A 71,383-nucleotide genomic window follows, 5' to 3' on the forward strand; every position below is an offset into this window, starting at 1 on the left:
TGGGGAATGAAAGAAATTTAAAAATAATAAAACCTCTGAACAGGGTGGACAGAAAAGGGATTTCTGTATATAGTTTGGGTGACAGTGACTGAATGGGACCAGATGTTCTGGAAAGGAAGTCAAATTCCCAGTCAGACATTTTTTACTCTAGTTTTTCACTTGATGAGTGTAAAAGCCCAGAGTCTCCAGGCTGGCCGCTGATTGGTCCATGCTCAGCTCTGCTCTGAGGCAGCTGTCGTCATCCCATCAGACTGGTTTAATACTGGCCTGATCTCTCTGTTGATGGTCTGTGGACACATTAGATCAGACTGCATGTCTAATCTTCCAGTAAGAGGACATTGCAGCAAATTATATTTAGATTGCTTCTGATTTTTTTTCTTTTTACATTTTTAGATCAGTTTTTGGGCGAAATTGAGAGAAATTGCGCCTGATCTTGTTGGTTTATCTCATTGATCCATCGGGGGGTAAGTGGATCTTCTCCTCTGTGTTGTTAATGTGCAGAAGTTCAGCTCTGACTGCTGTCCTGATGGGCTGCGCGCTTCTGAAACAGATGATGCTGCGGATCGAGCCTGGGATGATTTAGCGTCGAGCTGCTGCAGAAATAGACGCAGGCAGGAAAAGACGTGGGCTCCTGGAAACCCAGCGCCTATTGTTTCCTCCATCTGCGCCTCTTCGGGTCGCTGCTCCGCGGAGATGATGTGAGCTGCAGCCGCAGAGGAGCTGTCCGTCTCTCCTGGTGCTGATGCGGCTTTGACAGCAGCGAGCATGGCCGCCGGGAAGTTACTGCTCTACGCCGGGCTCTCCTTGTCTCTTTGTGCCCTGGGCATGCTGGCTGTGGCGATGTGCTCCGATCACTGGTACGAGACCGACGCCAGGAGGTACAAGGAGCGATGCCGAAGCTTTTCCAGCCGCCGGAGGGACCCGGGTTTTATCTACATCCCGAACAACAGCCTGCCGCTGCGGGCCAGCCGCAGCAGCCTGCAGGACAGGGAGCTTCTGGCCCGGAACCGGAGGCAGCTGTTCGCCATGAGCGCCGCAGACGAATGCAGCAGGCACTATAACTCCACCAACATGGGTCTCTGGAGGAAATGTCACCGGCTGGACTTCGACCAGGTCATCGAAGATCTCATCCGAAAAGGTGGGTGCTAAAACCAAACTAAACATCGGATGGTTCTAGTTATTTCCGGTCCCTGCGCAGGAGACGGCTGCTGCGACATTTAGCATGTTAAAGCAATAAGGCCATGGTGGTGACAGGGGCGGACAGCCTGGGGGGTTTGAGGAACTGTCCACTTCAGGACCAACATCACTCACATAACCACCGGATTAATCAGGATAGAGCAGTTAATCAGACAGAAGAGAGAACAAGGTGGCTATTGCCTTAAAGGAATAGTACACCCAAAACATGATTAGCCTTCATTTTCTACTCACCCCCATGCTGAACAACACTCTGGAGTACTTTTTTGATATCTCAAATGCATCTGGAGATCTGGGAGGCTTCTTGCTGTCTGCTGACATTCAAATAATGGAGGTCTATGGTGCCCGAGACAGAAAGGTCCATAAAAGTCCACAAAAAACGTGTCAATATTCCTCCATACTGCTCGTCCAATGTATTCCAAGTGTCCTGAGTGGGTAGCATCCAGAATTTACTCGAAACGAAGTCATTTAGAATGTTTTTAGAGCATAAACAGTAGTGTACAGGATTTCCTGAAAGCGCGTTCACGAGTCTACGGAAACCGGCAGACCAAACCAGATGAAAGTGCGCATTCAGCTCGGCAAAGAACTCATGCTCTTGCTCAACACTGAAGTCCTCAGACATTTTTTTTTCGTTGTTTCTTTCTTTGCACAGGTAAACAGCACATTTCTTCTTCTACGCTTGCATTATCGGCAGAGCAGACGCTGAATGCGCACTTTCATCTGGTTTGGTCTGCCGGCTTCCGTAGCGTCGTGAACGTGCGGGTGCGCGCTTTCAGGAAATCCTATACACTACTGTTTATGCTCTAAAAACATTCTAAATGACTTTGTTTCGAGTAAATTCTGGACGCTACCCACTCAGGACACTTGGAATACATTGGACGAGCAGTATGGAGGAATATTGACACGTTTTTTGTGGACTTTTATGGACCTTTCTGCCTCGGGCGCCATAGACCTCCATTATTTGAATGTCAGCAGACAGCAAGAAGCCTCCCAGATCTCCAGATGCATTTGAGATATCAAAAAAGTACTCCAGAGTGTTGTTCAGCATGGGGGTGAGTAGAAAATGAAGGCTAATCATGTTTTGGGTGTACTATTCCTTTAAAAACCTCTCAGAAACAGTCTGCTTCATCTTGTCCAATCAGTGCTAATTGATAACTCATCATCTCCAAATATTTAAAAGGCAATTTAATCAGATCATTCAGACAGATTGGCTTCAACATTTTCTATTTTAGGAAGCTTCAGAGCCTCAGCTTACTAGGGATGTCCCAAACTTTTTCCATTTCTGCTACAATATCCATATTATAGCTTTGAGAATCAGCCAATATTTATATTATAGTTTTGATAATTAGCCAATTCTGATATTATAGCTTTGAGAACAAGCCGATAGCGATACTATGGCTTGGAGAGTTAGCAGATACCAATATTATAGTTTTGATCATTAGCCGATACCGATATTATAGCTTTGACTATTAGGGAGTACTGATATTATAACCTTGAGAACTAGCCGATACGATATTGACCTGATAATGTATTAGCAAAAATCCTAGCAGTTTTTATTACTTACTTTATACAGTAGGATGTTACAAATATCACAAGGGAACAAAAGTCAACAACAAAAGGTATAAAAATAGCAGACAGATGGAAAATTAAGCAATGAGTTAAAGCAACCTTTAACAGACGCAGAGAGTTTCTATCAGCATGATTTTATATGCCAACCAATATAATCCAATATTAGTTTTTAGTGTAATATTGGATATTAAGATCAGATCGGGACATCCCCAGTATGACAGCTGGCATTTTGTTGCTCTGTATCATTAACTTTGCAGCATTGTACAGCATCTACTTAACAATAACCATGCGGCAGCAGAAACAGGGTAAGTGTGAACTGCCCTCGGCCATAATGGACTAAAGCTTTGAGCAGGAGGAGCATATATACATACACACACACACACACACACACACACACACACACACACACACACACACACACACACACACACACACACACACACACATATATATATATATATATATATATATATATTTATATATTAAGAACAGCAATGCAATGATCCAGGAATAATTTCTATGTTATTTCAAAAAAGTTTAAAAAGTTAAAAACAATCTGCTGGACTTTGTTTCCAAGTTTGAAGACGTTTCTCTTCCATCCAGGAAGATTTTTCAATTGAAAATGTCAGAAATAGCGTTGAGTTGCAGATTTTATCCAGTAGCCCAACAAAGCCTGGTTTCTGTTTAGAAAACATGCAAATAGAACTGGAACATAAGGTCCACCCCTTAGGACTGGGGGTGCATTCTATGTTATTAAATCTCTAATAGCTCTGTGTGAAGTTGATGCAGTTTATTACGCTTTTTGCTTTGGTTAGGTATATCATCAGCAGTAGAAAGGATGTTTTGTTTTAATTTAAAAACCTTTTGTCATTTTTACATTTATAAAAACTGTAGAACTGTCAGATTATGTTAGATGCAGCATGTAAGAAAAATATTACACCATCCATGTTTTCTTCTTTTGCTCACTGTTTTCCTATCAGGATTTTAGTCAGCAATGTGTGCGACCTTTACTAAAAAAAGGACAAATTGCGCGCCCTGTTTTTGTCCTGCAAACTTTGTCCATATGTTTAGATTTCACAAGCATCAGATACTGGAGTTGTAAAAATTGAACTTTATCCGCTGGATGCGCCACATCAACCAATCAGAGAAGCTGATCTGGGAGCTGGCAGGGAGTCAGACACAGCACTGCTGATGCAGAGCGCTATGATCACTCCTCTAAAACTGTTTAACGCCTAAATTAACTGAAAATGTAGAAACCTGCCGGCAGAATATGTTCGCTTTTATTATCCTGCTGCCTACAGTTTTAGCACAGACCTGAAAAACGCTAACATCTACTTCCAGCCGCCACCAACAGGAGGGGAAAATCCCCAAGAGGCTCCCGGGCCTGAGGCAGCTGCTGCTGGGGATTCCCAGTGACAGCGCAGCGCCGCTATGTGGGGGTCTGAGCGGCTCCCACAGAGAAATAATCTTTGAAGGCATGATGGTAATCTGGATGAACTGACTGCACAGACCATGTTTTCAGGAGGACTTTCTCACTTCAACATAGATTCTAACTACTTTTTACCCGCTGATCACAGCTAATATAGCAAAGCTGCTCTCTGGCATTGAACACAGGAGCAGCAGAAGCATCAGACGCATCTGGACAGACTTTACTGGACGTCTGACCTTAATGTGGACACGCATCAGAAAAGAAGCAGCAGGAGCCTCTTTGATGTTATTAGGTGGGAACGTAACATTAGACTTTCTAGTGAAGCTCACATACTTCTAATAAGCAGGACTGAAATAGTGTTGGAACAAAGACACAAGTCAGCTGCATTCCACCCCAAAATGCAGAAAAATAGCTTTTCAGAGTCTAAATTTCAAAATTATCCAGAGGAGGATCCCCCCGGACCCCTCTGCGCTGCACAAAGCCTAAAGATGTGATATATGTGAAATATTCCTAGATAAAAGCCTCCTTCTTATCTTCAGAACAAGATACTGAAGTAAACAAGGTTTCAATCTTTTCTTCCACATCATGAAATGTGTTGTAGGAGAAACATTCTTTAAGTGCTGAAACAATCAGATTGATTGATTAAAAAAAAATAATCATCAACTAATTTATTAATCGATTGATCGTTAACTGGAGTATAAAGACTAAAACATGCCTTTAGCTGACAGAGCGACCCACTTACAGCAGGAATTATATCAAAATAAAAAACAATAATAATAATTTTGCATTTAAGATAAAAAAAACAATGTTTTCGTCTGTCAATCAGCTCTATCCAGAAATCCTCAAGTGGAAAAGTTTTAGTTTCAGTTTAATTTCATAAAAAATCTTCATTAAGGAACCTTTGGCTGATTAATAATTGATTTATCAAAATAAATATTCAACAGATTCATTGATTTGCAAAATAATCGTTAGGTGCAGCCCTCCATTCTTTCAGTGTGTGTCTTATAATGGTTTATAAAACCTTTTTTTTATATAAAATTCTATATATCTGTCTCACTAATCAAAAAAAAAAAAGAAGAAAAAACTCGGAGACAATATAGCAAAACCCTGAATCCTGTTTTGTGTTATACCACAATTTCTAACTGGCTCTTTTCTTTGATAGTCATTCAAACGCTGTGATTTCTTTCTTCGTTCTTTAGCAAAACATCTGTTTCAACGGAGGAACTAATTGATCTAATTACTTGAGATAAAAGTGAAAACATGAACCTTATGGAGTTGATCCATCCGTCAATAATACTCCCTGCTCCTAACAATTTAGAGTTTTAGGGGTTTGATCTAAAATCTGAAAGTTTCTTAGAGTCATGCAGCTTCTTTTCATTCAACACTTCATTTAACTGAGGTTTATTTTTGAATTAGAGTCATGATTAAAATAGTGAAAAAGCTATAGATTATATATTGTTTACTCTAAAACATAAACCAGTTTCATTTTAAATGTCTTCCTTTTTAATTGAAGAGGCAGGTCAGGTGCTGGTATTTAGTTTGTGTTGATGCTTAAATCCCTTTTCTGCCATCCTCACTAAAAATGTCCACAGCTGGATATTGGTTATTTATTCTCCAGGTGAACAGTTTTATATTGTTAAAAACACTTTACAGTATTTCATTTTTTTTATTTTTTACTCTTTACTATTATGTTATTCTTATACATTCTTATACATTTATACATCTATAATCTTTTTGCTGCTGAAAACACAAGAATTTCGCCATTGTAGGTCTATAAAGGGGTTTTCTATTCTTTTCTATTATATTCTAATCTAATGAAAAAACACCACAGATTCATAAGTGAAGGAAAAGTAAATGGACACATTGTATCTGCAGCTGAAATGTTGTGTCTTTTTTAGCACCTGTGGCAGTCTGGTTCATGCTGACATGCAGACACTTCTGCAGGTATCTTGGCCACAGAGAAGGCGATTGGTAGAACACCAGAGGATGGAAGGAAATTCTGGCTTCATGTAAACGTATGACTGTCAGAAACAATGATAATGTTTATAGAGAAAATATATCTGTGCATTGAACAGACCAATGATAGACCATCTTTATACATTAATCACAAAGAACAAATAAACCGATTTTAGATATTGTAGCATGTTTATATGAAAAGAGGCGGAAGGAAGTGATTGGTGGAAGGTTACATCTTTAAAAGTTTTTACTCACTGGATTCAACAAGGAGGAATGTTTTAGACGTTGGCATCTGTTTTAAAATATGCCATCTCTGGGGTTGGGGAGCAGGGTAATCGACAGGGGAGCGGTGGCCTAGTGGTTAGGGCATAGAGCTTGGAATTCAGAGGTTTTGAGTTCAAGCCCCCCTCCCACAGCCTGCCACTCTGCGCCCCTGAGCAAGACCCTTAACCCCACACTGCTCCCCAAGGGGATGGGTTAAATGCAGAGAGGAAATTTCGTCTGTACTTGTTATAGTGTAATGACAATAAAAAAGCAGCAAAAAAAATAACTTCTTATATTTAATAGTTTCATTATTTTATCTTTACTTAGATTTATTCCACTTAGAGATATGCTGCCTATATTCTTTATGAATACTTTTTGCTGGTATTATTATTTCTTTTTGTTTTAAATTGTAGAATATCTGCACTTTTTAATGGGCGGAGCCAAACCTGTATTCAACTCTTAATGTTTAAACTAAGGCTGTGCAATTAATCGAAATTTGATCTCGATCTTGTTTCTTAACGATTCTAAAATTAGCTCCAGTGATCCAGATAGCCATTACTGCTAGTCCAGGCCAGCCATAGCCCCTCCACGCTCTGGCTCCTCCTCCCGCCTCCCGCCGTGGTTCCTGAGCTCCAGAGGAGAGCAGGGCTGGCCGCCTCGTCTCTGTTTCGGAGGCCGTTTCTGACGCTGCTCCTGTCTGAGCTCCAGAACGCTGTGTCCCCTTACCTCACCTGTACAGGAGGAGCTGGTGAACTGAGGTTAGCCAACAGCTTTCTTTGACTTTCACAAGTGAAGTAAGAACCACGAGTCACTCAGTGGAATCCAGTGGAGTCCAACCAAGTCTCAAGACTTGAGTGAACTCTGCAGTCAAAATGCAAATCCCTTTATGGATCAAATGATCTGTGATAACTGCTAAATGCTTTCTATAGAAAGCTGCACTGCTGTATCCATTGGGTTTTATCACAAACCATCCATCCATTTTCTGTCACGCTTTATCCCAGCTGGGGTGGTGAGGGGAGCTGGTGCCTATCTCCAGCTGTCTATGGATAACCTAAGAGTCATGTATTTGGACTGTGGGAGGAAGCAGGAGTACCCGGAGAGAACCCACACATGCTCACGGAGAACATGCAAACTCCATGCAAAAAGACCCCAGGCTGGGAATCAATCCCGAAACCTTCTTGCTGCAAGGCACCAGTAACACCCACTGTGTGCAGCCCTATCTTAATCTAGTAAATGAAAAGTACACAATTTTTTTCCAATAAATACCAAATCTGTATTATTTGTTTCTTCAAAAAACAAAATTTTTCTCTCAGAATTTAACATTTAATTTTATCTTGTTTTAGCAGCTAACATCTGCTCTTCCATTTTAAGTACAATTAAAGGCTGTGAAATAAAAAAAAACAATCAGCATCATGCCCTTGTAAAAAATATAGAAAAGCTTAGCAACTAAAATAAAACATGGGTTAGTAAAAGGTTCCTCTGATAGAAAAAACAAACATCCTGCAATAGAGGTTTGTAAATGGATCCACTGGATCATCAACCTACTGACTGACGGGGCTGTGGCCCTTAGTCTGGCCCTTAGTCTGGCCCCTAGTCTGGCCCTTAGTCTGGCACTTAGTCTGGCCCTTAGTCTGGCCCCTTAGTCTGGCCCTTAGTCTGGCCCTTAGTCTGGCCCTTAGTCTGGCACTTAGTCTGGCCCTTAGTCTGGCACTTAGTCTGGCCCTTAGTCTGGCCCTTAGTCTGGCCCTTAGTCTGGCCCTTAGTCTGGCCCTTAGTCTGGCCCCTTAGTCTGGCCCTTAGTCTGGCCCTTAGTCTGGCACTTAGTCTGGCCCTTAGTCTGGCCCTTAGTCTGGCCCTTAGTCTGGCCCTTAGTCTGGCCCTTAGTCTGGCCCTTAGTCTGGCCCCTTAGTCTGGCCCTTAGTCTGGCCCTTAGTCTGGCCCTTAGTCTGGCCCTTAGTCTGGCCCCTTAGTCTGGCACTTAGTCTGGCCCTTAGTCTGGCCCTTAGTCTGGCCCCTTAGTCTGGCCCTTAGTCTGGCCCTTAGTCTGGCCCTTAGTCTGGCACTTAGTCTGGCCCTTAGTCTGGCACTTAGTCTGGCACTTAGTCTGGCCCTTAGTCTGGCCCTTAGTCTGGCCCTTAGTCTGGCACTTAGTCTGGCACTTAGTCTGGCCCTTAGTCTGGCCCTTAGTCTGGCACTTAGTCTGGCACTTAGTCTGGCCCTTAGTCTGGCCCTTAGTCTGGCCCTTAGTCTGGCCCTTAGTCTGGCACTTAGTCTGGCCCTTAGTCTGGCCCTTAGTCTGGCACTTAGTCTGGCCCTTAGTCTGGCCCTTAGTCTGGCACTTAGTCTGGCACTTAGTCTGGCCCCTTAGTCTGGCCCTTAGTCTGGCCTTTAGTCTGGCCCTTAGTCTGGCCCTTAGTCTGGCACTTAGTCTGGCACTTAGTCTGGCCCTTAGTCTGGCCCTTAGTCTGGCCCTCAGTCTGGCCTTTAGTCTGGCCTTTAGTCTGGCCCTTAGTCTGGCACTTAGTCTGGCCCTTAGTCTGGCCCTTAGTCTGGCCCCTTAGTCTGGCCCTTAGTCTGGCCTTTAGTCTGGCCTTTAGTCTGGCCCTTAGTCTGGCCCTTAGTCTGGCCCTCAGTCTGGCCTTTAGTCTGGCCCTTAGTCTGGCACTTAGTCTGGCCCTTAGTCTGGCCCTTAGTCTGGCCCTTAGTCTGGCCCCTTAGTCTGGCCCTTAGTCTGGCCCTTAGTCTGGCCCTTAGTCTGGCACTTAGTCTGGCCCTTAGTCTGGCCCTTAGTCTGGCCCCTTAGTCTGGCCCTTAGTCTGGCCCTTAGTCTGGCCCTTAGTCTGGCACTTAGTCTGGCCCTTAGTCTGGCACTTAGTCTGGCACTTAGTCTGGCCCTTAGTCTGGCCCTTAGTCTGGCCCTTAGTCTGGCACTTAGTCTGGCACTTAGTCTGGCCCTTAGTCTGGCCCTTAGTCTGGCACTTAGTCTGGCACTTAGTCTGGCCCTTAGTCTGGCCCTTAGTCTGGCCCTTAGTCTGGCACTTAGTCTGGCCCTTAGTCTGGCCCTTAGTCTGGCACTTAGTCTGGCACTTAGTCTGGCCCTTAGTCTGGCACTTAGTCTGGCACTTAGTCTGGCCCTTAGTCTGGCCCTTAGTCTGGCACTTAGTCTGGCACTTAGTCTGGCACTTAGTCTGGCACTTAGTCTGGCCCTTAGTCTGGCCCTTAGTCTGGCACTTAGTCTGGCCCTTAGTCTGGCCCTTAGTCTGGCACTTAGTCTGGCCCTTAGTCTGGCCCCTTAGTCTGGCACTTAGTCTGGCCCTTAGTCTGGCCCTTAGTCTGGCCCTTAGTCTGGCCCTTAGTCTGGCCCTTAGTCTGGCCCTTAGTCTGGCCCTTAGTCTGGCCCTTAGTCTGGCACTTAGTCTGGCACTTAGTCTGGCACTTAGTCTGGCACTTAGTCTGGCCCTTAGTCTGGCCCTTAGTCTGGCACTTAGTCTGGCACTTAGTCTGGCCCTTAGTCTGGCCCTTAGTCTGGCACTTAGTCTGGCCCTTAGTCTGGCACTTAGTCTGGCACTTAGTCTGGCCCTTAGTCTGGCCCCTTAGTCTGGCCCTTAGTCTGGCCCTTAGTCTGGCCCTTAGTCTGGCCCTTAGTCTGGCACTTAGTCTGGCCCTTAGTCTGGCCCTTAGTCTGGCACTTAGTCTGGCCCTTAGTCTGGCCCTTAGTCTGGCACTTAGTCTGGCCCTTAGTCTGGCCCCTTAGTCTGGCCCTTAGTCTGGCCCTTAGTCTGGCCCTTAGTCTGGCACTTAGTCTGGCACTTAGTCTGGCCCTTAGTCTGGCCCTTAGTCTGGCACTTAGTCTGGCACTTAGTCTGGCACTTAGTCTGGCCCTTAGTCTGGCACTTAGTCTGGCACTTAGTCTGGCCCTTAGTCTGGCCCCTTAGTCTGGCCCTTAGTCTGGCCTTTAGTCTGGCCCTTAGTCTGGCCCTTAGTCTGGCACTTAGTCTGGCACTTAGTCTGGCCCTTAGTCTGGCCCTTAGTCTGGCCCTCAGTCTGGCCTTTAGTCTGGCCTTTAGTCTGGCCCTTAGTCTGGCACTTAGTCTGGCCCTTAGTCTGGCCCTTAGTCTGGCACTTAGTCTGGCACTTAGTCTGGCCCCTTAGTCTGGCCCTTAGTCTGGCCCTTAGTCTGGCCCTTAGTCTGGCACTTAGTCTGGCCCTTAGTCTGGCCCTTAGTCTGGCCCTTAGTCTGGCCCAGGATTGGCAGATACTGCTCTAGTCGGAGGCTATTGTAACTGAAACTGCATTTTATAACCTTTGCTCATTGGGCATTTTTACCTTCCAGAATTTTCTCTCAGTCTGTCTCCAGACTAATCTCTCTCTGGTTCATTTATTCACTTAAAGGCAGCGCTGTGGGACTGTTGCACGAGGCTAAATCAATCAGGCCCTTATTCTGTCTGCCCAGAGACTCGTTTTCTGTGAGGATGGAGCTCAGATGAAGGGAGCTTTGTGGTTGCAGCTGCCTCCCTCACAAGCAGAGTCTTTTACTGCTTAAGATTGACGTTTTTTTTTTAGAGAACTATGTTGAATAAAAGGAGCATTATTGGTGGAAGAGCAGCATCCAGGTTCAGGATGCATTCAAATAAAGATGTTAGTTATTTTATTTCTGATATCAGCACCTCCCTAAGGAGCTATGATTGGTTGTTAAATCTAGCAGTACAGTGAGAAGGCTGAATGGCAGCAGAGGGATTTTAATCTTCCTTTTTGTTACTCATAACCAGGAGCTGCTCCATCAGTCTTTTTGATAATCCTCAGTCTTCCCACTTTGTCCAAGTCTTTTTCAAAAACAAAAATCAGAAAACTTCACAGCTACCTTGTAGTTACTGGGACACTGGACCTCCCACTGCTCCTCGGTCCAGGTTCCCGGTAAACCCATGATGATGCTGACATGTTTATGGCTGCTGGCCATAATCTCTAGTCTGTACATGGCGTCCTGTTTGGGATCAAATCCATCCTTTAGTGTGACGCTGAGCACCAGGATGGCTTCGGCTGGCTCCCAAACAGACACAGGCTCAGTGAGATGAGGAGGAATATAAAATACTTCATCACTTTTACCCTGCAGCTATTTGCTTTACTCATGATACAATACTAACCAAGCAGCATTTCTCTGTAGATTGTTATCACTATATGGACCAACTGTTTGTTCATGTTTCTGTGTCGTCTCTGCATAGTAATGCTTGAGTTAGTTATCAAACATATTAAAGGAAACTGTGAGTTTCCACTAATCTTCCCTCTGCTGGAATCATATTTCATTGCAAAGTCTCTTTTACCCAATGACATGTTCAGGTTTGAAGGAATTGGTAAAAATATACTGTCTGTCTGTCTGTCTGTCTGTCTTGCATCAACTCATTGATTCAAAGGCAATCCCTTACACTAAAAATGCTTGTGACGACAGTGGAGAGGAAAAACTCCCTTTTAACAGGAAGAACCCTCCAGCAGAACCAGGCTCAGTGTGAGCGGCCATCTGCTGAGGCCCACTGGGGTAATCAGAGTCAAAGCAGATGAGGGAAACTAAAGGTTAGATGTTCAAAAGAGTTTTAATTATTTACTGCCTTTACAGTAATCAGTAAGTCAGACTGAAACATTGTTTGTGGTCCAACTCGCCGCCCAAAATTTCTGGGTATGTGAAAAATAAATAGCTTGAAGGAGTTGCCTCATTTATGCTCGCATAATCCTCTTGCTGCAGCCAGGTTTCTGTAAGGCAACACAAGTCAATGTGATTATCACAAATCAAGTCATTAACTAGCAGACTTTTAGAGGAAACAGATCTTATGTTAAACAGACCACATTTAATTGTTTTAACTTTTTCCCCAATTGGAGTTATTTTGATTTTATTAGGTTATCATGATTTACTCCTTTGGGAATCTTTTATAATGAACTTGATTTTGGTTGTGGGCAAGACACTGTCTGGATGGAGTAAAGAGTGGGTAACAGTAGAGAAGCTGCAGAGAGGTCTGTTAAACTATGACTCTGCTTCCTGGTCTGCACCCCGTCTCATAAATTCACACTAATCAAAATAATAGCTCTGACTGTTAGCATTTATCAGAAGAAGCTACTCCTACATTTGATGGGCACATGCTAAGAATACAGCAGTTATAGTAATGGGCATGTTACTTACATTACAACAGTGAGAGGCACGTTTGATGGGGAATAGAGTTCGAGAACCCAGACAGACGGAGAGAGATGCACACAGGAGTCCTGCATAAGGCAATATGTGGGGAAAGATGTCATGATTATTTAAATGCAATGCAAATTTCTTCTATCCAACTGAGTCCCTACTTTGCTGGAAATAAGCCTCTGAATTGACTCAGGAACAGGATGAGTAAGAATGAACCAGAAGGAGAAATGCAGTGAAACTGAGACACAGACATGATTCAGTTATTTAGTAGTGTTAATCACATTTTAGGATAGTATTTTATAAAGAAAAGCCTAATCCTGTATAAAAATGAAATATAGTACCTTGGTTATAATTTTCCCTCAGTACTTTGTTGTGGGAAAAAAAGTATTAACCTATTTACTCCAGTTAAATAAACGGAGATCGATTGATTCCACTAAGTTAGCATTATATTGTAGCAAAGAGAGAACAGTCCATCATACGGCCGTTATTACATGGTAATCATCCCTGTTCCCATCTGGCCAGCATTTGCCTCACTTACCTTTAATAATAGAAATAGAAATAGAAATAGAAATATTCAGAGTCAAACCAAATTACAGACAGTTTGGTTAAACAGTAGCACGTCATGAATAAACATTGAGAAAGAGTCAGGCTTGTTATGGGAAGTAATATGACTTGTCTACAAACACCATCACTCAGGCATTTTGTGGCAAAGACGAGGAACCAGCACTGAGGAGCTGCATTGGGAGAGTTTATATTGGAGACCAGTGGCGGATCTAGGGGGCGGCTAATTGGGCTACAGCCCCGGATGTTTCCCCAAGAACCCCGGATCTGATTTCTGGGCTGATCTGAGTAATTTATTCAGTACTGGAATTCACCAGACAGTGGCGGCATGTGCGGAAAGTAGCCTTTAGCATTCCCTTGTAGAAGAAGTTTTCACCACTAGCTGTTGCTAAACAGAGGTTGTTCTCAATTCACTAGAACGCGAGTACGGACTTGTTTCCTTGCCAAGCAGGTTCTTAAGAAGAACCCAGGAAAGTCTGGACTTGGTGAGAACGGGGAGCACGCAGCATAAATATGGGTCAGTTGGAACAGAAGCGTCCAGATGACATCACCACCTGCCCGGCTCGTCTGGAGCTGCATTTCACCTCCTGTTATTAATAGTCTCTAGATAATAATAAATTGTGACTTTTTTTATTTAGTGGGGGAATAATAATGAACACAGTCAGATAAACACAAATCAAATGAACATTTTGCCAAATAAAACAAAAAAATCGCCATCAGGGCCAGAGGTACTTCACACCCGGCGATGCAGATAGAGGCCTACTATAGACGGGCTGCGGTAAGACCTGGCTGCCGTTAGCCTCGGAGCTCCGCTGGTTGCGGCGCTTTAAAGTATAATATTCTTGCCTCATTTGATCTTAAAACATACTTTTATTGAACAACAGCAACAGAAAAGAGAACTTTTAACTTTCAGTGGAGCGCTCCATTGAAAGCTGCTGCTGCAGTGCATGCTGGGACAGCTGTCAATCTCAAGAACAGACAAGTCTGCTCTGATGCATGCTGGGTAAAGAGGGCAGGACAAGAACAACATCCAGTGACTTTGTCCGTTCTTGGTCTGCTGTTCTTGTGAATTGGAACAGTACTGGTGCTGAGGCTGATGACGTTTCACGAGGACACGAGCACCTGAGGACGCACAAGTACACATATTGAGAAACGGCTAAAATATATGATTCCCCTCTCATAACTCTGGCAAATAATGATCAAATGTCACCATATCCACTGGGTTTGTTGTTGATGAAGTTAAAGTCTGGCAGGTAAATACATTTCTTCCCATGTTATGAGGGGGAATTGTTATAAGTGATAGCATGTACTAGGAATGTCTTTAATCCAGTAATTTGTTTCCTGTTGGAGACTAAACAAAGCCAGGACTAATGAGCTGATTCTGAGCAGGTGTGAAGAGAGGATCCTAGAAGGAGCAAGGGAAAAGGAGACCAACACATGAGGGCAACAAACAAAAACATAAGAACTCAAATACATCCAGAAAAGACAACAAAATAGTAATTAAACCAATAAAATTAGAAAACATGGATAAAAGTAAAACTGAACAATCAAAATGAAACTTAACAGAAACAAGACAGTGACACCTTCACCTTCCTGTAGTTCCTCCCAGAGGCTTTGGTATTCCTCCTGATGTTTTTATTATCTGAGTGGCTACATTGATCGGAACAGCCCCCCTCTGCTGCCCACAATGATCTCAATGTCCGGTTGGTGGGAGGCTACAACCATTTAATCTGTTTGTATGTGGAAGCCCCTCAGGATCTTAGCTCCGTCATTCTCCATTACCTCAGGAGGGGGCTCCCATTCTGACCATAGGGTCTCTGTTCACTATAACAGCCACTTGGTTATAACGTTCCATGTATTCCTTCCCTACCCGTTCTGGCTGCTGGAAGGTTATTTTTAATTTTCCTCACTTTTTATTCACTGCTGCCTTTAAGTTCTCTAGTTAATATGTACCATATGTTGCTATAGGTTTATTATTATTTCCTATATTTATTGCAAAGCTTTGGACATTTTATTTACCTCTTCATTTGGTTTTTAAAATTCTACATCCGTTTGATTGTTCATGCTAAAAATAATTTTTTTTAGCGCGGGCAAACCTGAAATGAGCCAGTTAGCAATTAAAATGGGAAAAACTCAGCATAGAGGATATATTTAGGAGAGTCAGGACGGACATGAGGGCCAATTGGATGGTGGCTCTGGCAGTGATGAGGAAACTGTAAGCAGGTGAGCTTCAGTCTGACATTTTTCAAACTTTATTTTGTTGGCTAAGGAGAAACTAGATCTGCCTTATGTCGGATATAAAAGAGCAACATAGCCGCCCTGACAGATTTTTGGGGGGTCTGAACCTGTATTTGTTACCTGAGTCAGGTACGTATGGAGTTTGATAGACGACCCAAATGCAGAGCTGAAGAGGTGGAGATGATTTCTTGCAGTTGAATGAGGTACAGAAACAATAATCCAGAAATGACCAGCGAGGAACTCAGGAACCTGAAAACTAGGAGACGGATGGAAACAAACACAAGGAATGAATCCAGCAAACAGTAACTGCAGTGGAGTAGCAGAAGTCTAAACATACCTTAGATGACATTGAATGAAAATGAAAGTATAATAAAAAATGAAAAAAGCTTTGAAGATTCAGGATGTTTTGTTTGGCCAGTTTTTAAATTGCAGCAGCTTTTACTGGCACATTTTGTTACATTTTAATTTTGGATGAAAATTAATTCGATTTATATACAAAAATGTTTTCATTTGATGCAAACATTACTATAGTGAACAGTCAACCTCCAAATATGGAAGTAGAACCACCGTAGGACTACAGCTGGAAGTTCTTTAAGCCGATAAAACAAAGCAAGGCGTCAATGGGAAAACAGCGCCGCCAAGCAGCTGTTAGCTTCTATTTCTAGTTTGACAGCTGCAGAGTTTCTGTGAGGTGACTTCAAAGCGTCCAGTGATCGGACTGTAAAGGAAACTGCAGGCAGTTAGTATGTGGGTCAGATTTATGATAAAGGCTTGGGTTAGTGTTTGGCTCAGGGCGGTCGCCGGGCTGGCTGCAGCTGTCTCCCTCTGTGCAGATAATGAAATATGGTGGAAGGTTTTCTAAAACAACAATTATTTAATATCTGCCACTACCATAAATAGATCCAATTAATTTCATGTTTAAGTTATTTAAAAGGATGCAGTGGAAGAAGTCTGTGGCATAAAATTATGGAGAGGAAAAAGACTGCATATACACATGTGCATTTAATACCTAATGTTTAGACGGTAAAACTCTTAGGGTACTAAGAGGGAAGGGAAGGGTAGGAAATCACAAATACAAAATGTTACTCAAGCAAAATAAATCCTGTGTATACAAACGGCTAAATACTCGCTTGCAAATCACATAATGTACAAAAAAAAATATCTATGAGCAAAAAAAATGTGCAAAAGGGTTTTGAGACGTTTGGCAACCGGTTGCTCTTTATAGGACAAAACACACAGAATCTGATTTTATGTCTAATTCGACAGAATATCAGGCCTTAGAGGTCGTGTAGTTTAGCGCTGAAAGTCAAGGGGATGATCACACCCGACACAATTTCCTGCAGGGGGCAGCGTAGCTCTGATTGAGATACAGCGCAGGTCTATATTTTTTTCCAACAATATTGTTATTGTATTATTTATTTATTTATTTTTTTTTACAGATGTATCTTCCATATAACCATGCACTTAACAGACATTTCCTCTAGGGAGCATATACGGGGTTTTGCATGTGAAGAGTAGAGGGTGGGTCTTTGCAAAAATTTGCAAAAAAACTTCCATTATACCTTTAACTAACAGTAAAAGGTCAAATGTTGTAAGACATTTCCAAAATGAGCACACGGCCTTGGCTGAACAACACCTAAAGGGAAGAGACAAAAAAAAGCTGTTTCAGACTGATTAGAGGAAAATCAGTTCAAGAAGTGCGTGAAGACTGCAAATTTCTCTACATATGCAGGTTGTGTGGCTGCTAATGAGGTAATCAGGCACTGGAAGCTGTACACAGACAGATAACATAGAAAAGAATTATTGAACAGAAAACAGACAAACAGGACTATAAAAATGAAAGAAAATGACACAAAACAGCAAATGAAAGGCATCCAGTCTGCTCTGTTGCCTGTGAAGAGTCCAACGACAAAACTGACCTAGAGAGAATAGTGCTTTCTGTGGACCTAGCAGGAACACAGAAACAGCTGAGCTGATGCCACTAAACTGAAGGTTGGTGGATATTGGTTGTGGAACCGAATGCAGAGCTAAAGACTCAGGGATGATTTCTTGCTAAATTTAATGAAAAAAGTAAAAATATTGAATCCAAAGTTAAGAACCAATCGACAAGAAACCCAGGAACCAAAAACAAGGAGACACCAGGGAGGAATACACGTAAAGATTGACAATGATCCAGCAATGAGTAACTCAACAGGAGGTGTAACTATGGGGAACAGAGCAATAGGAGGACTAAGTAGCTGATAGGGAGCAGCTGGAGAAAAAAATAGCTAGAAGGAGCTAAGGGGAAAGCTAAGGACAGTAGGGGGCAGAAAAGAATTACGAGGGGAAACAATGGGATCTAAATCTATCTAGAAATAACTTAACCTCTTAACATCCACCTCATTTTGGGTAATCCTCACCTAATTTCCAAACCCAAATGGAAAAGCAAATAACTTAGGAACTGACAGCCCAGATTACATACATTATCTGAAAGCTAACACCCTCTAGTTTCCTAATATATGAATTTAAATTGGGTGACTAGAACACAGACCAACCTGCATCAGTTCAAACATGACTCAAAGTTGTTTTTTGTTTTTATTCTCGGAAATGATAGGTCTTTTTTAAACAGCAGTAATAAAGACATTCTTGAGAAAAAGCAGGTTTTATTGTATTATATTTGTTCTTCGTTATGTCAAACACAAGTGCAGAAAATTTCAGACCTCTAGCCAGGCGCGCTGGAAGCTGTTTCAAGCGAGGGGGGCTGATGGCTGGGTTGGAGAACACATGGCGTCATTACGTTGAGGGCTGTGGCTGACGTTTTTAACATAATATTGTAGCCCTACATTTGTCGCAAAAAACTGCCATTTAAAATGCATCGGAACAAAGCATGAACATTTTAAACTTTATTTCTTCTCTTTTAATCATTCAAAACAAACAACAGCTCCCAATCAACAGGATCAGGAACACTTGAATAAAACATGGCCTAAATATAGCCTAAACTGAGCATTGAACTTCTTGAAAGTCCATTCGACTATGGATACGGGGGAATGATTTCATATCTGAAACAAAAAACACACACACAAAAAAAAAAAAAATTAACTAATTTCATATTTTATCACTAAATAGCTTAATACAGACATAAAATTTAGTGATATGCAGCCTTATTCTAGCGTAGACTTCTTCAGCCACAGGACTAAGATGAATAGGCACATAAATAACGCTAAATGCGGCAGTATAGGGGAATTAAAACCATTTCTTACCTCGAAATAGTCAGAAATATGTTTCTGCTGCCTATTACTTGCCATGCCTAAATGAATGTGAGGTGGCGGAAGCTTCCGGGGGAGTAGCCTAGTTTTTTATGAAATATTATAATAATGTATCATTAGTTTATATCTTATACACAGCCCATCATTTTAATCCCATATCAAACAGTCTTTTAAAAAATAAATACATAAATAATTTCATGTTTTTAAGTAGGCTACAATATTATGTTACTCCACAGCCCCCCACCATGGGGGGCTGATGCTATGACGAGGGAGGCTGCAGCCCCCGCAGCATCCCCCTTCCCGTGCCACTGCCTCTAGCCCAAACAGTTCCAGAGCTGTGGGGTTTGGAACTTTTGGTGTCAGCTTGGAGCTGCTCGTAATGGCTCCACCTGCTGGTAAAACTTTACTGGTGGAATTTTATGCATTCTGAGTTATTACCCCCCACTTAAGGTCTTAAAGGAATAGTACACCCAAAACATGATTAGCCTTCCTTTTCTACTCACCCCCATGCTGAACAACACTCTGGAGTACTTTTTTGATATCTCAAATGCATCTGGAGATCTGGGAGGCTTCTTGCTGTCTGCTGACATTCAAATAATGGAGGTCTATGGCGCCCGAGACAGAAAGGTCCACAAAAGTCCACAAAAACGTGTCAATATTCCTCCATACTGCTCGTCCAATGTAATCCAAGTGTCCTGAGTGGGTAGCATCCAGAATTTACTCGAAACGAAGTCATTTAGAATGTTTTTAGAGCATAAACAGTAGTGTATAGGATTTCCTGAAAGCGCGTTCACGAGTCTACGGAAACCGCGGCAGACCAAACCAGACGAAAGTGCGCATTCAGCGTCTGCTCTGCCGATAATGCAAGAAGAAATGTGCTGTTTACCTGTGCAAAGAAAGAAACAACGAAAGAAAAATGTCTGAGGACTTCAGTGTTGAGGAAGAGCATGAGTTCTTTGCCGCACTTTCGTCTGGTTTGGTCTGCCGCCGTTTCCGTAGCGTCGTGAACGCGCTTTTAGGAAATCCTATACACTACTGTTTAGGCTCTAAAAACATTCTAAATGACTTCGTTTCGAGTAAATTCTGGATGCTACCCACTCAGGACACTTGGAATACATTGGACGAGCAGTATGGAGGAATATTGACACGTTTTTTGTGGACTTTTATGGACCTTTCTGCCTCGGGCGCCATAGACCTCCATTATTTGAATGTCAGCAGACAGCAAGAAGCCTCCCAGATCTCCAGATGCATTTGAGATATCAAAAAAGTACTCCAGAGTTTTGTTCAGCATGGGGGTGAGTAGAAAATGAAGGCTAATCATGTTTTGGGTGTACTATTCCTTTAAGACGTTAAATTAAACTAATGGGGAATAAAATTAATGACTAAAATACTGTCTAAGATCCAAAAAAAAAAAAAGGTTAAATCACTGACAATTGCTGACAGCTCTTTAGCGCATACTCTGATCTTTAGCTGCATAACCCGGGCTGCTGGCTGTCCAGAGGAGAGGTGCTGAAACTTTAATGAGCAGGGATCTATTTCAAAAGGTTTATTTAAAAAACTCAGATTCAAATCCTCAACTCTAAATTGATCTAGCCTAAAGTCGAGAACTCTCAGTTTTCGGTTTCACAACGGCTGCTATGAATCAGTTCAATCTACTCTAAGTAGAACCACTCAGAGTTGAACACATGTGTAACAAATATGAAAAACCAGGGCAACTAGAAGGGCTTATTTCACCCCGCTGGAACTGGATTTTAATGCCGAAAGAAAAATAAAATGTAGAATGTTTTTAAAGGAGAGAGAAACAGCGCTTCAGCTGCAAAGAAGACGAAGGTGGAGAAGAAGATTGTTGCTTGAGTTAATGCTCAAATTTATATGATGCGGACATTTATTTGTTTAGCATTTATTAAACACTCTCTCCTCTGTGTTGTTCCATTTTTAGATCACTAAAATAAGATTCTTCCTGATTAAAATCACATTCCTAGACTGAACTATAGAAAAATATTTTCTAAAATACCTTTTTGCTGCAGAAACTGAATTTCAGGAAATTAAAAACAAAATTATATTAGAAAGAATTGAGTTTTGTATACCTAGAAATATACACCCCCCGCATATGTACTGTAAAAATAAATTCATTAAAATGATTCTTATGTCGTTCATATTAAACCAACCAAAGACACGTAAATCTCATATCCTGTCACTGAGTTGTAGAATCCTCTCCCTATAAATACTTCATTCTCTGTGAATTAATTCCCATCATTCTTTAATAAGATCCTCATCAGATGGATAGGCAATGTTTGTTTTTAAAACCTAATGTGTCAAACAAACCTAGTTAATAATTAATTTTTTTATGCACAAAACTACAACAAAAATCATACTAAATCAGAAAATAAAACAGCATGATTGGCTGAGAGCAGAGACAGAGGACACTGAGTTTACTGAAGAAAACCTGCTGCTGACCAGGTTAGCTTTAATGGTTTCAAGTTGAGGAAACAGAGTTTTCAGTGAACCTGCTTTGTGAAATGGACCGATGGTCTGACAGAATAACAAAGGGTGTGTTTGTTGTTGTGAGGCACTGAAGTGATGGTTCCAGATTGGCTGACTTTAATGGTTTAATGGTTTTCCCGTGGTGGTTGGGGGATGTGGGGTGATCTCCTGGGTTGTTCTGGGAGGATGACTGGTTGCAGATGAATCAGAAACTTGAATGGAAAGATGAGTAGCTGGCAAAGTGGAGGCTGGAAAGTGTTTGATCACGTGGGTCCATCCAGGAAGGCACAAGGAGGAGTGAAGCAGCCAACCCAAGTCTCTGCATCACAGCAACATAGCACTGACACAGCAGCAATGCAGCTTTATGAAATGCTTCATAAAGCCGCTGTCACACCTTGCTGATTTATCCAGCATCTGCCTGACATCCCAGAATCTCCTAAAACGCTGCCATACGCTGAACTTTCTATGGAATGTTTCTATTCTGGGTGTAAACATAGAGTATTGATAATGAGTCCAGAACTTCTGTCCAACCACAGCCTAACTTCTGCATAACACACGGCAGCTTAATGCCCATGAAATGATGCACCAGCCAGTGTCCTGAGAGGGGCAGCGATGCACCTGGCTGCTGTTTATCACCCACCCAAAAGAAAAGAATAAATAATTAAAAAGAAAAAGAAAGAAAGAAAGAAAGAAAGAAAGGAGGTTTTCGGTGTCAGCAGATTGAGCGTCATGTCTGCTAGGAAGTGTGTTGGTGGTGGGCGTGAACGCAGGGAGGATCCATCACCCTCACCTTCTGGCTCACCCTATGATGAGGATGAAGTCTGGAGGAGAACTGATGGTTTCCTCCTGTGAACCCCCTTTATACCAAAACGCTGCCAATACGCCATTATACAGTAGCTGGAAGTTAGAAACACGTTCAGCGCTCGTCTGGAACACGTCAGATACCTTGATATGCTTGGAGAGAAGTTCTGGATAAGTTATGCAGAATTAATGCACAAGTTACTCAGAGGTTTAGGATAAGCTAGACGCCACGACTGATGAGGAACTTAAAATTATTGCGTGTCACAATAATGCGATGTACCTGTAAATTCTAGCCCATGTAAGAGCATTCGCTGGCATACCTAAAATCTATTGAAGTACTTACCATCTGTCGCGTGCCAGCCTGCTTCAGTTTGCTAATAACTTGTAAATTATTCAACGTACGCTAGCGTTTTTGCCAAGTTTCTGGTACGTTGCCATATGGTGGCTAAATCGTCAAGGCGTGACAGCGCAGTAAACATTATCGTAACAAAACATCTGCAAGAACATCAATAGCGACTGAAGAAGCTTTGAGTGAAATTAATTTTTTCTACAATAAGAAAAACATGAAAATAATGTTGGCTGAATGGTGTCATGGTGTCTGAAATCTCAAAGAGGATAACACAGATCACATAATTACATCCAACCTTGACGTAGCCAGTCACATCGGAGGGCTGGATGATGTTGCTAATGGGGATATTAAAAAGAGTCCCGTTAGAGTCACCTATGTGAAACTAACAACATTTTAAAGTGTTTTTTAGTGAACCTGTGGGATCTTCTTAAGCAGGAGACACTGATAACACCAAATACTGCATATTTGCACCATAGATATTAATGCTGTGAACTGCCATATCAACGTTTTTTTTTTTTTTTTGCACAATGTTTTTTTGTTTCTCCCACACTTTAGATTTGATCACTGCTGTATTTTAGGAATGGAAATATCATGAAAAGCTGTACAAAATGAATATCTGTATATACAAAACAACAATAAAAGATGCTCAGTCTGGTGTTAGCAATTAGAATTACTTTTCTTTAATCTTTAAAAACTCAGAACTGAGGAAGTCTCTTTGTTGAAAGTCTTCTACAAATTTCAAGTCAAATTGCCTAAACTATATTTTTCAAGCTTGACCGTGACCTGGATGTCTGAGAATCCTCACAGATACTTTTCTTCATTATACTTTGGGTCCAATTTTCAGTCATTTTCTGTTAGTTTGTTTTTTTGTGTGTTTTTTCTATCGCTTTTATGTACTGTGACGGACAAACTAACTAATGTTAAATCATTATACTAGACTGGATAATTGATGCAGACTTCTTTAAAAGTTTTTTAAAAACACCCAAGGTAATTGTACAAAAAGCATAATCAATAGTAGACATCACATAATGTCCTCGGCAGAACTAATATAAAAAGAAGCCAAAACCCTGTTTTAAGGAAAAATGACCTTTTCTTTCTCCCAGGCTACTTCTAAGCATCTTTATTCAGGGTCTGGTCTCATATGACTTGGTGGTTTTCTTGTGTTTTGTCTCTGATTAATTTGAAGTTTCAATTAAAAATGAACATTTCTTATGGATTTTAATGTTTTTAGTCATTTGGAACAGAAACACCTGTTTTATGTGAATGTCTCTGTGGTCTGGGTTTTAGTATTTAAGAGTAGTAAAGTAAAAGTGAGTTGTATTTGTTTGATTATCTGCAGGCTCATTTGAAAGATGCGTCTACATCAAGTACCACTACTCATCTGCTGCCATACCCAAAAATCTGTCCTACAACATCACCAAGACAATACGACAGGATGAATGGCACTCCCTACGTAAGTCTGATACGTCCCGTATTATTCTTTCAACTTATTTAGCTTAATTATATACCTTTTTACTATCCGTCTTATCTACCGTAATGAGCCATACTTTAGGAGCTATTTCCTTCATTTTGGATGTTTCATATTATAGTCATAACTATAATATAAAGAATTTTCTTTACTCTATTAGGAAAACTCCTTGTCCGTGATAAACATATAAAAGGTAAAGCACAAAAAGTTGCATCTAGGTTTCACCTTCCTTTGACCCAAAGCCAGAGAGATGTTTTCTTCTAATCTTATTTTTTTATTATTTACACCTCAAATGTTTAGTCTTCCACCTCCATGGAGCCTCCTTCTTTAATGCATTTGTCCTCAATCAAATCAGAAGGTGGTGTTGCTCCCTAATCATTTCCACCTGTCTAGAGGTCAAGTGAAGAGGAGACTAGAGAGACTGAATCACAATAAGTCACCAGGACTAGACGACTAGATGGTGTCAGCCTTCAACCAGCCATCAGGTCCACAGTATTCTAGCCCTTGGTGTGAGTTCTCTAGTGTACCTGAATGTTTCTGATTGCCTGATCTTGACCCATTCTGCCTTTGGACCTCTGAGCCTGCCTGTTCCCATTCTGATCTGTTTGCCTGACCTTTCTCCGGACTCCTGCTGGATTCTGCCTGTTTACTGAACCTGGACCTGCTTCCCGGTTTGTCCTTCGGTACCTCTTTGGATCTCTGATCTTCTGGCCCGGACTCCTGTGCACCTCCTCAAAACTGGCTTTGGCTTCGCCCTCTGGATTATCCTGTCTTTCATTGTCTGCTCGGATCTGATATCTTGCCTGTTCTTCATTCCGCACCAGCAGGGGAGATAGAAGGACGAATAATGCCGGCTGTCAACGAACCAGAGATATATTTTTCAGTGGCTTGTGATTCTGGAGCTGACAGAGAATATAACCTTCCTCTCGGGGGCCTGTGCCATTCGAGGAGGCAAAGATCCTCTAGATGCTTTAGAGACTGAGGGTAGTCACGGGGTGGAGAGTTCTTCCTTTATCCTTTCGTTCACTCCAGTGATAAACGCATCCATGAGAGATCCTTGTTCCAGGCACTCTCTGACACTAGCAGATGGATTTCGATAATATACTCCAGCACAGTCCGATTTCTTTGTCTTAAAGAAAGGAGTCCTCTTGACGCCTCCTTACTGGGAAAAACTGGACAGAAAACTCTTGAAAAGTCATTGTATAAGTTACACAGGCTAGGATTGTTTTGCCATTCAGATGTTCCCCACAGCTTCACCTTTCCAGCAAATAGTGATATTGAATAAGCCATCTTAGTCCTATCAGAGGGAAATGCGGAGGGCTGAAGGAATCAAAGGGAAATCTCACACTGAGAAAGCTAGACAATGTTCTGAGTCACCCCTAGAATACTCGGGACAAATTGACCTAGCAACAGGTGACGTAGACATAGGAGCTAAAGAGGGCGGTAGCGAGGGAGCAGGAGTAGCCTGATTGCGCAAATGGATTTGGATTTCATACCTGATTCACATCGAGAAATGCTTTTTTCAATGCCCTAGCCCCACTGTCTGTCTGCCGATTGTTTTTTGGCCAGATTGTTCTGTCAGGACTCAGAACTTTGGACCCAGAATTTCAGGCAGACAGACTGACGTGATTTACAATAGCATTCATTGACAACAAGCCAAATCTGTGACTCAGCAGCTAGCAGGCTGAAATCTCTGTAGGGGGAAAACTCAGGTTAGTGACCAGGTAAATCTGACAGTGGATGTTTACGAGCGTGTCAGTTACTAACCTGGTTTTAAGTTCAGTCAGAGCCCAGAGAAAGGAGTGGAGCCGAACCAAATGATTTTCCACAGCACTCAGCGGATGCCGGCCAGAGTCTCAGGAGCCAAAGGCAAGAAGGCTGCTGAACTGGCAGAAGCAAGCAGACGAGGGACAGCAGGACTTTCCAGAAGGCAAAGCCAAAGCCAATGTTGATGAGGTAAACAAGAGTCCAGGCCAGAAGCTCAGAGATCCGAAGAGGTACTGAAGGGAAATCCAATTCAAAGTCAGGAGACAGATCCAGGTCAGGACAGCTCAGGCAAACAGATCAGAACAGGGACAGGCAGCCTCGGAGGTCCAAAGGTAGAAACTAGTTAGGATCAGGCAATCAGAAGAACACACATGGTACGCTAGGGAACTCTCACCAAAGACTCAAATATTCTGGCACTGATGACTGGGGACAAAAAAACGTAAAGAGAGGCAGGAACAGGTGGATGAGATAAACGATAATGAGAAACTGGGTGGAGCTAGGCAGGTGAATAGAACGAACCATTAAGCCAGTCATCAGTGCCAAGATCATGACACAGTGGATGAACATTTCTGAATCTTTAATCAGCCTTGTTCCATCAATACAATCAAGCTTGGTCATGTTGTCTCAGTGAAGATGGTCAAAGGAGGCTGAAGAAGCCCTACAAGCCCTACAGACTGGGATGCTCTGTGTCAGCCACATGGATCTGACATTAGTGCAATGACTGAGTGTTTGACTGACTACATAAACTTTTGTGTAGATAACACCATCCCTACCAGAACAGTGAAATACTTCCCAAATAATAAACCAAGGATCACAAGGGATAAAGTCTGGACAGAGCCAATGAATTGAAGACATTGTTCAACATGATCAGTTCAGGAACAAGCTCAGCATCTTTCTCTCCTGCTCACAGTCACAAAGACATCCTGCCCTGCTTTGCCATTTACTCTCCTGCTTCTAGACTTAGACTTATACAGATTTATTTTGTCATTTTGAAAACACAAGTGTAAACAAAAAGAAATTAGAACAGCTCTCTAGACAATTTCAATTGCAGACTTAAAAACAGTAAAAAAAATACATAAAAGCTAATAGCGCATATATTCACCTGAGAACTGATGATGTCTGTGTGTTACAGACACTGGTTGCAGGCGCTGAAGTGTATATGACAGTAAAGTAGTGAATCTCAATCTATTCATTTATTTTATTTTGAATAGGCCTATAGGCTCATAGGACTTTTTCCCAGAAACAAATTTCACAGCATCCTCTGTTCCAAATTACTTCCAGCGGCCCAGAACATAGGTATAATATTAAATATCACTTTGAAATAATGGGGAATTCTCTAAACACTATAGCACTAAAACCGTCCATTTTATAAAACATTGAAGAAGATTGAGAAGTGTATCCTGGTGCAGATTCCCTCTAGCCTGGGTGCCAGTCCGAACTTAGTCCCGCCCACAAGGTTTGAGTTCGGGGAAGTTCGGTCTGGCTCTGCTCCATAGTAGCGCGAGTATTATCGCCCACTGTCAGGCGATCCAATCAAATTGTCAGGGCGGGCTTTATACGATGATGGACAGATGATCAAGAGTAAGTAATCAACCACGTGACCAAAGCGCGCTTGGGTGACGACAATAATGGCTGCCGCTGGAGAGTTTGGGTGAGTAGATTCTGCTATTAGGTCTGTTCTAGAAGATATCGACAGCAAATTAATTTTAAAAGAGGAACAGAGAAACGCCATCAAGGCTCATCTTCTTATTCTAGGCGTGCAACTGCACGCTTTGATTTTTGTGGACAACAACTATGCGTCGCTTAACATACGTCACGCACTCCGTTGCTCTTATTGGTTGTAGGTCTATCCAATTGAGTGCAGAGGCATTTTTTTTCCTGGTTCGTTCGAAACACGCCCCATAATCACAGCTCTATGGAGCAGCATCCGACTCATTCTGACTAGAATTGAGTAGGACTACGTCAGGCTAGATTCCCTCTGTACAGTAGCCTAAATCAGACGGCTGTTTTATGTCAGGTGTATTACCAATTCCACGCTCAGAAACATTCAGCAACATATGTGTAGTTAAATTGAATGCTGTCATAAATGTTCAGTTCATAAGGACTCCAATGAACTCAGCTCTGACTGGTCATCCTCTGCATGTGTGTCCGACTGTCTCTGTGCTGCAGCACTTTTTGCAAATCTCTGTTAAACCAAAAAGGTACTTTTCCCCTCTGTTCCTCTGCAGACCTGAGGCGGATGACTGCTGGTTTTATGGGCATGGCCGTGGCTATCATTTTGTTTGGCTGGATTATTGGATTGCTCGGCTGTTGCTGGGAAAGAGGTCTCATGCAGTATGTGGCTGGCCTCCTTTTCCTCATGGGAGGTGAGTGGAAAACAAACACACAACGCTATCACAATCATCTAACCAGCTCCAAGCCTCTCTGTCCTTTTAAGTTTTTTGTTTACAACTATTTTTAGCTGTAGATAATTCAGATAATACTTGGTTAAAATACGATTTAGAAATAGGCTTAGAAATAGGACGTCATTTTTAGATATATTGAATATATTGAATTAGGTTTAGGCAAGAAGTCAACTGACTTTACGGTTATGATTAGACTATCATGGTAAGTCAATAAATATGAGATTATGGTTGGAGTATTAAATTAGGGTAAGGTATTTGGAAAGGAATTAGGGTTAGGGTCAGAAATAAACTATGAAGTGTGAAAAGTGAGGTCAGCTTTACAGCTTTATTTAATTTGATATAAAATAAAATTAGGAAAGGTATAAAGTCTATAGAGTTTGTATAGGCTATCCTGTTACAGCATTAGATCCATTGATCCAAGTTTAGGAAAAGTAAAGGAGCCGGTTAATTTTGCACCCCACACTTTTCAGTTTTTCATTTTAAAAAAGGGTAGAATATCACATACATTTTACTCCACTTCTTGATTGTGTCCCACTTGTTTATTCTAAAAATGACACTTTTATATCTTTATATTTGAAACCTGAAATGTGACAAAAAGGTGGAAAAGTTCAAGTGGGGCTAATATTTTCACACCTTACTCTCTGTCATAGAGTATACTATACCAGGGTCCGGATCTAGACCCACCTGCTGGCTGATCAGGACCCAACCTGATTTAAAACATTTACAAATTAATTACCGCATGTTGTCCGACGACAGTGTCTAACTTCACTTGCTCTTCTTCTCCTGGTAAAACGGTAAAGCAGAGAAAGTGTGGACTGCTGGAAGAACTGCGGTGAACTGGTGAAAGAAAAGGTGCTCAAAGATTACCCTGAACATTTAGAGGATGTTTGGCTCAACCAGCTGCTGTGAAGCAGGATTCTCCCCCATGAACAGAATCAGAAATAAATCTGGATCCAGGCTCAAAATGAGCTCCTTGATATGTGCTTGAGAATGGCTTAGTCTCCATTTAAACCCAGGTTTAAAGCCTTGCAGGGCAGCCTAAAGCCCACTGCCGACATTAAGACAGAAAACAAGGAAGAAAGATAAAGGATTAAAAGTCAGGAAATTGTCTACTTACCGAACTGTAAAAGATATTTGTTCTCTATGTCAAAACACACTTATTTTTATAACTTAAAAAGTCAGTGTTTCACATGGATGCAAAAAAAAAACGCCTGCATTTTATTTCAGTGTTAAATGCTTTTTAAAGTAATGGATTATAATATCTCGGCCCTTTAGTGGTTGTTAATTTTATTTTTCCGGCCCACACTGATTTTTAATTAGTGACCCCTGCTCTTTGTAATGTGTTAGTTTCATCAGGATTCATAGACAGCTATAGCTAGCTGAGTATCATCAGCCTAGGGCTGGGCAATATGGCTAAAAAATAACATCTCAATTTTTTTAGCCATCTTGGACGATTACTATTTTAATTGATTTAATTTGAAGTATTTAAAAGCTACATGCTTGTGTTTTAAAATAGGTTTACTCTATTCAGTTGCAAAGTAACAAATGTTCAGCCAACAATAAACGTATTGTAAAAATAAATTAAACTTAAATATGCATATCATAAATCTTGTGCAAGTAACACAGATGTTCACCCAACAATAATTGTACTGATTTTTTATAGGTAAAAAATATACACCTATATATTCAGTACAAGTGCAAGAAAAACAGCTTGATTTGCTGAAATATGTAATCTATGGAACAGCTAATAACTTATTGATCTTCTGGGAAGTAGCTGGTTTGTAAGCAGCTGCTGCTGGGAGTCCAGTTCATGTCGAAATAATGCAACTAAACTCACGTACGGCTGAAGAAATCGACTGGACCAAAGGACTGTAGTTGTTGCAAGAAACAAAGCAGAATCTAACTTTTCAGAGAGAGCTTGTCGTGTTTCCACTCGGCGGCTCACACTTTTAGCCTGTGAAGGAAGCCAGGCTTCTCTACGCTGTTAATGGGCGCCATGTCCATCCCTACGAGTCATTCGTAAACAAAACACGGAGGAGACTGAGAAAATTTGCCCGGCTCCATCACATTTCAAGTCAGATGTTTGGATGCATTTTGGCTTTAAAAACAGATTTGATATGATGCACGTAATTTGCAAAAGGGGAAATATACATTTGAATGTTTTGGTTTCATTGGTTTAAAGGACCACTGAGGCCATGTAAACGGCACTGATTATCCTTATTTTGTTATTTCAAGTTTTATAAATCCTAAGTACTTTTTGTTAGTGTGTCCACTCCTGTCATAGTAATATTTTTGTCCAGTATTTTTTTTCATGGCAGTACCTCCAAAAGTTGTTTCAATAAATACAGCTATGTATGAATTCAGTTGTATCAATGTATCGATTGAAAACACTATCCAGATCATACGCAGCCAGTCAGCCACTGGTAATGGCTCTATTTTCTTCTAACAATGTTCGGTGAAAATATCACAATGCATCACGATGCATCGCAATATTTCATGCATTGTGATAGAATCGCATCGTGGCATGTGAACCGTGATTTGAATCGAATCATGACTTCTTTGGCAATACCCACCCCTAATAAGAATGAGTTCACACAGCCTCCTTCATGCCGTGAACGAGAGAGCTGTTCTGAATGTTTATCTGGCTAAAATTTATGTCCTTGATGAATTGAAGTCTTTTTTCTTGGGAATAACCAAATGTTCAAGTGTGAGAAAGATTTCCATACAGGGGGGTGGGTCTGTTCCCCTGGGGGAATGTGAGTGTGTCAGGTGCCTCAGTCAGAGAGACCTCTATCTCTCTCTTTCCAAAGTGCATTAAATAAATTATTTCTTCCAAGAAAATGCTTCCGCCTCAGCTTCCTTACTTCACAGGACCACTTTTTGTCTTTTAAATGGTGTTTAACCTTTTCTGACCAAAGTCCCGATATGCTGTAATCATAGTACCAATTTGTGGTGAAGTGTGGAACTTGTCGGCTTTCTGGGAAGAAGCATGGAGGCGGGGGTGCGCGGCTTCCATGGTCGCAGGAGGCCGAGCGGCGCTGAGCTGCTAAGGCCTTCTAATGCCACTTGCACCTTTAAATATTATTATCTGCATAAAACACACTCCATAGTCCATATCATAAATGTATCGATTGAGCTTTTTAAGTTTAGAATCCATATGGCAAGTCAAACACAAAAAGGCAGACTTCTCATAAATTGGAGGTTTTGTTACTAAGGACAGTAAGGTTTGGCTTATTACTATCAGATAATCTTCTGTGGTTAAATCAGAAATTAGCTGGGATCGTTAAAAGTTTTTTGAGGCTCGGTTAAATTGAACTAGTAACAACCAGGCTTTAATATTAGGCTTGACGAGATTAAAAAAAGTAAAAATATATCTAAAATCATAAGATCTACAGAGAGAAAACCAAAATAACCAACAAAGTGTCCAGGCTGAACCCAGATTAATGAATTCTTAACCATTCAAGACCTTTATCAGTCTTAAAAGGGTTTGAAGAGATTTTAAAAGCTTTCTGACTTCTTTGAACACTGAAAGCCATTTCCCATGTAAACCAGCTTTCCAGAGGAACATTACTATGGCCCTGAGCATCAGAATAAGTGGCATTAAATTGCTTTGTCATCTCAAGGCACTTTACAGTTCACCAGAGCAAAGAGGCATGCAAAGAAAAGTGGCACGTGCAAGAGATGGGCATTGCAGACTTCAACAGGTTTTCACGCTACATTTAGTCATTTATCCATCAATAAACACTTTCACCAAACAGGTCCCAGTTTATGCTAAATTCACATTTTGAACCTTTTCTACTGTTGATTTGTGTCCTGAAGCCTGTGTATGACGTTCTAAAATGAAAATGATCCTTTGGTCTCCATTATTCTCCACCTCTTAGCAAAAGTTTGCTCAAACTGCTCTGTTTAAAAAGTTTGCCATAGCTTTCTGTAGCAGCCCATTGGTCAAGCTATGGTCCTCATCTAATGTATTAGTCCACGCTCCTCTTTACAAACTCACACTGGTTGTGCTGCTACCTAAATAGCAAAAACAACCTATGGGGGCTAATGGGAAGTAGTTTTTTATTTTCAAATGTAGCATATACCTTACCTACCTTAAATTTATTTTATTATTTTTGCATTGTTTATTAACTTTACAAGTTGAATGTCTTTTGTGTGTAGCATTTACTTAAATATATTTAATATGTAACGCTTAGAAACTCCAGCTGCAATTAAGTGTTCCATCCCTCGCCAGCCGGCTCTGCCTCTGCATACGGTATACAGAGATGACAGGAATGTAAAAATACACAAAAATAACATTCAATAACTCTGCTAAACATCAACTTTTGTTCGTCTTCTGTTGTTCCAGGAACCTTCTGCATTATCTCCCTCTGTACCTGCGTGGCTGGCATTAACTTTGAGCTCTCCCGTTACCCACGCTACTTGTATGGCCTTCCTGATGACATCGGCCATGGCTATGGGTGGTCAATGTTCTGCGCCTGGGGGGGGCTTGGCCTCACCCTTATCGCGGGATTCTTCTGCACCCTGGCTCCCTCAGTCCAGCCAATACCCAGATCCACCCACCCCAAAGCTCGGCAAGAGAACGGCACCGTCTGCTAAAGGTGGCGACTGTGAACAGACCGACTACAGTCATAAAAAATGGACAAACTGTCCGGCCAACTCATCTATCTACTCATCTCTGTTCTGATTTCATATTTTTATATTGTGTGTATGTTTGAATGGATATCTTGATAATCTGTTATCTTGACCACACAATAAAAAAAAAAGAACTTAGTAGATATTATCTTAAAAAATGAAAAAAATATGATTTGCTGTTTAAAAGCAAACTTTTGACAGTGGATGGAAAGTAGAAAAGGAGAAAGTAAAGGAATAAACCTTTGAAAGTTGTACGGTAACCCTAAACATAAACGATAATCATTTCCCAGGGATTCCTTCTCTGCACTGGTGAAACAAATAGCTGCCGGTCTCAAACCAATCAGCAGCTAAAAATGAAGGAAAGCATTAAATTGACCTCAGATCCATCTCATATAAACTGGATTTAACGGTTTCAGGGTTATCAGCATTGCTGTGACTGCCTTTGTGCTCCATACAGTTAGACGGCTAAGGAAGGTGAAGACATGACTTCCACTGTTGCAAATTATTGTACAGAATATTCCAGACATTTTTATTATGGATTGCTTTTAATCTGAATAGGTACATCCCATTCTAGACAGTGATCCTGTTAAATATTTTGTACATTAGGTTTTTATTTCAGTTTCATGGAATCCCCCATGTGGTGAACAGATTGTTTACTTTCAGAGCAATGCTCCTCTGCTTTTCAAACCTATGTGCTACAGCAAGGTTGTTACAGAGAATAAAGCTTTGCTGTCTCTTTAGGAAAACTATTTTCATTAATAAATGCATACAGAAATCAGGTAAGTGTAACCCCCCCAACACTAACATATTCGTTATTGCTGTATTGTTTTTTTTTTCTGTCCTTAGAGTGAAAATCTTCTATCTTCCAAGCAAAATGTATTTTTTTCCTCATGGTGTTGATTATCAACTGTTAACTTGTCTGCTTTTCTTTTACCTATGAGGGAAGTATTCCATATATAATGTCAGCACACTTTTAGAGCTGTTCTTTCATTCCCAGCTAATATCACAGTCCATATTATCATAGACCCAGAAGAAAAATGTTGCATATCTGTAAAACCTTCAACAGTCTTGTCCTCATTGATTACTTAACACCTCAGCGTGGACAGTATTGTGATCATTACGGGTCGGCAGGAGCTTGTCTTAAGACAGTAACTGGTTTAATGTGTTCTGTAATAAAGCTCAAACAAGCAGCATCCTGTCTTTAAGAAAAACAAGATGTAGTAGGAGTAATCAACCATCTACTCTAGAAAACAGAGCCATGAATGGAATCATTGTTTTATAATATTAAATGCTTGAACCATACTTGTGAAAAAGACAAGTGTTGAAGTTCTCATTTAAGGTTTACATGTTTAATTAATAAATGGAAGTAAGCATTTGAAAACCCTTTGGGCCTGATCCTTAAAGAACCTGAAAAAGGAGCGCTAAATTGCACATGCCAAAAAAGTTTAAAAAAATGAATCCACAGGACTTTGTTTCCAGGTTGGAAGACGTTTCTCTTCCCATCCAGGAAGCTTTTTCAGTTCAAATGTTAGAAACAGTGTTGAAGCTTTATAGAGTGGACCTACAAGGCCTGGTTTTTGCTTTGAAAACCAAATGAAACAATTAAAACGGAGGAACGGGCTATCATCGCAACCCCAACCCCTTTACAGGGGAACAGAAGACCTCCCCTATTCAGCCAGACCAACAATTTCCTTTAACAACCCCCCCTTTCAGAGACATAGACAGGTATGGGGCACTGCAGGCTAAGAAAGAAGCTTAACAACCCCCATTCATTTCTATTTGCTCTCTAAATAAAAACACAGTTTTATTGGGCTTCTGTATAAAGCCTGAAACTCAACTCTTTTTCTGACATTGGAATTGAATCTACTCTAATGGCTTTTTGTAAATAATAAATTACAAAATTACTTTTTATTATTACAAAGATTGACTGTGGTCAAGTGGAACGCTATATCAGTTGCAGTGTTATGGAAATTTTAATAGTGATAAAGGTGATTAATTCTTTGTTCAGATTTTCTCTTCTTTCTACAAAGTAAAAGCTGAGCGTTTATGGCGTGAATTTTGTTCCATTATTGTTGCAAGAAAAGAAGACATCTTGCAAACAGAATTTGTAATAATTGTAATCCATAAAAAAATGTTTTTTAGAGTAGCTGTGTTGTTTTTTTTCTGAATTCTTTTTTCAACATATTTTATATTTTATGAAATTTTATATTTTAAGCTTTTTTTTCTTCAGGTTTTTTTATTCAGGTTTTAACAGATTGCATTATTTTGAGAATGACCAATGCTTCATGAACACATTGACCAATGAAACTGTATCGTCTCACTCCATGCCGCTCCCATAACTATAGTGGATGTGATGTGTAAAATATTATCTAAAAAGATGCAACTCTTAAAATTCAATCTGAAAAAACAACTAAACAATAAAATTTGATATAAAATTGTAAAAAACTGTTTTTGAAAATAAAATTAGAAAAAACATATATGAAAAATAAAAAGTTTGCAAAAAGAATCGAAACAAAAGTTATTTTAAAAGCTTCCTTTTAATAAGAAGTTTCCCAAAGTTTCATTTCCAAGAAAGATGGAAACATGTTCTAGCTGGTCACTAAAGTATTTACAAGCCGTATTCAGCAGATGCACGCTGGATCTTGGTTACGTTGCACACCTTGTAAGACATGAGATAAAAATGTCCATGGAGGGTAAATTTAAATGTCCATGTTCAGATATAAATCATTATATTTAGGACTGGCAGAGTGGCATCTTGCATAACAGCTTTCTGGTGTTATGCAAGACGCTATTTTAAGACCTTTCTCAAGATTACATCAATTAGCCCTCCCAGTCAAACGATGTTCATCTGCAATGGCTTGAAAAGAAGAAGAGCGTTTACTCTTTGCATTCTCGTTATCCAAGCATTTACGCATCCTGATGTGATGGACTGGTCTATCAATGTTAAAAAGGAACACATTATTTTTTCCTTTCTTTTTAAGGATTCATATAGTAATGGAAGAGTTAATAAAGGAAACAATTTACTTATAAAATACACAAGCATGGTTAATATTAAACTGGCTCAGTTCAATCATCCTCTTGATTACAAAAAAGTGGAATCATGGTAAAATGGTAAACAGCCAGGGATCCGTTTCACCAAGCAGGTTTAACAAACTCAGATTCAAATCCTCAACTATGAATTGATCTAGCCTAAATTTGGAAATTTGGGAGTTTTTGGTTTCACAACCGTTGCTTTGAATTAGTTCAATCAACTCCAAGTAGGTCCAGTCAGAGTTGAACACGTGCACAACAAGTATGAAAAGTCATTATCAATGGAGCACCAATCATGAAAACAGGAAGTGCCTATTTCATTTTATTGCTATTTTGTTTCAAAAATTAAAAAAGGACAATGTGTTTAAAAGACAGAGAAACAGCGCTACAGCTGCAAAGGAGAGGAAGATGGAGAAGATTGTTGCTCCAGGTAATGTATTTGTTTCTATGAAGTAGGCTATGGCAGGCCGTTTATAGATTTATTAAAATCCCTCTCCTCTCTGGTCTTCCATTTGTAGATCACTAAAATAAGATTCTTTCTGTAAAAATCACAATCCTAGACTGAACTGTAGTTATATATATTCGAAATTACAGTTTTGTAGCAGAAACTGAATTTTAAAAAGTAAAAACAAAATAATTTTTATATATCTAGAAATATTTTCACATTTTAAGTGGCCATTCTGACATTGATCAGCTTGAATGATTCTGTATTTATGATGTCTAAAAAACATCATTTCATAGTTAAAATAAGGCAAACTATAACCACTAATATTAGGAATATTAATCTATAGACATCCAGAATGTTCATTCTACACGTAGAGAATTTTGGGGGTTTTAAGATTATTACCTTAAAGGAATAGTACACCCAAAACATGATTAGCCTTCATTTTCTACTCACCCCCATGCTGAACAACACTCTGGAGTACTTTTTTGATATCTCAAATGCATCTGGAGATCTGGGAGGCTTCTTGCTGTCTGCTGACATTCAAATAATGGAGGTCTATGGCGCCCGAGGCAGAAAGGTCCATAAAAGTCCACAAAAAACGTGTCAATATTCCTCCATACTGCTCGTCCAATGTATTCCAAGTGTCCTGAGTGGGTAGCGTCCATAATTTACTCGAAACGAAGTCATTTAGAATGTTTTTAGAGCATAAACAGTAGTGTATAGGATTTCCTGAAAGCGCGTTCACGAGTCTACGGAAACCGCGGCAGACCAAACCAGATGAAAGTGCGCATTCAGCTCAGCAAAGAACTCATGCTCTTCCTCAACACTGAAGTCCTCAGACATTTTTCTTTCGTTGTTTCTTTCTTTGCACAGGTAAACAGCACATTTCTTCTTCTACGCTTGCATTATTGGCAGAGCAGACGCTGAATGCGCACTTTCATCTGGTTTGGTCTGCCGGCTTCCGTAGCGTCGTGAACGCGCATGTGCGCGCTTTCAGGAAATCCTGTACACTACTGTTTATGCTCTAAAAACATTCTAAATGACTTCGTTTCGAGTAAATTCTGGATGCTACCCACTCAGGACACTTGGAATACATTGGACGAGCAGTATGGAGGAATATTGACACGTTTTTTGTGGACTTTTATGGAGCTTTCTGTCTCGGGCGCCATGGACCTCCATTATTTGAATGTCAGCAGACAGCAAGAAGCCTCCCAGATCTCCAGATGCATTTGAGATATCAAAAAAGTACTCCAGAGTGTTGTTCAGCATGGGGGTGAGTAGAAAATGAAGGCTAACCATGTTTTGGATGTACTATTCCTTTAAGTGGGAGTAATAATTCAGAATGCATAAAATTCCACCGGTAAAATTTTCACCAGCAGGTGGAGCCATTGCGCACAGCTCCAAGCTGATACCAAATGTTCCAAACCTCACAGCTCTGGAACTGTTATAGATAGAGGTCTGAAATAGTCTGCATTAATGGATGACATGATGTAGAACAAATATAATACAATATAACCTGCCTTTTATCAAGAATGTCTTTATTACTGCTGTTCAAAAAAGACCTATAATTTCAGAGAATAAAGAAAAACAAATCACCACTACCACTACTACTCACCAAATCTAAATTTGAGCTTACAGTTCCTCAGTTATTTGCTTTTCCATTTGGGTGTGCAAAATAGGCGAGGATTACCATAAATGAGGTGGATGTTAAGGGGTTAAAGTAAAAATGTTTTTTCAGCTATCAGGAATACACATTCAGTAAAAATGGCTTGCCATTTTGATATGTAGTCTGTTGTGGCCGTGATGATAAAAACTAAGTGTCTGTTTGCAACCGTGCTTCAGATGTTATCATCCCAATAAATGGTTGTTATTAGCTGCTATAAGGCACATAGAATGCCTTCAGATTGAGCCGGTAGACTCAGTAGATTGTTATCATCATGTTTATCCTAATCATAACCCTACAGTAATTCCTTTTCACCTGCAGAATTATTGAAGTTATTTACAAGTAAACTGAAATTGATTTCAAGAGTTTTTCATGTACTGTAAACATAAATGAATAAAAATAAAATGATCCGCATCCCACTCATATTAAAAAAACCAAAAACAAGTACAGGTCCTTCTCAAAATATTAGCATATTGTGATAAAGTTAATTATTTTCCATAATTTAATGATTAAACTTGAACATTCATATATTTTAGATCCATTGCACATTAACTGAAATATTTCTGGTCTTTTATTGTCTTAATACGGATGATTTTGGAATACAGCTCATGAAAACCCAGAATTCCTATCTCCCAAAATTAGTATATCATGAAAAAGGTCTCTAAAGGAGCTATGCACCTAATCATCTGAATCAACAGATGAACCTGTAAAAGATTCCTGAGGCCTTTAAAACTCCCAGCCTGGTTCATCACTCAGAACCCCAATGATGAGTCAGACTGCCGACCTGACTGCTGTCCAGAAGGCCATCACTGACACCCTCAGCGAAGAGGCTATGACACAGAGAAATGTTTCTGAACCAATAGGCTGTTCCCAGAGTGCTGCTGCATCAAGGCACCTCAGTGGGAAAGAAAAAGTGTGGCAGAAAAAGCTGCACAACCAGAAGAGGTGAGCGGACCCTGAGGAAGATTGTGGAGAAGGTTCGATTCCAGACCTTGAGGGACCTGCAGAAGTAGTGGACTGAGTCTGGAGTAGAAACATCCAGAGCCGCCGTGAACAGGCGTGTGCAGGAAATGGGCTACAGGTGCCTCATTCCCCAGGTCAGCCACTTTAGAACCAGAAACAGCGGCAGAGGCTCCTGACCTGGGCTACAGAGAAGCAGCTCTGGACTGTTGCTCAGTTCTGCAGGTCATCTGGAAACCAAGGTGCCAGAGTCTGGAGGAAGACTGGGGAGAAGGAAATGCCAGAAGTCTATTGTCAAGTACCCACAGTCAGTGATGGTCTGGGTGCCATGTCAGCTGCTGGTGTTGGTCCACTGTGTATCAAGGGCAGGGTCAATGCAGCTATCAGGAGATTTTGGAGAACTTCATGCTTCCATCTGCTGAAAAGCTTTATGGAGATGAAGATTTCATTTATCAGCACCACCTGGCACCTGCTCACAGAGCCAAAACCACTAGTAGATGGTTTACTGACCATGGTATAACTGTGCTCTATTGGCCTGAACCCCATAGAGAATCTGTGGGATATTGTGAAGAGAAAGTTGAGAGACTCAAGACCCAACACTGTGGATGAGCTAAAGGTTGCTATGGAAGCATCCTGGGCCTCCATGACACCTCAGCAGTGCCACAGGCTGATTGCCTCCATGCCACGCCGCATTGAAGCAGTCATTTCTGCAAAAGGATTCCCCACCAAGTAATGAGTTCATAACTGTACAGAATTATTTGAAGGTTGACTTTTATGTATTAAGAACTTTTCTTTTATTGGTTGGATGAAATATGCTAATTTTGTGACATAGGAATATTGAGTTTTCATGAGCTGGATGCCAAAATCATCCCTATTAAGACAATAAAAGACCTGAAATATTTCAGTTGGTGTGCAATGGATCTAAAATATATGAATGTTCAAGTTTTATCATTACATTCTGGAAAATAATTAACTTCATCACAAAATGCTAATATTTTGAGAAGGACCTGTAATCTCATCTGCAGCCAACCAGGTTAGTTCTAGGGAGAATGCTACCATGGTAACAGAAACAGAGGTGGAGGAAACTCGCTTTGTGAAATGGAAAAGACAGAGTTTTCTTGTTTTTTCAAGTTTAGAAAACTCAGAGTTTTTAATAAACCTGCTTTGTGAAACGGACCCCTGTACTTCCATAGCGCTTTTTCAAGTCATCAGTTAATTTGACTAGTTGTCTTTGCTGGTTTGCTGTGAGATATCACTGCAGAATGTTTGTCTGTTATCATCACAATCATTCATTGGGTCAGTTTAAAGCACACCTGGCAAGCGTTCATTGTTATCATCCCAAAGCCTTTAAGTCGCTGTTAAGGGCTATCATTGTTTGATGAAGTACTTTTTTATGAAGAGATAATACAAAGTTGTGAAAATTACATACATCTGGCAGAACTTGTATGGCGTCTCTCATGTTTTTATACATATTAAACACCCTACAGAGAGCAGAAAATCAAAAATTGTCATTTAAAAAAAGGGAGGGCTAAAATAAGAATGTTTCATGTATATTTGGGAACTTGGTGACATGGAGGGTTGCTAATATTATTCAACAAATTAACAAGATAAAGATTTGAGGTACTCCCCAAAGGTTGCCCAATCGCGAGACCATGTTCCGATTGAAGTAGCCTCAAAAATGACCTTACAGTGTTTAGCCATTTTAAGACATTGGTGCTCTGATGACATGCATGAGATCAGTGTAGCCCCAAGACCTGAAACTCAGTGGGGGAAACGGAGATGGAAAAAAGATGGATGCCAGCTGGAACAGGGCGCAGGTTTGTATGAACCTCCATGATTAGCAAGCATAGAGTGATAGTGGAGAGGAAAAACTCTCCCTGCTTATCAGTGTCTGGCAGAACTGAACATGGTGGTCTTCTGGACCAGCTGGGGATGCATTGTGAAAGCAGTGTGAGTCCAGGGAATTACTGCAATGGGGGCAAGGTAGCGGCATGGAGGAGGAGCCAGTGTGCTAGAATGGTGGAGGAGGGGATGGAGGAGCATCGAACCAGGATCACCAAAGTCTGACATCCAATCCAACGCAGATCCTTGTTGGTGGCAGGTTGAGCTGTTGATTGGGGTATTTTAAGAAGAACAGAGAACATTAACTGGATTACTTCACTTGAGTCATTTTTGAAGCGGTTCTTATAACATTCATTCCAATACATTATAAAGTGAAATATTGGCATTTCTACTTCACTACATTTCTATGAAGCTGTTAGTTACAAGTTATTTGTCTGATTTTTTGGCTACTCTACTGATTAAACATGATAATTCTATTGAATAAATGAGATAATTATATAATAGCAAGTAAAATAGTAATAGAATAGAAAGTAAATATAAGGTTCAGTAAAACCACTCCTAGAAGTATATTGTAGTGATTATTATTATTATTTTTTTTAATAACTATGAATAACTGTTTATTATTGACTGTTAGTGAAACAGTCAGTCCAGATTTTATTGAGTTTGAAAGAGAGAAACTGGGATTGGGACTGGAATTGGGCCTGGGACTGGAATTGGGACTGGGACTTCGGCAATCATCGGACTGATTCGGAGCTCCGGAAGCAGCCGAGTCTTAGCGGAGCTGTCCGGAACATCCGGCTGGAGCTTCTTAACATAAACAGAAATGGCGGAGGCAGCAGCAGCGTCTACGGCGGCTTCTTCACCCACAGGCGGCTGGACGAAACAAGTCACCTGCAGGTAGAGGCTGAAGCGGAGCCTCCCGGCAGCAGGAGAGGCTGAGCTGCTGGAGGAGGCGATGGTTGCTGGTGGAGGAAGCTAGCAGCTAGAATAGGAAGCTAACAGCTAACTGAGCTAGCTGCTAGCTCTGTTATTGTGCTAACTATTGAGGCTAACTGGCTACATTCTGTCAACAATAACCAGACTAGCTCTGATAAACAGACTTCTAAACACTGCTGATTAAACCCTGACGGCTTTATAAAAACATGTAACAGTAGAAGCGGTGCTAACTGACCGTTAGAGAAACAGTCAGTCCAGCTTTTAGTGAGTTTGAAACTAAAGAGAATAATGATATTTATCCACAGCTGTTTCACTTCATATTTCTATCTAAACTTGTCTTGTTTGTGTTGTTGTCTGTTTGCAGGTATTTTCTGCACGGCCTTTGCAAAGAAGGAGATCATTGTAGATACTCTCACGACCGTTCCAGCAGCAAACCTGCAGCCATGATCTGCAAGTTCTTCCAGAAGGGAAACTGCGTGTTTGGAGACCGATGCAGGTAATTTCCAGTGAGAGAATCTGCAAACTGGCCAGTGAATCATTGAACCAGACATGGGACCAACAGTCCTGCCCTCCTGCTGGTTAAAGCTTTTCTAACAGTAGCTGCTGCAGTCTGAGCAGCTGATGAATGCAGCCAGCTGATGCTGCTCCTCCTGCAGTCACTCTGACATCTGAGATGGCTGCTGCTCCTCCTGCAGCCCGCAGCTGCTGCTGCTCCTCCTGCAGCCTGCTGCTGCTCCTCCTGCAGTCACTCTGATATCTGAGATGGCTGCTGCTCCTCCTGCAGCTGCTGCTGCTCCTCCTGCAGCCTGCTGCTGCTCCTCCTGCAGCTGCTGCTGCTCCTCCTGCAGCCTGCTGCTGCTCCTCCTGCAGTCACTCTGACATCTGAGATGGCTGCTGATCCTCCTGCAGCTGCTGCTCCTCCTGCAGCCTGCAGCTGCTACTCCTCCTGCAGCCTGCAGCTGCTGCTCCTCCTGCAGCCTGCAGCTGCTGCTGCTCCTCCTGCAGTCACTCTGATATCTGCGATGGCTGCTGCTCCTCCTGCAGCCTGCAGCTGCTGCTCCTCCTGCAGCTGCTGCTGCTCCTCCTGCAGTCACTCTGATATCTGAGATGGCTGCTGCTCCTCCTGCAGCCTGCTGCTGCTCCTACTGCAGTCACTCTGATATCTGAGATGGCTGCTGCTCCTCCTGCAGCCTGCTGCTGCTCCTACTGCAGTCACTCTGATATCTGAGATGGCTGCTGCTCCTCCTGCAGCCTGCTGCTGCTCCTCCTGCAGTCACTCTGATATCTGAGATGGCTGCTGCTCCTCCTGCAGCCTGCTGCTGCTCCTCCTGCAGTCACTCTGGTATCTGTGATGGCTGCTGCTCCTCTTCAGTCACTCTGATATCTGCGATGGCTGCTGCTCCTCCTGCAGCCTGCAGCTGCTGCTCCTCCTGCAGCTGCTGCTGCTCCTCCTGCAGTCACTCTGATATCTGAGATGGCTGCTGCTCCTCATGCAGCCTGCAGCTGCTGCTGCTCCTCCTGCAGCTGCTGCTGCTCCTCCTGCAGTCACTCTGATATCTGCTATGGCTGCTGCTCCAGCAGACCTGCTGCCTTTAGTAAAGCTGGCTTGTTGCTTTGAAGATCAGCAGCTTCTCTTTGTTTAAAGAGAGATTTCTTTTGAAAACAATCATACTTCATGTGTTAAACAGTGTTTAACTCACTGATGTCTTTATATCTGTCTGGCGGTTAGTAGTAGTTTTTCAGTGCTTCTTAATTTGAAGTATGGGATCCACACGCGAGATTTATTTTAGGTGCTAGTGCAGTCGTCTCCTCTGGATTCAGGTTCCTGTAATAACAACTTTCAGTTCTAAACTATTATTAGCAGAGATCAGCTGATACAGTTTGTTTCGTGTTTCCTTTAAAACAGATTATTTCAGTCTAACCGATCCTTAAATGTGCTGCCGGTGTTCCCGTAGTTATACCCATAGTAAATACCTGCTTATCCCTTTAGTTTTGTATGAAAAATAATCTTTAAACTACCTCAACTGGTGTCTATCCCTTTAGTCATGTACAAAAAATCTATTTAATGACTTACTTTTTGGTGTTTTTTGAAGCGTATGTCAATCTGACCTTAAAGGAATAGTACACCCAAAACATGATTAGCCTTCATTTTCTACTCATCCCCATGCTGAACAACACTCTGGAGTACTTTTTTGATATCTCAAATGCATCTGGAGATCTGGGAGGCTTCTTGCTGTCTGCTGACATTCAAATAATGGAGGTCCATTGCGCCCGAGACAGAAAGGTCCACAAAAGTCCACAAAAACGTGTCAATATTCCTCCATACTGCTCGTACAATGTAATCCAAGTGTCCTGAGTGGGTAGCATCCAGAATTTACTCGAAACGAAGTCATTTAGAACGTTTTAGAGCCTAAACAGTAGTGTATAGGATTTCCTAATAATTCAATTCAATTCAGTTTATTTATATAGCGCCAAATTCACAACACATGTCATCTCAAGGCACTTTACAGTTCAACCAGATCATACAGTCAAATTGATACAAAGTTTTCTATCTAAGGAAAACCAGTTGATTGCATTGACTCATTGACTCAAATACAATCCCCCACACTAAGCATGCTTGTAGCGACAGTGGACAGCTAATAGCGCCCCCATGCGCGCTCACGATTCTACGGAAGCCGGCAGACCAAACCGGAAGAAAGTGCGCATTCAGCGTCTGCTCTGCCGATAATGCAAGCGTAGAAGAGGAATTGTGCTGTTTACCTGTGCAAAGAAAGAAACAACGAAAGAAAAATGTCTGAGGACTTCAGTGTTGAGGAAGAGCATGAGTTCTTTGCCGAGCTGAATGCGCTGGTTTGGTCTGCCGGCTTCCGTAGAATCGTGAGCGCGCATGGGGGCGCTATTAGGAAATCCTATACACTACTGTTTAGGCTCTAAAACGTTCTAAATGACTTCGTTTCGAGTAAATTCTGGATGCTACCCACTCAGGACACTTGGATTACATTGGACGAGCAGTATGGAGGAATATTGACACGTTTTTGTGGACTTTTGTGGACCTTTCTGTCTCGGGCGCCATAGACCTCCATTATTTGAATGTCAGCAGACAGCAAGAAGCCTCCCAGATCTCCAGATGCATTTGAGATATCAAAAAAGTACTCCAGAGTGTTGTTCAGCATGGGGGTGAGTAGAAAATGAAGGCTAATCATGTTTTGGGTGTACTATTCCTTTAAATAGTTTTTTGTTTCTTTTGTACATTACATACATACAGGGATACACGCCCGTTGAGGAAGTTTAGAGTCTATTTTTGGTATAAAACTAAAGGATAAATGCAAATCTGACGTTGTCTGCATGCATACTGACTATAGTTATGCTGGTTTGACAGAACAGCGGTTTTTGGGGCTGCAGATTTTTTTGGGTTTATATCTTCCTTTTGCTTGCTTTCTGTCTCTCCCCCCGTTTAGATGATTAAAACTAAAATATGAACAAAATGTGAAGAAAATAACGCATAGCAATGGGAGGGAGCTGGAATTATGTGCTTGGAGTGATCTAAATGCATGACTGCTGAATGCACTAATGAATCAGCAAACTAATGCATTCATTTATCCACCGATACAAGGAAAACAAGCATTAATATAGGCAAAAAAAAGAATGTCTAGCTGCAGACCTGCACTGTCAGAACCAGAAGTTTATTTGCAGCCTTACAAAGTAAAAGCTTAATAAAACAAAAGCTAATATACCAGAAATATTTTACATTCTCATGTTTATTTCCTGAATCTTCACAATAGAAATATTTCTGCCTATTCATGTGTTTAATGATTTATAAATGTCATAAATACAAAATTAAGACAGTTATTTTTTTACTAAGACTTCTCTAATGTGTGTTTGCAAGTATTATATTTTATATTCTTTATTCTTTTAGAGATGTTTGTGCCGTTCTTTTGTTTTTCATTGGATCACATAGATTTACCAATGGAGGCTGTTTGGTTTTAAATGAACTAAGCTTTATGTTCACACTGAATCCCTCTATAACCACTATAGACAATAACTCAACAAACTTTCAAATGTCTATTTATTCTATTTTCTTGGAAATGTTTTCATTGTGGAAACAGCAGATTTTATAGCATGATACAGCGTTTAACTTTAGATGAAGTTCAAGTGGGCGTCACATTGAAACATACGTCTGTAAGAGAAAGATCATGTTGGAAGTCAAAGAAAATCAACCAGAAATTATGATAGAACACTGTTTTCTTGGTCTTTAAGTGGAGAAAAGGCAGATGTCCCTACGGGGCAGGCCTTCAGCGAAGTGTCCTTACGGGGCAGGCCTTCAGCGAAGCGTCCTTACGGGGCAGGCCTTCAGCGAAGCGTCCTTACGGGGAAGGCCTTCAGCGAAGCGTCCTTATGGGGAAGGCCTTCAGCGAAGCGTCCTTACGGGGCAGGCCTTCAGCGAAGCGTCCTTACGGGGCAGGCCTTCAGCGAAGCGTCCTTACGGGGCAGGCCTTCAGCGAAGCGTCCTTATGGGGAAGGCCTTCAGCGAAGCGTCCTTACGGGGCAGGCCTTCAGCGAAGCGTCCTTACGGGACAGGCCTTCAGCGAAGCGTCCTTACGGGACAGGCCTTCAGCGAAGCGTCCTTACGGGGCAGGCCTTCAGCGAAGCGTCCTTACGGGGCAGGCCTTCAGCGAAGCATCCTTACGGGGCAGGCCTTCAGCGAAGCATCCTTACGGGGCAGGCCTTCAGCGAAGCATCCTTACGGGGCAGGCCTTCAGCGAAGCGTCCTTACGGGGAAGGCCTTCAGCGAAGCGTCCTTATGGGGAAGGCCTTCAGCGAAGTGTCCTTACGGGGCAGGCCTTCAGCGAAGCGTCCAGCGACGCGTCCTTACGGGGCAGGCCTTCAGCGAAGCGTCCTTACGGGGCAGGCCTTCAGCAAAGCGTCCCTACGGGGCAGGCCTTACGGCGCAGGCCTGCACGGAAGCGTCACTACGGGGCAGGCCTTCAGCGAAGCGTCCTTACGGGGCAGGCCTTCAGCGACGCGTCCTTACGGGGCAGGCCTTCAGCGAAGCGTCCTTACGGGGCAGGCCTTCAGCGAAGCGTCCTTACGGGGCAGGCCTTCAGCGAAGCGTCCCTACGGGGCAGGCCTTCAGCGAAGCGTCCTTACGGGGCAGGCCTTCAGCGAAGCGTCCTTACGGGGCAGGCCTTCAGCGAAGCGTCCTTACGGGGCAGGCCTTCAGCGAAGCGTCCTTACGGGGCAGGCCTTCAGCGAAGCGTCCCTACGGGGCAGGCCTTCAGCGAAGCGTCCCTACGGGGCAGGCCTTACGGCGCAGGCCTGCACGGAAGCGTCACTACGGGGCAGTCCTTACGGCGCAGGCCTGCACGGAAGCGTCACTACGGGGCAGGACTTCAACGAAGTGCCCTACAGGGCAGACATTACGGGGCAGGCCTTCAGCGAAGCGTCCTTACGGAGCAGGCCTTCAGCGAAGCGTCCTTACGGGGCAGGCCTTCAGCGAAGCGTCCTTACGGGGCAGGCCTTCAGCGAAGCGTCCTTACGGGGCAGGCCTTCAGCGAAGCGTCCTTATGGGGAAGGCCTTCAGCGAAGCGTCCTTACGGGGAAGGCCTTCAGTGAAGCGTCCTTATGGGGAAGGCCTTCAGCGAAGCGTCCTTATGGGGAAGGCCTTCAGCGAAGCGTCCTTACGGGGCAGGCCTTCAGCGAAGCGTCCTTACGGGGCAGGCCTTCAGCGACGCGTCCTTACGGGGCAGGCCTTCAGCGAAGCGTCCCTACGGGGCAGGCCTTCAGCGAAGCGTCCTTACGGGGCAGGCCTTCAGCGAAGCGTCCCTACGGGGCAGGCCTTCAGCGAAGCGTCCCTACGGGGCAGGCCTTCAGCGAAGCGTCCCTACGGGGCAGGCCTTCAGCGAAGCGTCCTTACGGGGCAGGCCTTCAGCGAAGCGTCCCTACGGGGCAGGCCTTCAGCGAAGCGTCCCTACGGGGCAGGCCTTCAGCGAAGCGTCCCTACGGGGCAGGCCTTCAGCGAAGCGTCCCTACGGGGCAGGCCTTACGGCGCAGGCCTGCACGGAAGCGTCACTACGGGGCAGGCCTTACGGCGCAGGCCTGCACGGAAGCGTCACTACGGGGCAGGACTTCAACGAAGTGCCCTACAGGGCAGACATTACGGGGCAGGCCTTCAGCGAAGCGTCCTTACGGAGCAGGCCTTCAGCGAAGCGTCCTTACGGGGCAGGCCTTCAGCGAAGCGTCCTTACGGGGCAGGCCTTCAGCGAAGCGTCCTTACGGGGCAGGCCTTCAGCGAAGCGTCCTTACGGGGCAGGCCTTCAGCGAAGCGTCCTTATGGGGAAGGCCTTCAGCGAAGCGTCCTTACGGGGCAGGCCTTCAGCGAAGCGTCCTTACGGGGCAGGCCTTCAGCGAAGCGTCCTTACGGGGAAGGCCTTCAGCGAAGCGTCCTTATGGGGAAGGCCTTCAGCGAAGCGTCCTTACGGAGCAGGCCTTCAGCGAAGTGTCCTTACGGGGCAGGCCTTCAGCGAAGCGTCCTTACGGGGCAGGCCTTCAGCGACGCGTCCTTACGGGGCAGGCCTTCAGCGACGCGTCCTTACGGGGCAGGCCTTCAGCGAAGCGTCCTTACGGGGCAGGCCTTCAGCGAAGCGTCCTTACGGGGCAGGCCTTCAGCGAAGCGTCCTTACGGGGCAGGCCTTCAGCGAAGCGTCCTTACGGGGCAGGCCTTCAGCGAAGCGTCCTTACGGGGCAGGCCTTCAGCGAAGCGTCCTTACGGGGCAGGCCTTCAGCGAAGCGTCCTTACGGGGCAGGCCTTCAGCGAAGCGTCCTTACGGGGCAGGCCTTCAGCGAAGCGTCCCTACGGGGCAGGCCTTACGGCGCAGGCCTGCACGGAAGCGTCACTACGGGGCAGGCCTTCAGCGAAGCGTCCTTACGGGGCAGGCCTTCAGCGACGCGTCCTTACGGGGCAGGCCTTCAGCGAAGCGTCCTTACGGGGCAGGCCTTCAGCGAAGCGTCCTTACGGGGCAGGCCTTCAGCGAAGCGTCCCTACGGGGCAGGCCTTCAGCGAAGCGTCCTTACGGGGCAGGCCTTCAGCGAAGCGTCCTTACGGGGCAGGCCTTCAGCGAAGCGTCCCTACGGGGCAGGCCTTACGGCGCAGGCCTGCACGGAAGCGTCACTACGGGGCAGGCCTTACGGCGCAGGCCTGCACGGAAGCGTCACTACGGGGCAGGACTTCAACGAAGTGCCCTACAGGGCAGACATTACGGGGCAGGCCTTCAGCGAAGCGTCCTTACGGAGCAGGCCTTCAGCGAAGCGTCCTTACGGGGCAGGCCTTCAGCGAAGCGTCCTTACGGGGCAGGCCTTCAGCGAAGCGTCCTTACGGGGCAGGCCTTCAGCGACGCGTCCTTACAGGGCAGGCCTTCAGCAAAGCGTCCCTACGGTGCAGGCCTTACGGCGCAGGCCTGCACGGAAGCGTCACTACGGGGCAGGACTTCAACGAAGTGCCCTACAGGGCAGACATTACGGGGCAGGCCTGCAGCAAAGCATCCTTACGGGGCAGGCCTTCAGCGACGCGTCCTTACGGGGCAGGCCTTCAGCGACGCGTCCTTACGGGGCAGGCCTTCAGCGACGCGTCCTTACGGGGCAGACCTTCAGCGAAGCGTCCTTACGGGGCAGACCTTCAGCGAAGCGTCCTTACGGGGCAGGCCTTCAGCGAAGCGTCCTTACGGGGCAGGCCTTCAGGGAAGCGTCCCTACGGGGCAGGCCTTACGGCGCAGGCCTGCACGGAAGCGTCACTACGGGGCAGGACTTCAACGAAGTGCCCTACAGGGCAGACATTACGGGGCAGGCCTTCAGCGAAGCGTCCTTACGGGGCAGGCCTTCAGCGAAGCGTCCTTACGGGGCAGGCCTTCAGCGAAGCGTCCTTACGGGGCAGGCCTTCAGCGAAGCGTCCCTACAGGGCAGGCCTTACGGCGCAGGCCTGCACGGAAGCGTCACTACGGGGCAGGACTTCAACGAAGTGCCCTACAGGGCAGACATTACGGGGCAGGCCTTCAGCGACGCGTCCTTACGGGGCAGGCCTTCAGCGAAGCGTCCTTATGGGGCAGGCCTTCAGCGAAGCGTCCTTACGGGGCAGGCCTTCAGCGAAGCGTCCTTACGGGGCAGGCCTTCAGCGAAACGTCCCTACGGGGCAGGCCTTACGGCGCAGGCCTGCACGGAAGCGTCACTACGGGGCAGGACTTCAACGAAGTGCCCTACAGGGCAGACATTACGGGGCAGGCCTTCAGCGAAGCGTCCCTACGGGGCAGGCCTTACGGCGCAGGCCTGCACGGAAGCGTCACTACGGGGCAGGACTTCAACGAAGTGCCCTACAGGGCAGACATTACGGGGCAGGCCTGCAGCAAAGCATCCTTACAGGGCAGGCCTTCAGCGAAGCGTCCTTACGGAGCAGGCCTTCAGCGAAGCGTCCTTACGGGGCAGGCCTTCAGCGAAGCGTCCTTACCGAGCAGGCCTTCAGCGAAGCGTCCTTACCGAGCAGGCCTTCAGCGACGCGTCCTTACGGGGCAGGCCTTCAGCGAAGCGTCCCTACGGGGCAGGACTTCAACGAAGTGCCCTACAGGGCAGACATTACGGGGCTGGCCTGCAACGAAGCGTCCCTACGGGGCAGGCCTTACGGCGCAGGCCTGCAGCAAAGCATCCTTACAGCGAACCCTCCCTACAAGACAGGTCTGCAGCATAACGTCCATACGGGGCAGGCAGGCCTTCAGCGATGCTCCCCAAGGGGGGTGGGTTAAGTGCAGAGAGAGAATTTCTCCATTGTGAGATCAATAAAGTTCAACTATTTATTATTTTTTCCAAACAAGATTAAGACACAGACTTGTTCACTCCTGTCCTGTAGGTGGCAGTAATACACTTAAAGTAAGATGTATGGGCTAGCTGTAAATAAAATCAAAATATTGGTTAAAAAACAAATTGCTATTTTAATTTCAAGCTAGCTCTAATTCCCCGCCTAATATGCTGTTTGGAAATTATTTCTGTATTTCCATAATTATGTAAAATAAGCAGGTGGTTTCTCTGAAATTATGATGGTATGGATTAGAGATGGAAATTAGAAAGGAATCAACAGTTTTTCAGCTGATATTTGAAAGCTGTGTGTTTATTATTGGTAAGTATTACACGGTGTTTGCATCCATAGCAACAGAGAGCTCAGATACTTAGCGCTACATCCCTGACTGGAAAAATCCAAACATCAGATCCATGTAAACAGGATGATGTCTGTTTATTAACCATTGAACTGCCTTATCAACACAGCACAGAGGAATCTGTGCTACTGGAATAATTAGCAAACATCAGACTGCTGATGTAGGTACCAGAACTGCTCAGGGCCCCACCCATTCTAATGATGTCATCATATGGCAACTCCACTCGGACAAAGTCAATCGCACCAGTATCTTAAGAATCACATCTCTACTGGAGTCAACTATAAGCTGTATTTTAAGTTTAACTAAACCTATTTTTTTATATTTCTATCAATTATTTTAAATATACCCGTCACACTGGGTCATTTGTTCAATTAATTAATCAGATCTGCCTGCAGTTACACTGGGGCCCCACTGGGGGTGGTATCTAGTTTTATCACTAGATGACCATTTTCCTTTTTTCTTTCTTTTCTGCTCATTCAGGTTTGAGCACAGCAAACCCGTAAAGAAGGAGGAGCTGCCCACTACCCAGACGCTGCCGCTAGCCTCTGCCTCCGGCCCGCAGGCCCACCCCTCCGACCCTGAAGCCTCGTCCGTATCGCCTGCATCAGGGGCTCAGGACTGGGTCATGGCTGCTGAGTTCGTTCCAGGGCAGCCTTACTGCGGTCGAGGTAACCCTCCAACTCTCAGGATACGTTCCTTATGGCGTCCCCTGGTGATCGACCACGTGATCGCACGCATGTCCTATGTTTAAAAGCAGGCAGGCAGGAAAAGGGGCAAAAGTCAACAAGCTTTGACCTGAAACTGTGAAAGTTAAGGATTAATTCCTATTTACATAAGTTGTATTTTTTTTACCTTTTTTTCTTATTTGAATGTTTTATTAGACTCATAATTGTTTTTCCTTTTTATATGAAGAAATGTGGGCCTACTGGAAAGAATGTCCATGTTCTGTAGAGTATTTAATGCTTATTTAATATGGGTTATCATCCATTCACTACAAATGTCTTAAGAAGAAAAGTAAAAGTCCAGATTCCACATCCTCCGCTCACGTACGTCGTGCGGCATACCTGTTGGTCGTGTTAATCAACGAGAACTGTTCCATATCCTCTGCTACTCCTCCCCATGCCACCGTCCACATACGTCTTCTCCGCCCCTCACCTATTTTTAGCTCCACTCCAGTCCGGCCAGGTCAAGATCCACAACTGCAATCGAAACCAAACAGGAAAAAGAACATTGAGAAGATCCTGTTTGTCACATCAAAATATGGTAACGATGGATCAGTAACTAGAAATTAGAGAATAATTCTTCTATATTCCCCAAAACTAAGACTGTTTATGATTGGATGCAAACTATTGGTTCTTCAACAGACCAGGAAGCAGATTCCTCATCTCCATCAAAATATTTATTTTATACGGAGAGAAATTTACTCATACCAGTCAAAACAAACTTCTTATCTGAGGAATGGATGAAGAGATGCTGAGTTTGGAGATGGAGAGCAGAGTTCATCCAAACCGTGGATGATCCTAGTTATTCCTATATTAAAGCTCTACAACTCAAAGAAAATATTTGGGCAGAAACTGAACTTCTGCTGGATGCTGATGAGGATTTTTTTTTAAACGTCAAATTAAATTAAGCGTTAATTTCCACGTTTTGCTTCTATGAATTTGATAATAATAATATAGCGCATGCTCTCCTGGAGCTCAGAGGAAGTCGGAGCGGAGTAGGACTGTAGGAGCAGCAGAGGATGTAGGCTTTGCTTTGGGCAGACGGTCTGGAGCGCGGCGGGGCGGGGACGGAGGATGTGGGTTTTTGGGGTAAATTTATTCAGAGTTTATAACCAAAGAAAGAAGAAGAAGCAAAGAAGCAATCATAATGAAATGAAATAAGCTCCCAATTGATTCTGTCATTTTTTATGAAGCAATGCAGTCTAGCTCTATGACAGCGTGTTAGGGCCAGGCTAGACAGTTTTATTTTTTTAAATACGAAAATAAAGCAGAAGAATTAGGAGAATGAAGTCCTCAGACTACAACCCATTTCAGAAAGAAAGCTGTTTTCTTCCACACAGACATAGTCGTTTGCACAATTGTTTCAATGTTGTGATAATTATTTAATCCTAAAAGACTTGATATTCACAACTTCACAAGATTCTCTTCTTTCCTCATTTTAGGAAAGACAGCTTCTGGTAAGAGTTGTCATAAAAACAACTTTATTCTAGTAAATTCCCGACTCTATTCTTGTAATATTACGACTTATTTCTCATAATATTGTGACTTTATTTTCCTAATGTTACGAACCTGGAGCAGTTTGGATTCTGTTTGTTTCCACTGTTCCTGTAAACTCTACGGCCTCCATGGCTGAGATGCTAGATTTCCCTCAGAGCACCAGCCTACTTCTGTTTCTCTGGTGACCTTTGACCTGAATATAGCTGATGGCCCACAGCGTGCATCTGGCAAAGTCCCGGGCATTTTCATTAATGAACGTTTGGGCTAATTGCTTCAACGTTGCCTACAGTTCATGAAGCTTCATGTGAACACGTCACCACCTACTGGTGGATTGCAGAACTACAGTTAGTAATATAATCTGGGATTCTATGCAATTGTTTTTTTCCCCCTAGTTTAGTTCCTTTGATATTGTTAATGATTGGTGTGTATAATAAAACAGATTTCTGAATAAATATTGCTTCACGTTGTCGATTTGGTTGGTTAGCAGCAATGACTCATGGTTCGTCTGTGGCTGTGCTTTGTGAGCAGCTGAGCCGGTGAAGGTGGAAAGCTCCACCCCTCTCATCGAGGAACTCGACAGCAACGCCGGCCCCGACGGCAAAGACCTGCAGAAGCAGCTGTGTCCGTACGCCGCTGTCGGAGAGTGTCGCTATGGAGTCAACTGTGCGTATCTCCATGGTGACGTGTGCGACATGTGTGGTCTGCAGGCTCTGCATCCCAGTGACAGTGCCCAGCGCTCGGAGCATACCAAGGTGGGTTTATTCACTTTAACCCCTAAGCAGAAAATAATCTAGATTTAGTCCTTAGATATAGAAGACCAAAGAGATATTAGGGCCTGCAAATATAAAACTACAAGAAAATCCTTTAATTCCAAAATAAAAACCTAGATTTTAAGAAAAAGGTATTTAAATAGTGGAGGGGAAAATAGAAATGTTTCCTTCCAGCATTGATGTTTTGCATACGTCTGCAGTTTATTCAGCTCTGCTGGGGTTATTTTAGCTAAATGGCTGCTAACAGTTAAACCGCCCTAAACACGCCATGTTTAGGGCGGAGCATCAAGGAGTGATAATCGGTTGGAAGTGGTTCCAACCTTTCAATCCTCCAGGAATCATTCAACGAGAAGAAAAATCAAATCAGCAGCAGATCTTTTTCCGATATCATCGCAACCCAAGCTAGAAAAACAATCCCCTTTAACAACCCCCCTTTCAGAGACCTATGCTGTTTTTTTTAATTCACGAGAACGCGAGTACAGACTCGTGTTCTCACCAAGTATGTTGTTGAGAAGAACTCAGGAAAATGTGGACTCTGGGAGAACAGGAGAAATCTGGGTCAACTGGACCAGAAGCGTACTGATGACATCACCACACTCGGCTAGTCTGGAGCTGCATTTCATCTCCTGTTATTAATAGTCTCTAGATAATTATAAATTCTTACTTTTTTCATTTAGTGGAGGAATGATAATGAGCACAGTCAGATAAACACAAATCAAATGAACATTTTGCCAAATAAAATAAAAAATATCGCCATCAGAGCCAGCGGTCTTTCACAGACGGCTGTGCCAAGGGAGGGCTGCTAACGTTAGCGCGTCTGCAGCAGCCACGGCAACGTTAAGGACTTAGCCCTGGCTGCCGTTACTCTAGGAGGTCCGCTGGTTGCCGCGGTCCTTTCAACTTCCGGAATTTTTTTTTTATTATTACGCACTAGAATTACAATATTCCTCATCAGAACTGTATTATAGATATCACTAATTACATTTCTACCAGTAGAAATTAAATTTAAATACTCTGGAATCAAATTTGTACTAGTAAGAACTAAATTTATCGGTAAATGTCTACTTTAAGTGGCCGTTTCAACATATTTGCTTGATTATATCTATAATAGTATTCCTCCTGTCTAAAATGAACATTTCAGATATCCGGAATGTAATTCTGCACTTTTCCACATTCATGTGTATTGGGCCGATAACAGAAATGACAATACTCCTCTCTATAAAAACCATTCTGGGTGTCTAAAATTAATTTCCGATCTCTCTAATCTAATTCTCATTGGTCATAATGTTTTATTTCATATATCAAGAATCAATGACTAATAAAAAGGTTCTGCTGCTTTAATGAGGCAAATAAATGGCAAATGTGGGAATTCTGACATTTTTCTCCGTCGTTCCTGCTGCTAGCATGTTGTTGTGCTAAATGAAAATTAACCCCTTAGTCTTTCCTTTCGGACTTTTCCAAACCACCACTGAAAATGCTTCACCTTCTTCTAAGCTGCACGGTTCAAAGCGTGGGGAAAAATCATGGGCTTATAGTCCAGAAAATACGGTAATAATGTAATAATTAATGTAGTAATTAATGTAGTAGTTTGTAGTCATATTCGAGTTTAATATTTTTATAGTTTAATATTTACAATTCAGTGCTTCAGATACTGAGTCTAATTCAGTAAAGCTTAAAGATAAAACATTTATCACTCATTTAATAGTCGCTTATTACTGTATTTAACCCTTTATAAGACAAGTTACTGTTTTTGATCCCTCGCATCCCCCTTACAAATGGAGTCGTCGTCCCCCCCCCCCCCCCCCCCCCCCCCCAACTCAGTGAGGTCTAGAAGCACTAGATCAGGGGTCTGCAACCTTTCATATCCAAAGAGCTGTTTTGCCCAGAGTACGACCAAATAAAAGTTGTTTAGAGCTGCAAAATATACCATGACTTTTTCTAGAAAACCTTTTTTTTTTAAAAGCTTGTATAGGAAATTAGTTGTTGCCATCTCAAACAATCAATTCATATATTTTTTTTATGTTAAAATGTATAATTTACAAGCTAATTCATAGAAAAATGTCTCTTAAAACATATTTCTGGTTCTTTTAATCTCATTCTTTTACACCTTATAAAAAACGCTAAAGCTATTGATACCGGTATATATTATAGTAAATTGTTTAGGTCTTTATATACATTTTAGCCACTATTAAGAGCCGCTGGAGAAGGGTCCAAAGAGCCATATGTGGCTCTGGAGCCGCAGGTTGCAGACCCCTCCACTAGATCTATATCTATATCTATACCCATTTTATTTTGGTATTTGACCAATTAGATGAGCCCTTGAATGATATATTACCTAATGGAAATTAATTTGAAAAAAAAAAAGTTAAAAAGTAAAGTCAAAAAATTAATAAGCCTAGTTAACAATTATATTTAGATTTATAAACTAAAAAATGTAAGTGTCAGTATCAGTATTAATGCCTCTAATGTTATGTTGTACCAAAAAAAAAAAAAGTGTTTCTTTAGTCGGGCAAGTTGACATTTCTTGTTATTACATTGACATTTATTTTTCCATCAAAATATGAATGTTTTATGAATGTTACAAATGTCCTGGATTCCAGTAACACTATTGGCTTGAAATTTAGATTTTCAGTGTTTCACTGAGCGCCCTATAAAGGGTTAAGTTCACATGCAACTTGAACACTGTGGGAATTCAGTCTGTTTGATTCAGTTTTTGTTTTAGAGATGAAATAGAAAAGTTTCCCTCCTGTCATTCAGGTTAGTAAACTATGAATCTGATGGGGTCAAATTTAAGGACTTTGTAACATAACAAGCAGACAGGAATAAAGCAGCTACCAATAACACTGAAGATTTATGTTTGTTTGGGGGAAAAGGTAGACTTAAATCAATAAAATCATTATCTTCATCGATCATTAAATACTATTTAGCAAGCTGGGGTTTGAGGTTAAGAAATGTTCTGTTCGTGGTCGGCTGGAAAATCAAAGCTTTTGTTGCGTTCCACTTTCCCTCCTTCTAGGCGTGCATCGAAGCTCATGAAAAAGACATGGAAATTTCATTTGCCATCCAGCGGAGTAAGGACATGATGTGCGGCGTCTGCATGGAGGTCGTGTTCGAAAAGTCCAACCCGAGCGAGCGGCGCTTCGGGATCCTCTCCAACTGCAGCCACTGTTACTGTCTGAAATGCATTCGCAAATGGAGGAGCGCCAAGCAGTTCGAGAGCAAAATCATCAAGTGAGTAAACTTGCTTATGCCTCGTTCTAATAGGTGAGAAACGCAGCGCTGCAGGTGCTTGAGGCGCAGAAACCATGTCCAAAGGGCTTCCATTACTAACAGTGAAAATAAGTTGGTGTATAAATAAACACACCAACTGTGTTCCACTGACTGCTTGTAGAGACGCTCTGACTAGGAAGGGTGAGCAGATCTGCACAGATATTTGTCTTTGTATATTAAAACAATTTCCCACATTTGACTCCATTTTTAAAGGAAAAGTTCAGTCAGCAAGGAACGATCAATGGATCCTTATTTATACCCAAAACTAATACTACTGCAGTCATTTCATGAATTTTTTGTCATCGATCATTTTTATTGCACTTACTGAGTCTGGGAGCGGCCATTTTTGCCCAAATATAGTAACCCCTCCCTCCTGCCATCTTCCAGCAGTGACGTCACGGTGCGGTAAGCCTAGCGCCATTCTCCCAGCTTTCCAAGCTAAATCAATGGGAACTACTAGACACATCTGCAATCAACAACAATTATTGAAGATTTCCAGAGGACTTCACCATTGAAATTCACCAGAGCTATAGTGAAACTGACAATGCCCACGTGCATGGCAGCTGGATGCTGGAATACATCGGGTAAAAGGGAAATTTCACCTTTCTGGTTCCTGATCCTCCACGGACGGGTTGGTCGTTGGATCGCCAACTTGAAGAGGGAGGATTTGCCATCGAACTTCTGGCCAGAGAAAAAACCCGTAATATGTAGCCAACATTTGGAAGAAGAATGTTTTCAAGATGACTTGGATAACAGCGCGTTGTGACAAACACCAGATACAGCACTGGGACTTGATCAACAGCCGATACCGCACCGTGACGTCACAAACCAGTAGGTGGCAGTAGTGTTCTTTGACAAACATGGATGCCTCCAGTAAAGCACATTCACATGAAAATTACTCTGAATTAAAAACACTGATCATTTATTGAACAGGATGGAATCATTTCAGATTTAAAGAACTTTCAGAAGTTTGAATCCTGAATATTTCTGGACTTACCGGCACTTGTTAAGAATTATTAAAAGTTCATTTTTCGTCTACATTGTTTCCATTTTCTTCCTCCGGATCGTGGAGGCAGCGGTCTAATCAGAGATTCCCAGACTTCCTGATCCACACCCTCCTCCTCCAGCTGCTCCCCGAGGAGACACCAGGCCAACTCAGAGACATAGTCCCTCCAGCATGTTCTGGTCCCTCCATGAGGCCTCCTCCCAGTAGGAGATGCCTGGAACACCTCCCTAGGGAGGCGACCAGGAGGCGTCAGGAAGCCTCCTCAGCTGGCTCCTTTCGACGTGGAGGAGCAACGACTCTCGCTCTGAGCTCCTCACCCAATCTGTAAGGATGCGCCCCGCCACCCTGCGAAGGAAACTCATTCCAGCCGCTTGTATTTGCGATCTTGTCGTTTCTGCCATTACCCAGATCTCATGACAATAGCTGAGGGTGGGAACGTAGATCAGTCTGTAAATCCAGAGCTTTACCCCCACTCAGCTGCCTCTTTACCCCGGCAGTCTGATACAGTGACCTCATCACTGCAGACGCCGCACAGATCCGTCTATTGACCTCATCCGTCCGTCACTCATAACACCCAGAGATACTTGAACTCCCCCACTTGACATGAGGAGCTGAAGAGGGGAGTCCACCTTTCTCCGGAGAAGAACCACGGCCTCGCATTTGGAGGTGCTGATCCTCATCATTTCCCTAAATGATGATTCTACTATGATTCATTTTTTAAAACGCTGAATCCACAACAGACAAGTTAGAGATCAGTGCAGATGAATATTTCTACCTCTTAAGAATAAAATGAGTCCAGAAAACCTGCTTGGCTGTTTCTACCTGCAGGGTTCCTCCGTCACAGAGCAACCAAGATGTTCTATAACAATTATAATAAATCTGCTTTTATGAAAGATTTTTTTATTTTTTTGCATTTAATCTTTATGAAGGAAAAGAAAATTGGTTATTAAAATAAATTCTGTTTTACTTATGAGAGTACAACTGAGTTTTTAAATATGTCTTGAATGCATTGATGCTGATGTAAAATCTATACTTGGCTCTAAAAAGGATTTCTCACTTTTTTTTTTTTTCTCCATCAGGTCCTGTCCAGAGTGTCGAATCACATCCAACTTTGTCATCCCCAGCGAGTACTGGGTGGAGGATAAGGAGGACAAGCAGAAACTCATCCAGAAATACAAGGATGGCATGGGGTATACAGCCTGCTTCCTGATGCTTGAAATAACATCAACTTTAACATTGTCTAAAAGTCCTGCAGAACAGTTTAAAAACACACAGGAAACATGAAAAGTATCATTCATGCAAGATTTAGGTGCAGGAAGAAACAAATTAAATCAAAGTTTTTGAATAAATAGAAAAAGGCTTTTCTATTTAAACCTTTCCCATATATTAAAGCACCATTTGCTCCCAAATGCCTGTTATTTGGCTTTGGAAATGGTCTGTTATGTTTGCAGTTCCTGAAGTATGCTGGGTTATTTATCCTCAGCTTATCAGGACTGGGCTTAACAGACTCCCAGACAGGAAGGCAGGGCTGAACTCAGCTGCAAGACTAAGGCTATGTTCACACTGCAGGCCTCAATTCACATTTTTGTGTGAAATCTGATTGTTTTTATATATATATATATATATATATATATATATATATATATATAAAATATTTTGAAAGGGACGGTGTACATTAATAAACGTTCCTGTAAATGCAGCAGAATTAGCCAAAAGGCTATTTTTCAAAGCCATTTTAAGATCCTGGAAAGATCTTAAAATTGTCTAAACCTAAAAACACAACAGTTAAAAATCTGAATATAAAAACAGCTAGAACTCTTCAAAACTTGTTTAAAAATACAGAATTAATGTTGTGTAGACTTCAGATTTTAGGTAAATAAAATAGAATAAAACCTTAAATTAAGCTGCTTTTTGAAAGGAGTCAATTTTTTGAGTTCTCTGATGTTCAGAGTTCCACTCTGTCCCTTCTATGGTTAAAATGGTTAAACATTCATTCAAGTAAACATGGATGGTAGCGCTGGAGCCCATCTAGCAATCTTTCCCAACTTTAACAACTCAATCTTTTCAAGATGGTTAAACATAAACCTGCTCTCTGCATCATCGTCCACCATGATTGTTTTTCTTCCTCCTTCTGCGTAGCAAGGCGTAGAATAGTGGTTTTTGTCGGGTATTAATGGCATTCAGGTCGGATGAATGCGACCTTCGGGTTATCCGACCTGAACGCCGCGACAGGTTGCATCTGAAACGATCAGATTCATATCGGATTCAGAACCACAGAGCCAAGTGGCCTGGGTCACATTGGAAAACATCCGATCTGTGTTGTTCAGACTGTCATGAAAAGATCAGACCCAGGTGGCATCTGGGCAAATGAATTGGATTTGGGTGACTTCAGGCTGCTGTGTGAACGCAGCCACAGTCCCTCCAGCCTGTCCTGGGCTTTCTCCCAGTGGAACGAGCTCCTCCCACAGGAGGCATGTAAAAAAGATATCTGAGCCACCTAAGCTCACTCCTCTGGTGGAAGCTGACCCCCCCTCCCTGTTAAAAAGCTCATTTCAGCCGCCTACTTGCTGGCTCTTCTTCTTCTGGTCATGACTCAGATTTATTGCTGTAGCTGAGAGTAGAGCTTAAAAATATCAGTTTAGGCAACTGGATGTGACGTTTGGCCTCGTATCCAAGAGGCTTCTTCCTCTCACCCCATGCAGGGGCGGATTTAGGTCATTTGGGGCCCTAGGCAAAGACAGACGGGGGGCCCTCTGAATTGAGGTCCAAACAGACAGCAGCAAACCATTTAAAAACAAACCATGCAAAGAGCAGTGTTGCTAACTTAGCGCTTTAGTCGCTATATTTAGCCACTTTTCAGACCCCTCTAGCACTTTGATTTCTATAAAGCTCCTAGCGCCAAATCTAGAGACTTTTTTCTGCTACTGGAGACTTTGGAGACAACATCTAAAAGCAGCGAACTCTGCTCTCCAGAGCCAGTAGATTGGTAACCCCGCCTCCTGCTCTCCTCTATCTTGTCTGCTGTCATGATTCATGCAGCTATTATTTCATCCAAATGAAAAATGGAGAACAGAGAAGCAGATCATGGCTTGTCTACAGTGAAAAGAAGGACTGGGTTATTTACTTTGGCCTTTTTGGAAACACAGGAAGGAGCAATCAGCTAAGTGAGCTTAGTGCTTGGAAACAATCTTTCATTCCTTTAGAGACAGCATGAAAAGTCAGCTGAGTACAAAACATAGAGAGGAAAACAAGAAGAAAAGGGACAAGAAGAGAGGGACACAACCTAGAACAGATAATGGATGTCTATTCTATTAACATGTCTCTATCTGGAGAATGGGTCTGTTCTATGTGTCGTCTTCTCAGTTCAGAGGGCCCCCTGCCTGTCTTTGCCTAGGGCCCCACATTTCCTAAATCTGGCCCTGCTTCATTTTTTTTTCTTACTTCTGTGTTTGAGTGGCCATCTTTATTTTCTTGCCTCCAGGAGTAAACCATGTCGATATTTTGATGAGGGCCGTGGAACTTGTCCTTTCGGCTCCAACTGCTTCTACAAACACGCCTTCCCTGATGGACGTCTAGAGGAAGCTCAGCCCCAGAGAAGACAGACCGGCTCCAACAACAGGAACCGGGTAATGCCTCACATTTTACTTTCTTCTACCAGCCTGATGACGCGTCGTAATAACTGTTCCGTTTCTTAGAACTCGAGGCGGACGCCACTGTGGGACATCTTCGATGATAGCGCAGACTCCTTTGACAACGACGATGAGGAGATGGTGACGTTCGAGCTGAGTGAAATGCTTCTCATGCTGCTCGCAGCAGGAACCGACGACGAAGTGACGGATTCAGAGGACGAATGGGACTTGTTTCATGAGGAACTAGATGATTTCTATGAGATTTACCTATAGCGGCTCCCTCCTTAATCACCACTACCCATATATTCTAGCCATTAGAATGGACTGTCTCGTGAGTGATGGACAGTAGCTTCCCCCTGTATTGTGGCAGTGCCTTTAAGCAGGCCATCAATAAATGAACTTATAAAAACTTTAAAAAAATCCACCTCTGTGCGCTCGTGCTAAACATTTTATAGACCTCTATCTTTGTGAGTTTTCCTGTGTGGTTTATTAAAATACAAAAGGACAAAAATAAGTCGATATAAAAGCTAATTAAAGTAACAGTGTGGAGATATTGCAGAAACTTTGTCCAGTTTGTTCGTGGATTTGACTTCTTTATCCAGGTATTTGTACATAATTCTGAGACTCTGCACCCAAACTTTCTCAGCACCGTTTACTGTAACTCAGATGGGCATGTTGTATGATTTTACAAATGGTTGTTGAAGGCCGGGACTTCTTTTCCGTCTGTTAATAAAAGCTGCTGATGTTTAATAAATTTACCATTACCACTTCCTGCTGCGTTGGTGTGGTCTGCTGCTTTAGTTTAGCGTGTCTGTGGTTAAAATCCAGTCATGATGATGGACTGTTCAGGTTAGGCTTCTCTAAAGCGAAGCAAAGCTTTTACAAGAAAAAATTCAGATTTTTATTTGATCAACAGCTGATACCGCACCGTGACGTCACTAACCAGTAGGTGGCAGTAGTGTTCTTTGACAAACATGGATGCCTCCAGTAAAGCACATTCACATGAAAATTACTCTGAATTAAAAACACTGATCATTTATTGAACAGGATGGAATCATTTAATATTTAAAGAACTTTCAGAAGTTTGAATTCTGAATATGAGCGGAATTTTCCTTTAAAAACACTTTCGTAGAAGGTGGAGGTTCAGCTTTAGCTTTTTACTCCAGTAAAAGTACCATTTTTAAAACTACTTAAAGTATAAAAGTAAAGCAAGAAAAACTTTTATGGCCACAACTTGCAGGTAAATGAATTTCTTCCCATGTTAAGGAGGGGAACGGATTATTTCTGTTTACTGAAATAATCTGTTCCCCTCCTTTAATTTTTGCAAATACAGAGTAAATATGACCAAATCCATGGGATTTGTTCTTGGTGGTGAGAGGAATAAATACAGTTAAAGACTTTAAGGTGATTAAATTTCTTCCCATGTTATGGAGGGGAACAGATAATTTCAGGCAGCTGAATGTTCATTCTCTCCTCTGCTCCTCCCATATCTTTGGGAAATACAGAACAACTGTTTCCAGTTTCTCTATTGATGTGTGATATGTTATACTAGAAATGTCCTTAATCCAGTAATCTGTCATATTTTACATTAGAAGGGGATTAACCAGAAATTCTTCTCTCTCATCTTCGCAGGACGTCTTAATTTGTGCCCTGCTATCAGCCACTTTCCATCCTCTTATATCAGCATTGAAAAATTAAAAATTGACAATCTGTGTTTGGTGACTGACATTTATTTCTGTCAGACTGAAGTGACAAAAGTTGGAGAAATATTGATTCTCTTGGCGTTTAAAAAAACAACACAAAACAGCAAAAGAAGACCTTGTTAATTTGTATTTATTTTTCAAATTTGTAAAAAGAGCAACTGATTAAACTGTATGTTAGAAAGTTGACATGATTATATGAGCTGTTTTCACTGGGAAATGATCAGGAGTATGGAAGCAAATCGTTACCATATTTCAAATGAAAAAGCATTTTCAGAAATGCTTTTTCATTTTAAGAATGTGGCTTCATTGTTTGACTTATAAATGAAATTAGTAATTATTCATCCTGTTTGCATTTGCTTCTATAACACTGCACATTTTATGCCATAATCAAGGAGAAAACACAGCGGACATTGCTTTTTCGTTTTCGAGTTATGGACAGTACTTTGCTGGCAGAACATAAGAAACAAAAAAGCAATGTCCGCTCTGTTTTCACTTTGATTATGGCATAAAATGTGCAGTCTTTAAGAAGAAAATGCAGATGCAAAATGCAGCCACATTCTTAAAATGAAAAAGCATTTCTGGAAATGCTTTTTCATTTTCAAATTTTACATTTCAAATTGAATTTTGGTATGTATTTGCTGGGGTACATTTTGAAAAATAAATCTCAAATGTCTTTTCCATTTTAATTAAATTAAAGGATCAGCAGTCTTGAAGAAGAAAAATAAAATGCAAATTGGATGACTGATTATTAATTTCATTTATGAGTCAAACAATGCAGCCACATTCTTAAAATGAAAAAGCATTTCTGAAAATGCCTTTTCCTTCGAAATATGTTAACGATTTGCTTCCATACAGGAGCGCCTTGAAAATGGTCAGATCCGCCTCTCTGGCTGCAATGCGCGCTCCCGACACAGGGAAACAGAATTTCGCTCCTGCAGCCTCCGCCCTCCGCTCCTCTCCTGCAGCTCCTGCAGCCTCCGCCCTCTGCTCCTCTCCTGGAGCTCCTGCAGCCTCCACCCTCTGCTCCTCTCCTGCAGCCTCCGCCCTCTGCTCCTCTCCTGGAGCTCCTGCAGCCTCCGCCCTCCGCTCCTCTCCTGGAGCTCCTGCAGCCTCCACCCTCTGCTCCTCTCCTGGAGCTCCTGCAGCCTCCACCCTCTGCTCCTCTCCTGCAGCCTCCGCCCTCTGCTCCTCTCCTGGAGCTCCTGCAGCCTCCGCCCTCCGCTCCTCTCCTGGAGCTCCTGCAGCCTCCACCCTCTGCTCCTCTCCTGGAGCTCCTGCAGCCTCCACCCTCTGCTCCTCTCCTGGAGCTCCTGCAGCCTCCGCCCTCTGCTCCTCTCCTGGAGCTCCTGCAGCCTCCGCCCTCCGCTCCTCTCCTGGAGCTCCTGCAGCCTCCACCCTCTGCTCCTCTCCTGGAGCTCCTGCAGCCTCCGCCCTCTGCTCCTCTCCTGGAGCTCCTGCAGCCTCCGCCCTCCGCTCCTCTCCTGGAGCTCCTGCAGCCTCCACCCTCTGCTCCTCTCCTGCAGCCTCCGCCCTCTGCTCCTTTCTTGGAGCTCCTGCAGCCTCCACCCTCTGCTCCTTTCTTGGAGCTCCTGCAGCCTCCACCCTCCGCTCCTCTCCTGCAGCCTCCACCCTCCGCTCCTCTCCTCATCATGACATCCGGCGCTCCGCTGCTGGCGCACAGACCCAGGAGGAGCCTGCTCTACAAGGCGCTCTGCTTTCTCCTCCTCTTCTTCCAGGGCGGCATCTTGGACTTCTACCTCATCCTCTTCACCGACCTGTACTGGTGCTCCTGGATCGCCACGGACCTGGTGGTGATCTGCGGCTGGGGGGTTTTCTTCCTGAGGAACGCCCGGAGCCAGAGGGAGCGCGCCTGCGGGTTCCACCTGAAGGGCTCCAGCTCCGGCTGCAGCCTGGGAGAGTTCACCTACGCCTACCTGGCCTGGCTCATCTACGGCATCGCCTGCGCCCCGAAGGTGGTGGTGATCCTGGAGACCTCCATCCTGGAGCAGATCGCGCTGCAGGTGCCCTGCGGGGTGACCGGCTTTAAGGTGACGGTGCTGCTGTCGGTGCCGCTGCTCTTCTGCCTCATCAGCTCCATCGTGGTGCATGTGAACGGGCCGAGCCACCACCGCTCCCACAGCTGCTTCACCACCACCTGCCTGGACCTGCTGGACAGCTTCACGCTGCTGGAGATGCTCCTCCGAGGGGAGGTGCCCTCCGTCTACCTGAAGTACACCGTCATCAGCGCCTACTTCGTGGCCCTGGGGGCCCCGGTGGTGTGGCTCTATGAGCTGAGCGCGGCGGAGCTCCGCTGCCGGTGGCTGTGGGCCCGCTTCTCCACCGGGCTGCTGGTCAACGCCCCGCTGCTGGTGGTGCGCTGCTTCCAGGTCTTTGTTTACAGGATGCCGGTGTCGGTCTTCATGTTTAAGAACGTCTTCCTGCTGCTGTGCGGCCTGCTGGAGCTGCTGGAGCAGTGCGCAGCGCTGCGGGGCCTGCCAAAGCGGACTGGAACCAGCAACCCTTCCCAGTTCTCCCACTGCGTGTCCGACAGCGACATGAATCCCCACGGATACGTCAACACCCTGGCCGTCACTCAGTCCTAGGGGCCCGCGCGGGGACCGGGAGGGGAAGGAGGCCCCATGGGGCCCCCATGGGGCCCCGCATGGACAGTTAGGCAGGCAACAGTTGATAATTGAGGGTTATTTAGCTTTTTTTTTTCAAGAGAAAAATAAGTTGTTGTTTTCAGGTCATTTTCAATTCTATTCCCTTTATTTCTATAGTTTCACAACACAAGTCATCCCAGGTCACTTTACAGTTCAACCAGATCATCCAGTCAGATTGATTCAAAGTTTTCTATCTAAGGAAAACCAGCTGATTGCATCGACTCATTGACTCTTCAGCAATCCCTCACACTAAGCATGCATGCAGTGACAGTGGAGAGGAAAAACTCCCTTTTAACAGGAAGAAACCTCCAGCAGAACCAGGCTCAGTGTGAGCGGCCATCTGCTGAGGCCCACTGGGGTTCAAGGAGACAGAAGCAGACATAGAAAAGGAAGCATAGATACAAAAGGCAACAGCGATCCAGGAATGGAAGTAGGAAGAAAAACTCCCTTTTTTATATTAAATATTTTAAATTAATATATATATATATATATATATTAATTATATTTAATTTGTTAAATAAATATTGAGTTTTGAGCTAAATATTTATTTAACAAATTAGATATTTAGTTTTGAAGATAAATATTTAGCTTGCTGGCAATTTATAATGGGTAATGGGCAATTTCTAGCTGACAATCTAAATATTTAGTTTGGAAATTAGATTTACTATAAATGTATGAGTGACATAGTGAAAAAATTACTTGGAAAAAAATAACTTATTGTTCTCTTAAAACTAAAGAACCTTAAATATTGCTCCTAATTTCGAACTGCCTAACTTTACAAACAACGCCCCATAAATGTAGTCTTAAAGCTGCGAGTCCTGGCGGTGAGTATGTGGTTCCACCAAACACATGTCCATTGTGAAAATGTCTACAGGCTCCTTTAAAGTGACTAATTAATAGAAATACAGTAAAAATATTAACTTGCTAGATGTTTAATATCTGTCCTGGACTGACCTGGAGGTGCTGATCTGGTTGGTTCTGGTCCAGATTAAAATGATTCTGGTTCTGTTTGGAGCAAAATGCCGTTACTGCTCATCTGGACCAAAGGAACCTCCTGAAAACCTGTCTGTTAAATGATTTTCTACCTTAAGGCTTTTATTTTGGAGCAGTCTGTTCAGATTAAACCGGTGCTGTAGAATAGGAACACATGTTCTGTATCTTGTTGACTTTTGGACCCAGAGACAAAAAACTGTTCTGCTCGCCTCATGTTGAGCCACGTTCCAGTCCTCTGTGCTGAAACAGAAACAGAGTCAAATAGGTGTGACTGTTCTAATCATGTGCTTTAACACTCAGCGGTGCCCTAACTTAGACAGACTTAGATTTTATTTTGTCTTTTTGTACACAAGTTTAAACAAAAAGTAATTTCTTTAAGAACAGCTCTCTAGACTATTTCATTTTTTTTAAAGTGCAGCTTTAATAAGCAGCAGTGATAAAAACATTGTGATGAAACTGCTGTTATAGCCAGGGGTGGATTTAGGAAATATAGGGCCCTAGGCAAGGACAGGCAGGGGCCCCTCTGAACTGAGAAGACAACACATAGAACAGCCCCATTCTCCAGATAGAGAAATGTTAATAGAATAGAAATCCATTATCTGTTCTAGGTTGTGTCCCTCTCTTCTTGTCCCTTTTCTTCTTGTTTTCCTCTCTATGTTTTGTACTCAGCTGACTTTTCATGCTGTCTCTAAAGGAATGAAAGATTTTTTCCAAGCACTAAGCTCACTTAGCTGATTGCTCCTTCCTGTGTTTCCAAAAAGGCCAAAGTAAATAACCCAGTCCTTCTTTTCACTGTAGACAAGCCATGATCTGCTTCTCTGTTCTCCATTTTTCATTTGGATGAAATAATAGCTGCATGAATCATGACAGCAGACAAGATAGAGGAGAGCAGGAGGCGGGGTTATCAATGTACTCGCTCTGGAGAGCAGAGTTCGCTGCTTTTAGATGCTGTCTCCAAAGTCTCCAGTAGCAGAAAAAAGTCTCTAGATTTGGCGCTAGGAGCTTTTTAGAAATCAAAGTGCTAGAGGGGTCTGAAAAGTGGCTAAATATAGCGACTAAAGCGCTAAGTTAGCAACACTGCTCTTTGCATGGTTTGTTTTCAAATGGTTTGCTGCTGTCTGTTTGGACCTTTCTGAACATGTGCAGCAAATGGACTGATCCAATATGGTGGACACTGAAGGGGGGGGCTGAGACACACTTAATATTATCAGCGCTCTGATGGCATTTTTGCCAAAGGATTTTTATCAAAAACATAATAATTGTGGACAAATAAGGAATAGTTGTATTAACCATACATGGAAACAGTTTATGGGGCCCCCAGGAACTTGGAGCCCTAGGAACCTGCCTGGTATTGTCTAGTGGTAAATCCCCCCCTGGTTATAGCGATATAAGCTTTTTATTTTTTTCTGTGGATGTAACTGGCTGGACCAATGATTTACTCCTTCTGTAATTTCTTTTATAACTAAAATGTATTTATGTTGTACATCTCTGTTAATAAAAGGCGCTTTATATAAACTTTAAGGTTTAGAAGAAAGGCTTTTTTTCAGGGATTATAAACTAAGATTATCCATCTGGAGGCTTTCAGTGTTTGTCTCCTCAGCTCTGCTGCTCTGCTGATTTTCCAGGAATGTGACGTTCCTTTCAGAGAACGAAGCAGCTGATGCTGCTTTTATTCCCAGTAGAGTCACTTCAAATGTTATTTTTGATGGTTGTGGCAAATAAAAGTATTCACCAGTCTTTACAATTTTACTTGTTCATATGAAAAATAAAGTGATCTGATGGGAGAAACAAGGAGCATTTAAAGTTGACATTCAAAATAAAAATGATTGATTCATAACGGTGGCAGTTAATGTGTCATTTATGCAGCAGGGATGTTTAATTCATGCCTCTCAGTTTTCACATAAAATACTTTATTTGTTTTGTGATTACATAGACCTATCCTTCAGCAGCAGGTTGTTTTATCGAAACAAAATCCTTATTTTTGTTGTTCTTTTCGCTTATAAAAACCTGTTTGGGGAAAATTTGTCATTTATTTCTTATTCCCACAAAAACTCTGACATTTTTCCTCAGACCAAAGGGATTTTTTTGTTGTTGCTAAAAGCATAAATTGAAGGCAATCAAACTTCACTGGTCGGCTTTTATTAAAACAATATTTACGATGTGAATTATGCAATTTTGCTTTATGAAAATGATCAAACACCAGAGGTGGATAGTCCAGATCCGGAAAGAAAAATCCCTGCCTTGTTTTCCTGCATCCCGGTTAATTCAGCAGCTGATCTTCATTTTCCTGGGTTATCTGCCTCTGTCAAAAATAAACCAAAGAAGGATAATCAGAGTTTTCAGGGAGATGGAAGGTCATGCGGCCTCATAAGCTGGTGATGAAGCAGAGCTGAGTGTTTTAGTGTAGGTGGCTGAGAAAGATAAACAGGGAAATCTAGAACCGCAGCTCTGCTTCTGTTTCATTTGGGCTGCGTCACACATTGGATCTCTGATGGACCAATGAGACGAAACGTTCCTCCATACGGACACACACCTAGCCTTAGCTTTCATCAGTTTTGATGTGCTAACATGATCGTACAGAAAACCTTTAGCATTTCTTCCACATTTTTGGGCAGTAAGCCTGCAGCAGCAGTCAGGGTGCCCAGGTCTAAGGCTGTGGTTTGGGGTCACAGTGACACACAGGAACAAAGGGTCTAGTTTGATGCCAGATCTGGTTCTTCACAGGCTAAGTTCTGATCAAATCCAACCAGGTCAAATCTGGTTTCACTGCAAGGATAACCTGCTAAAGGGAGACAATACCCTGGATGTGGAAGCGCTAACTTGGCTTTCAGAATGAGTATAACTGCAAACTACCAGTTGATTGCATCGACTCATTGACTCTTCAGCAATCCCTCACACTAAGCATGCTTGTAGCGACAGTGGAGAGGAAAAATTTTCTTTTAACTTAGACTTAGAGACTTAGACAGATTTTATTTCGTCATTTTGCACAAGTGTAAACAAAATAAATTTGGTTAAGCTCTCTAGACTATTTCATTTTTTTCAAGTGCAGCCATGATAAGGTAAGCAGCAGTGATAAAAACATTGTGATGAAAACCAGTGATGCAAACATATGACTGTATAGTTACAGTTCTAACATTCAGGTTTTTTTTTAATAACCCATTTCTACAAAACATTCATCAGTGTAATGGCGGTGGGGAAGGAAGCTGCTGCAGAACCTGCTGGTCCTGCATTGAATGCTGTGAAGCCTCTTCCCAGAGGGCAGCAGGGAGAACAGTCCATGGTGGGGGGGGTGAGGGGTCATTGATGATGTCACGGGCTCTGGACACGCAGCGCTGGGATGAAATGTCTTTAATGGAGGGAAGAGGAGCCCCCATGATCCTCTCTGCTGTTCTCACCTTCTTCCAGTCTGAGGCGCTGCAGCCTCCACACCACACAGTGAGACAGCTGCTCAGAACGCTCTCTATGGTGCTTCTGGAGAAGGTGGGGAGGATGGGTGGGTGGGTGTTGGGGGGGGGGGGGGGGGGGGGGGTCTCTCCTCATCCTCTACAGGAAGTCCAAGCGCTTCTGGGCCCTTTTGACCAGTGAGGTGGTGTTTCCAGTCCAGGTGAGGGTGTCTGTGATGAATGTGGTGCTGCTGACCACCTCTACAGCTGAGCTGTTGATGAGCAGTGGAGCGTGGTTAGGACGGTTCTTCCTGAAGTCCACCATGATCTCCTTGGTCTTCTCCACCTTCAGGATCAGGCTGTTATCTCTGCTCCACCAGCTGCTCCACCTCCTCTCTGTAGTCCAGGTCGTTGTCGTCTCTGATGAGGCCCACCACCGTGGTGTCGTCTGCAAACTTCACCATGTGATTGGTCCATGTGATCAGTCAGTGTCATCAGGGTGAACAGCAGGGGGCTCAGGAAGCAGCCCTGAGGTGAGGGGCTTAGACTGATGACATCAGAGGTGTGCTGTCTGACCAGGACTGACTGAGGTCTGTTGGTGAGGAAGTCTAGCAGCCAATAGCAGAGGGGTGTATTGAAGCCCAGCTGTTCCAGTTTGCCCATCAGATGCTGTGGGATGATGGTGTTTCTGTAAAAATTCAAAAAAATATCCACTGGGCTTGGTTTTCAAGATTTGAAGATGTTTCTCCACCTCTCCAGGAAGCTTTCTCAATTCAAATGTCTGGATCCGCAGTGAGTTTGAGTCTTATATAGACAAAGCCTTGTATCGCTTGGAAACATGCAAATGGTAAACGATGAGCGGGTCGTTTGGTTCCATCGTTAGCTTGTAATACCTGAAACCTGTCTATTATTGTTAAGAGTCGGTCGTTAAATGATGGTGTTAAAAGCTGAACTGAAGTCCAGGAACAGCATCCGCACCTGGGTGTTCTTCTCCTCCAGGTGTGCCAGGCTCAGGTGGAGAGAAGCAGAGATGGCGTCCTCAGTTGAGCGGTTCCGTCGGTAGGCAAATTGGAATGGGTCGAATGTTGGGGGCAAACTGGAGACGATGTGTTCTTTATCCAGCCTTTGGAAGCACTTCATCATGAT

The 71,383-nt window shown here is 43.1% G+C and overlaps 3 protein-coding genes across 4 annotated transcripts; all 3 read left to right on the top strand.

The window, feature by feature from the left end:
• Positions 1-231: 231 nt before the first annotated feature.
• tmem178b (transmembrane protein 178B) lies at positions 232-33,914 on the top strand. Of its 2 annotated transcripts, XM_038277505.1 has the most exons (5): positions 232-464; positions 551-1,138; positions 23,596-23,709; positions 27,720-27,857; positions 32,245-32,495. In XM_038277505.1, exons 2-5 carry the CDS (start codon positions 766-768, stop codon positions 32,493-32,495), a joined length of 876 nt encoding a protein of 291 aa, XP_038133433.1. In that variant the 5' UTR covers positions 232-464; positions 551-765. The 2 variants fall into 2 exon arrangements, with proteins under 2 accessions (XP_038133433.1, XP_038133434.1); XM_038277506.1 differs by lacking the exon at positions 232-464 and having other exon boundaries at positions 766-1,138; positions 32,245-33,914.
• Positions 33,915-41,223: 7,309 nt separating this feature from the next.
• mkrn1 (makorin, ring finger protein, 1) lies at positions 41,224-62,266 on the top strand. Its single transcript, XM_038277507.1, has 8 exons — positions 41,224-41,368; positions 41,772-41,903; positions 51,082-51,269; positions 53,349-53,572; positions 56,607-56,821; positions 58,946-59,056; positions 61,348-61,492; positions 61,562-62,266. Exons 1-8 carry the CDS (start codon positions 41,295-41,297, stop codon positions 61,766-61,768), a joined length of 1,296 nt encoding a protein of 431 aa, XP_038133435.1. The 5' UTR covers positions 41,224-41,294; the 3' UTR covers positions 61,769-62,266.
• Positions 62,267-64,009: 1,743 nt separating this feature from the next.
• Positions 64,010-66,023, top strand: tmem121b (transmembrane protein 121B). Its single transcript, XM_038277508.1, has 2 exons — positions 64,010-64,069; positions 64,164-66,023. The coding sequence occupies exons 1-2, from the start codon at positions 64,010-64,012 to the stop codon at positions 65,799-65,801; spliced, it is 1,698 nt and encodes a 565-aa protein (XP_038133436.1). The 3' UTR covers positions 65,802-66,023.
• The last annotated feature ends 5,360 nt before the right edge of the window (positions 66,024-71,383 follow it).

The sequence above is a fragment of the Cyprinodon tularosa genome, unplaced genomic scaffold (assembly GCF_016077235.1).
Source record: "Cyprinodon tularosa strain WSP-4 unplaced genomic scaffold, ASM1607723v1 ctg1318, whole genome shotgun sequence".
Classification (NCBI taxonomy): Eukaryota; Metazoa; Chordata; class Actinopteri; order Cyprinodontiformes; family Cyprinodontidae; genus Cyprinodon; species Cyprinodon tularosa.

Coding starts and splice junctions, on each gene's coding strand:
- tmem121b (XM_038277508.1), top strand. CDS start 64,010: ATGCCTTTTCCTTCGAAATATGTTAACGATTTGCTTCCATACAGGAGC. Junction 64,070..64,163: donor ACAGGAGCGCCTTGAAAATG/GTCAGATCCGCC, acceptor CCTCTCCTGCAG/CTCCTGCAGCCTCCGCCCTC.
- mkrn1 (XM_038277507.1), top strand. CDS start 41,295: ATGGCGGAGGCAGCAGCAGCGTCTACGGCGGCTTCTTCACCCACAGGC. Junction 41,904..51,081: donor GTGTTTGGAGACCGATGCAG/GTAATTTCCAGT, acceptor CTGCTCATTCAG/GTTTGAGCACAGCAAACCCG. Junction 51,270..53,348: donor GCAGCCTTACTGCGGTCGAG/GTAACCCTCCAA, acceptor CTTTGTGAGCAG/CTGAGCCGGTGAAGGTGGAA.
- tmem178b (XM_038277505.1), top strand. CDS start 766: ATGGCCGCCGGGAAGTTACTGCTCTACGCCGGGCTCTCCTTGTCTCTT. Junction 1,139..23,595: donor CGAAGATCTCATCCGAAAAG/GTGGGTGCTAAA, acceptor GATTATCTGCAG/GCTCATTTGAAAGATGCGTC. Junction 23,710..27,719: donor GGATGAATGGCACTCCCTAC/GTAAGTCTGATA, acceptor GTTCCTCTGCAG/ACCTGAGGCGGATGACTGCT.